Source organism: Aedes albopictus, chromosome 1, assembly GCF_035046485.1.
Source record: "Aedes albopictus strain Foshan chromosome 1, AalbF5, whole genome shotgun sequence".
Classification (NCBI taxonomy): Eukaryota; Metazoa; Arthropoda; class Insecta; order Diptera; family Culicidae; genus Aedes; species Aedes albopictus.
In genome coordinates, this window is record NC_085136.1 from 214,169,343 (window position 1) to 214,241,431 (window position 72,089).

Here is a 72,089-nt window from a genome sequence, read left to right on the forward strand (position 1 = left end):
GCGAGAATTACCCAATGTAAATTTACATGACTTTTACATGAAAAACCTTAAAAATATTGTATTTTTTCGCAATTTTTCAACGAAAATGGTTGAATAACTTTGAAATAAGCAATTTAAACACCGTAGTGTCTTCGGCAAAGTTGTAGAGTATTGTTCCAACTATACAGGGTGTTAGGTTCCTGAGTGCAAACTTTTTAGAGGGTGATAGAGGACCATAAATGGAGAAAAAAATGTTCTACGCATATGGTCAAATCTCAACCGTTACGTAGTTATTGAACTTCCCATGTTTATGACTCTTATTGCCTTAACTGGCAATAACTTGAAAATGGTCAAACTTATCGAAGTTTTTTTACCCTTATTCGAAAAATTATTGAATTTTCTATCAAATGGCATCTTTGAATTGATTGATTTAGTTAAATAACTAAGTTTTCTAGAGCAAAATAGCTAAAAATAGTGTATTTTTATTGGTTTTTGTCAATTATCTTTGAAACATGTGTAATAAATTAAAATTATTTCTCTGGCAAAGTTGTGGCCCCTGTTACATTCTTTAATTCGTTCTTTGACACCAAACTTCTATCTCTGATCGTTTTGTTGCTATTTCAATTTTAACATCGCATTTCAGATCATAAATTAGCAACTGTCATGGAAAGTACTCTTTTGCGCAATGTGCCGCACATTTAAATCGAAATTGCAAGAAAACGATAAGAGCTAGAAGTTTGGTGTCAAAGAACGAATTGTAGAGTGTAACAGGGACCACAACTTTGCCAAAGAAACAATTTTAATTTATTACGCATGTTTCAAAAATAATTGACAAAAACCAATAAAAATACACTAGTTTTAGCCATTTTGCTCTAGCAAACTTAGTTTTTTAACTAAACTAATCGATTCAAAGATGCCATTTGTTAGAAAATTCAATAATCTTTCGAATAAGGGTAAAAAAACTTCAATAAGTTTGACCATTTTCAAGTTATTCCCAGTTAAGGCAATAAGATTCATAAACATGGGAAGTTCAATAACTACGTAACGGTTGAGATTTGACCATATGCGTAGAACAATTTTTTTCTCCATTTATGGTCCTCTATCACCCTTTAAAAAGTTTGCACTCAGGAACCTAACACCCTGTATTTTAACGGTGTTTTCTGTACCTTTTCGGTGCAATTTTTTGGATATTGGAGTACATTTTCGTGAAAATGCTCGAAAATACACAAAATCGATTTGATACACCTCTAAACCTTTATCAATTTGGCTCAATTTTGGACTGAAGACTTGTTTTTGCATGTGGATTGATAATTTGATGTGACACGGGTAGGTCAAAAAAAGTGAACAGGTCTATGTGCAATGAGTGTAAACGGTAAATATAACTTGCGTTGACCATCCGATGTAGAAAAAAGTCACATTTAGTCAATTTTCTATTAAGAAAACTTGATCTGAATTTTATGGTTAGGCGTACTGTACAATATCGTTGTTTTAAAATGCCCAGCAGAAAACAGCTGAAAACCGAACATGTAATGAAATACTGTTTTCTTGGTGTGTTGGGTAGTTGTTTTAAAAAGTATAATAAATTTCTTGGTTTTGTATGCTATTTTGTATGAAAAACTTATTTACTCAAGCTGTAGTACAAATACTTCGTTTTGGGGGTGACTTTGGGCCATATAAAAGTACTGCAATCAGCACGAGAACCTTACAAATGTGAATTAAAACGACTGAGAGTATTCACATTTTTTATGCATAGGGATTAGGGGCATAATGGACACCCTAAGCAAAGGAGCATGTTGGGCCTGTATAGTAGACAAAAACTTAACATATTAACGGTTGGCTTACAACTTTAACTAATTTCCTACGAATTTCAATCATTTACAGCAGGTAGAATGTCATTATTGTGAAGAAATAATGAATTGTATACCGTGTGTTTTTTAGGGCTGGCAGGAAAGCTACGGGGCGAAATGGACACCCATCGGGGCATAATGGACACCTCTGCATATTTTATGCTGTATCTTTGATAATATCGACCAGTTAAGTAGTTTGCCAACGGAGATCAATACCACAAATATAATACTCCATCTTAGACGAGTTTACATAACATCAAAGTTAATTAAATAAATTTTAGGCTAAAATAATCGGATTCATTGTTTCCAAACTTTCTAAAACGCCTAACAGTATGCAACGCGCGTACATCCATTTATAATTGCCAGTGTTCATTTCGCCCCGAATCGACTACAACATTGAAATTGCTATTTTGAGTAAGTTCTGATCAAAAATATAATACTTTATCCATTGCTAAATCTGCGTATACATGTAAAAGAGCTAACAATTCACTTGTTTTAATGGTGAACACACTCAAACACTCGTAATAGCTTATTGGCTGCTGCTTCGAAATTATAAGAAATCCACCATATGAAAAACATACTTCAATTTCAACGATATTTTGGTTATTTTGAAGGAATATAAATGATACTTTTGAAAAATAGAACGATGACTTGTGCCTTTACACTTATGCATTAAAAGTTTTACATAAAATTCAACGGTTTCGGCAAAAACAGGGGTGTCCATTTCGCCCCGGGTGTCCATTATGCCCCTAATCCCCCTAATACCGTGAAAAATTTTGGAAATAAATGTTGGATTCATGCAAAATTAAAATTCACGCATATCAGTTAATAGGCAGATGATAAAGAAATATTACTTTCGTCTTTTGAGAATGTTAGTTGGAGTTATATTTATGGGATAGCGGATATATTGTGTAGGAACGTTGATTGTTTACAATGAATGTGGTAAAATTGTCAAGTTTGTTTGTCTGTGATGTTATTTTGAAGTGACTAGACACTGATAAGTTGTGGGCAAGTATCTATATATTTGATAGTTTCGATTTTCAAGCGATATTATCTCACATTGAACTGTTTTGTTTGAATTTTAGTGTTTGGCCCAATGTCACCCCTTAGAAGGGGTGGAATTGGGTCAATTTAATTTAAGTTATATCATTGTCAAAATTAAAGTTAAAGTATTTTCACTTTAAACAATCCTAAACAGTATAAAAATGAACGTGTCTACCGAATACAACATTCATTTAGAGCTAAAACTTTGTTGTAACTACCTACAAAGAGATGTACTATGCAATTTTGGCCCAATGACACCCCCACCAGTTAAAATTTTCTCTCATATTAACGATTTTCCGCGAAACGGTACATTCCGCTAAATGGTTTTCGGCGAAACGGTGCATTCCGCGAAAAGGTTCATTCCGCCAAATGTCGCTCCGCGAATTGTTACACCGCGAAATGGTTTTCGGCGAAATGTTATATAATCCAATCAATCAATTATTGGCCGAACTTTGGAATTGCGTCAAAAGAACTCAATTTTGGGTAGTTTGGCGGTTCCGTGTGTGATTTTTCTCATGAGAACACACTGAAAGCCGGCTTGCGGTTGAAATTACTATTCTGAGGGTCAACATAAATGCACAACGCCACTTGATTTGTGCAGACTGATCTTCGTTTCATTTCAACAGATTAATGTTTTCAATTTTACCATGGACCCAATTTACAATTAAAAAATGTTTTCTGTTGGCAACCGGATTCGAACCAAGAATCTTGAGATCACCAGGCTCGCACGCTACCACTCGGCTATCGAACCGGTTGATATGAGAGGAAACATAATCCACACAAGAAGCGTTTATGGGATGAAGATTATGTTTTGCCATAGTAAATTTGAAAACATTTGTGTGTTTGTCATAACCGCAAGCCGTCTTTCAGTGCAACATTGCAAACAACCGTGCGCTCCCTCGGTTGAAGCGTTCGTGGTGGGTATTAATCGGGTGAAATTCTTGGTAAACACGTTTTAACGTGCATTGGGCTGCCGGTTCAGCGAGCTCCATTAAATAACTGTTTCATTTCCGACCGAAGTGCGTGGCGTGGAAGCGAAGAAAAATGAACGTTAATTTTTACTTTGGAGGAGAGTGCGGCACCGGCAGTGGAAACGGAGGTAAGATTATTGTTGTCCCGGAGGAACCGATAATAGTGTTTACCATTCTTACATCCATAAATACCGTTTGGAAAACCGACTTTCGATTCGACTTCGGCCCGCAGGGCCGAGTCACATCGACACTGATTCTTCATTAGGGCCTAACTGACATTTTCGATTTCTCTTCATCGATCCTCTCTTTGTGTTATTAATACACTTTCCGTAATATCACTAAGAGAGGATCGATGAAGAGAAATCGATCAAGTCAGTTAGGCCCATAAGAAAAATCATTGTCGACATATACCAATCAACTCAGCTCAATGATTCAACAAAAATCGACACTGATTCTTCATTAGGGCCTAACTGACATTTTCGATTTCTCTTCATCGACCGTTATTACGCATTTGATTCGGTTGTGGTAGAAAACAAGTTCACATGAGAGATGTTCTATTTTCGTCAAAATTTTACCGAACACGGTACTCAAAATTAAGTGTGCAGAGTGAATATTCCTATGAAAAAGTATCATCCTCTGCACTCCTCGTCGAACCAATCGTTTCGTCGACTCCGTTCCACGTACCCGATGGTGCTCTCGGCTGCGTTGTTGATGACTGCTTTGACTGTACTCCAGCAGTCCTCTAGAGGGGCCTCATCGAGCACACCCTCGTCCGGCAACACTGCCTCGAGATTCTGCGCGTATGCGGTGGCGACATTCGGTTGCTTCAGTCGCTCTAGATCGTACCGGGGCGGCCGCTGGTACTTCTTCTTCTTCTTCATTTTGGCTCTATGTCTCCACTGGGACTTGGCCGGCCTTTCTTCAACTTAGTGTTCTTCGAGCACTTCCACAGTTATTAATTGAAGGCCTTCCTTTGCCTGACATTGCATTATTCGGTTCACTCTTGTGAGGAACATTTTTGATGCCCTTAAAAGGGCTGTTTAATTTGTTTTACAAAATCGTTCAATTATTGCCATGAGGTGAAAATCGGTAGGTATGCCTCCAAATTGTCCAACCCGAATGAATGTTAGTAGTTTCCTTTTAATAAATTGTGAATTTTTAAAGTTTAAATGTAAGTGAATGCAATTTTTCATGTTATACATGTCGCTGGTGAACTTTCGTAGCTCTTTCGTAGCTAACAATCCTTCCATCACTTGTGGTGATAGGTGATTCCGCAGCTTATTTTTATTCAAGTTGTAGGGTAGCGATCCACTTGGGCAGCGGCCGGTATTTTGGGCACTCTTCGCTATAACTCAGCCAATTCCAAACCAATTGACTTGAAATTTTGTACACGGTACGTATCTCATCGCGTTCCAAAAATTGTGTCAATTGGTTCAGCATTGGCTGAGTTATAGCAGAAAAGTGACCAAAATAGGACCCCTGCCGAGATGATTCCACTTCCCTACCCCGCGAACGGAGCAGTTCGCCCATCACCTGCATAGCTTCAGTTCCCATGTACATAGCTTCGAGTTTCTTGAAATGTTGCTGGCTGAAAGCAACTTTGCCCAGATTTTTCATGTTGACCATGTATGTATTCTGCTTGCATAAAATTGTCAAGGACGGTACGATAAAGCCTCAAAATTTCTCCATGGAGCCTAGGGAGCTCAGGTGTTTCTGACTGGAACAATCGGTTCTTTTGGTTAATTATGGGGAGGATATATTTTAGAAATTTCAGATAAATCCGTGCTGAAGGATCTTCCAATCCTTTGCGGATCGCATCCATCTTTTCCGTGTGGATTTATCAGCTCACACGTCCACGTAGTTGAAGTATACCAGCAGCACGTCATATCTGTCCAGTATGCGCTCGACTACCGATTCCAGCGATAGCCACCGTGCAGCAGCCGGATGCAACATTTTGAGGGGCTTCAGTTCGACCAATGTTTGCAGTTCTTTGAAACGGCTTCCTCCCAGCCAACACGAAGTTGTAAATGATGTAGAATAGGCTGCTAAAGTGGAGGCCATATGCGTACATGCTTCCATTTAACCGCGTGTAAAGTGTACGCATATCGCCTCCACTTTAGCATCCTATTTTACACCGTATGCGATCGTGTGACAGGGCTCGTTGACCTCCTGAGCTGAGGAAATTTTAAATGTCGCTACATAATTGCTCCACATGGCATGGGATATGCTTACAAGCATAGGTACGACGAGCACAAAGCCAATGAGTGGCAAATACACTTCATTATGTACACATTTGGACCGTCCCGTTTCATCATGGTTGCCACCGAATGGCGAGCCCCCATCATGACATTGGCGCCATCTGAGGCTGCATCCATTTATTACGTAACGCTAAAATCGGAAATTGACCCCCCCCCCTCCCCCTCCGTAACGCTTTTTCGTATGAAAATCCTAAAATTTTTGTATGGACCGTAACGCTTGGTCATACTCCCTATTGGAGAGACAACTTTCGTGCCATCCCTATCCAGTGTACGATTTGCGTGCAAAAGTGCTCTCGCTGTGTAAACATCGTTCGTTGAATATATTTCTTTATTTCGTTTTACTAATTAAATACTGCGTTTTAATTCCACTGGAACATTCGTCCCAATAGGTCATGGGCCCAGTTGCGTGAAAGTGCGGTAGTTTAATTTCGGTAGTTCGTCGCGAATCGTGAATTTTGTTTTTTCAATCGAGGGACAGTAAAGTGCGTAGTGCCAGAAACAAAATGGCCGACACGAAGGTCACGATTGAGAAGCTGAACGACCAGAATTATGCCATCTGGAAGTTCAAGATGCGGCTTCTGTTGACGCGGGAGAAAGTGCTAAGTGTGGTGACCGATCCGAAATCTGCAAATGCTGATGCGGTCTGGATCTAGAACGATGAAAAGGCGCAGGCATTGGTGGGGTTGGCGCTGGAGGACACTCAGCTGATTCACGTGATGCAGAAGACGACGGCGAAGGAGATGTGGGATGCTCTGAAAAGCTATCACGAGCGAGCATCTCTCTCCAGCAAGATTCACGTCGTGCGGCAGTTGGTGTCCACCCGGATGCCGGAAGGAGGAAATATGTCGGAACACCTGAAGACGATAGCGGAGCTGCGACTTCGACTCACGGCGCTGGGGGAAGATCTGAAAGATCATTGGTTTGTGGCTTTGATGCTTTCCAGTCTTCCTGCGTCGTACGATGGGCTGATCACTGCCCTTGAGAGCCGGCCGGACGACGATCTCACGGTCGATTTCGTCAAGGGTAAGTTGCTGGACGAAGGTCGTCGTCGCTTGGAGAAGAATCCCGAGAGTGAGAAAGTGTTTGTGACGGAGCCGGCTAAGAAGAAGCCGTTTAGTGCGAAGCAGAAGGTGGCGAAAGTCTGCCACTATTGCAAGAAGGAGGGCCACTTCCGAAAGGATTGCCGGAAGTTCCTCCAGGATCAGCAAAAGGAGAAAGTGTCAGTGGCTGCCGAGCGTAAGAAGGAGTTCGAGATGTGTCTGGCTGCTGGGAGTATTGGTGAAACAGGTGACTGGTATCTTGATTCCGGTGCCACCTCCCACATGACGAACGACGCGTTATTCCTGGAGAAGATCGACGAGTCCAACGAATCGGTGATTTGCTTGGCTAATGGGAAGATCATCAAATCGACTGGTTCTGGTTCCGGACAGATTTTGTGTGTGAACGGTGAAGGTGCACGAGTGAAAGTGAAGCTGGGAAATGTTTTCCATGTGCCGTCGTTTGCTGGCAATTTGCTTTCCGTGCGCAAGATCGCAGACCTTGGACTCACTGTGTCGTTCGAAAAGTCCGGATGCAAAGTGTTGAAGGGAAAGGAAGTTGTTCTGGTCGGTCAACGGAACGGTGGCTTGTATCATTTGAAGCAATTTCCGGACAAGGCCCTTCTATCCGAAACTAAGCACAGTGAAAAGTGTGAACACTTGTGGCATCGTCGTCTGGGGCACCGCGATCCGAAGGCTGTAACGAGAATAGTGCGTGAGAAACTTGGTCACGGTCTGGACATTACGCAGTGTAGCGTCACATCGGTGTGTGGGACTTGTTGCGAGGGGAAGATGAGCCGGGACTCCTTCCCGAAGGCGTCGAAGAGCCGAGCTAGTGAGGTTGGTGAACTTGTGCACAGTGACTTGGGCGGGCCGATGGAAGTGGCAACGCCGCGGGGAAATCGTTACTACATGGTGCTGGTGGACGATTACAGTCGATATTCGGTAGTGTACTTGCTGCAGCACAAGTCCGACGCGGAAGTGAAGATTCGTGAGTACTGCAATATGATGAAGAATCAATTCGGTCGTTTCCCCAAGTGTATCCGGTTGGATGGGGGCGGCGAGTACTCCGGTAGTGTGTTGAAGAAGTTTTTCGCGGATAATGGCATCGTGCATCAGATGTCGGCCCCGTATTCGCCGCAACAGAACGGTGTGGCTGAACGGAAGAACCGTCACCTCAAGGAGATGATGCGTTGTATGTTAGCTGAATCGAGCTTGGAGAAAAGAAGTTCTGGGGCGAGGCGATCAACACTGCAAAATATTTGCAGAATCGCTGCCCGTCGTCATCAATCGTGGGTACACCGTACGAGTTGTGGAACAGGAAGAAGCCATCGTACAGCCATTTGAAGATCTTCGGTAGTGAGGCATACGTGCATGTTCCGAAAGAAAAACGAAGGGCGCTTGATGTGAAATCCGTGAAACTAGTGTTCGTTGGGTATGAAGAGGGTCGAAAGGCATATCGCTTCTTGGATGTGAAGGCGTGTCACATCACCATCAGCAGGGATGCGAAATTTCTTGAGCTGTGTGGTGTTAAGGAAGCCGTCCGCGCGGAACCTGTAGCGTCAGGAGGAGTGATTGAAGTGCCCTTATCGTCGCCTCCAAGTGATCCGGACCTGGAAGAAAACGGAGAATTTTCGGACGTGAACAGTGTGGGATCGGATATCGATTCGGATACTTATGGAAGTGCTTCTGAGAACGAATCCTTTCATGGGTTTTCGGTGGATGAGATCGCTCGGCGTTCGCAGCGGTCAACGAAAGGAATTCCTCCGAGCAGGCTGATAGAAGAAATCTTCGTGGCTGAAACTGCGGCGGGGGATGAAGTGGAACCGAAGAGTCTGAAGGAAGCGCTGGCCTGTGATCAGAAGCTGCAGTTGCAATCGGCAATGCGGGATGAGCTGAAGTCTCCTTCAGAAAACGGGACGTGGGATCTGGTCGACCTACCTGCAGGTCGGAAGCCTGTCGGTTGCCGCTGGGTGTTCAAACTGAAGCGGAATGCAGCTGGCCAGGTGGTGAAGCACAAAGCTCGTCTGGTAGCGCAGGGTTTCTTGCAAAAGTTCGGCGAAGACTACGATGAGGTGTTTGCTCCGGTGACAACTCACTCAACTTTTCGGCTTCTGTTGGCGTTGGCGAGTAAAAGGCGAATAACACTCAAACATTTTGATGTGAAAACCGCCTACTTGCACGGCCAACTTGATGAGGAGTTGTACATGGTGCAGCCACCCGGTCACCTGGTCAAAGGCAAGGAGAACAAGGTGTGCCGTTTGAGGAGGAGCATTTACGGGCTGAAGCAGTCCGCAAGATGCTAGAACAAGCGGCTGGATGCAGTCCTGAAAAGCATGGGCTTCGAGCAGAGCACAGCGGATACCTGTTTGTACACGAAGAAAGTGAATGGGAAGATGGTGTATCTGCTGGTTTATGTGGGCGATATTCTCGTCGGTTGCGAGGACGATTCGGAAATTGAAGTGGTGTACAAACAACTGAAAAAGTACTTTGACATGACGGATCTCGGTAATTTGAGTTATTTTCTTGGCATGGAAGTTCAAAAAGAAGCAAACGGGTACAGTGTGTCGTTAAGGGGGTACATTGATCGTGTTGTGGACAAGTTCGGACTTCGTGACGCCAAAGGTGCGAAAACTCCGATGGACACCGGATACATAAAAGAAGAGGACAAAAGTAGTGCATTGAGTGATGGGAAGCAATATCGCAGTCTCGTTGGTGCCTTGCTATACATAGCGGTCTGTGCTCGACCGGATGTGGCCGTGAGTGCGTCGATACTCGGACGCTAGGTAAGTGCACCAACCGAGGCGGACTGGGTAGCAGCGAAGCGAGTCATTCGCTATCTGAAGGCGACAAGGGATTGGCGTTTGCAGTACAGCAATTCTGGTGGCGACCTGGACGGATTTTCTGATGCGGATTGGGCGGGCGATATTCGATCCAGGAAGTCGACCACTGGTTTTGTCTACCGGTACGCTGGCGGTGCAGTTTCTTGGTGCAGCCGGAAGCAGTCGAGTGTCACTCTGTCTTCCATGGAGTCGGAGTACGTGGCACTAAGTGAAGCAAGTCAGGAGTTGGTATGGCTTCTGAAGCTACTCAAGGATTTGGGTGAACCATACGACGGGCCTGTGAAAGTGATGGAGGACAACCAGAGTTGCATCGCATTTGCAAGCTCCGAGCGAATCACCCGGCGCTCGAAGCATATCGAGACGCGAGAGAACTACGTGCGGGAGTTGTGCCATGACGGGATAATCAAGCTGGAGTATTGCCCTACGGAAGATATGGTAGCGGATATTCTGACGAAGCCCCTTGGTACGATCAAGCAAAGGAAGTTTTCGGAGATGATGGGGTTGTCGGCAAGTGGTGGCAACAAAGGTTGAGGAGGAGTATTGGAGAGACAACTTTCGTGCCATCCCTATCCAGTGTACGATTTGCGTGCACACCCCTACACGCGCATCAGCGGTGGCAACCCCACAGCAGCAGCAGCAGCAGCAGCAGCAGCAAGGCGTAACGCAAGAGGCGCCATCCCAGTACGGAGGGTTAGCCTAACATTAGCCTAATGTGAGACTAACTGGCCAGCATGTTAGGCTAACTTTTTGTCTCACTTTTGGCTAATGTTAGTCTAAAATTAGACAGATATGACACACTTTTGTTAGACATGTTGCAAATTAGAAACATGTTGTTAGTCTAACATTAGACTAACGTTAGACATGTTTCAGTATGGGCTGTTAGACAAATGTTAGGCATAGATTTTATGCTGCTTGTTTTCATTCCAGCTGTCATCCGAGCAAGAAGTGTGATTGTAGTGTAGTGAACTTTTGTCGACGTTCACTACTACAACCGTACTCTTGCCTCGAATGAAAGCTGGACGAAACATATTTGATAAAAAACTCGGAGCCCGTTTTAATTTTAACACTAGGAGCACCGAGATCAAAAAAGTTACGCGGAGCACCGGGATCGAAAATTTGTTGTAACTAAATTTTTAATTGGCTATATCTCAGCAATGGCTCAACCGATTTTCAAAATTTTTTTATCAATCTCATGTCCGAATCTTAAAATTTCAGATGCCTGAACAGAAATTGTTCTAGGGGTGTTCAAATTCCCTCTAGAACAGTGCAACCGATACAAATTTTGTTTCGTCATGCTTATCTGGCTGTAAACGTTCCAAATATTTCAGAAAACATCATAAATCTGAGGTGTTCAAATGAAAATAGTAGAAGATAACTGGATGCATATCGTTAATCTAACAGAAACATATTTTGAACATCCCTAGCGCTCCCGGCACAGTGGCTAGTTACAATTAGATTTTCAATTGACTATATCTCAGCAACGGCTCAACCGATTTTCAAAATTCTTTTACCAATCTCTTCTCCGAATCCTAAAGATTTAGATAATTGAACAGAAATTATTCTAGGGGTGTTCAAATTTCCTCTAGAACAGTGCAACCGATATATTTTTTTAAAATGTTTACCTAATTGGAAGCGGTCTGAAAATTACTGTACGCATAATGGATGTGTGTGGTATAGTATAAAATAAAATATTTTGAACATCCCTAGCGCTCCCGGCACGATAATCGAAAATTTGTTGAAACTAAATTTTAAATCAGTTATATCTCAGCGATGGCTTAACCGATTTTCAAAATTATTTTCCTTACATGTTGTCCTAATCTTCTAGTTTCAGATAATTGAATAAAAAATATTCTAGGGGTGGTCCAATTTTCTCCATATCAGTGCAGAAGATACGATATTTTTCAGCCATTTTTTCTTCATTGAGGACGTTCAAAATATTTCCTTGAACTTCATAAACCTACATTATTCAAACGAGAATAGTATAAGATCTATCTGGATACATGCAGTAAACCTCAATTAAAAAGATGTTGAACATCCCTAGTGCTCCTTGAATTGTGACCGAAGCTTGACTGTAACTAAATTTTCAATCGCTTATATCTCAGCGATGACTCAACCGATTTTCAAAATTATTTTACCAATCTCTTGTACGAATCTTCAAATTACAAAAGTTTGAATAAAAAAACCCTTCTAGGGGTGTTCAAATTGCATCTTGAACAGTTCAACTTTTTTCAAAATATTTATGTCATTGTAAAAGTTCTAAATATTTCGGTAAACATAATAAATCTTTGTGAATATAAAGTCGAGTCAAGTACAAGACACTGAAGACGACCTTACAGTTGAGGTCGAAATACGTATCTGTCAAAGGATGCAAACTCTTAGTGGAATTCAAAGGAACCGTACTTAACCCCATTTTCTTTTTATTTACAGATATTCCCCTAACAAGCCCAGGTTAATCATCATCAAAATCTTTGTGATTCTAATGAGAATAGCATAAGATCCTTTGATACATATTGTGAACTACATAGTAAATTGAACATCCCTAGCACTACTGGCATTGTGATCGAAATTCGGCTGTAACTATATTTCCAAAGGGGTAAATGTCAGCGATGACTTGACCGATTTGCGGTGTTCAAATGAAAATAGTAGAAGTAACTGGATCCATATCGTTAATCTAACAGAAACATATTTTGAACATCCCTAGTGCTCCCGGCACAGTGGCTAGTTGCTATTAAATTTTCAATTGACTATATCTCAGCAATGGCTCAACCGATTTTCAAAATTCTTTTACCAATCTCTTGTCCGAATCCTAAAGTTTCCGATAATTGAACAGAAATTATTATAGGGGTGTTCAATTTTTCTCTAGATCAGTGCAACCGATACACTTTTTTTTCGACATGTTTATCTGGTTGCAAACGTTCCAAATATTTTAGTAAACATCATAAATCTGAGGTGTTCAAATGAAAATAGTATAAGATAACGATACATATCGTTAATCTAACAGAAAAATATTTTGAACATCCCTAGCGCTCCCGGCACAGCGATTAGTTGCAATTGAATTTTCAATTGGTTATATCTCAGCGATGGCTCAACCGATCTTCAAAATTATTTTACCAATCTCTTTTTCGAATATTCAAGTTTCAAACAAATGAACAATAATCATTCTAGGGATGTTCAAATTTCTCTAGAACAGTGCAATCGATATAATTTGTTCGACATGTTTACCTAATTGTAAACGATACAAGCGCTTCCGTAGACATGATTAATTTGTATGGTTCAAATGGGAATCGTATTCAATAAAATATTTTGAACATCCCTAGCGCTCCAGGCACGATGGTCGAAAATTAGTTGAAGCTTCATTTTAAATCAGCTATATTTCTGCGATTGCTTAACCGATTTTCAAATATTTTTTTACTAATATGTTGTCCTAATCTTCTAGTTTCAGATAAATGAATGAAAAATTATCTAGGGCTGGTCAAATTTTCTCCATACCAGTTACCCTCACATGGCTACGTGCTAGGATGCTACGTGGATACTTGATTTCAATTGTTTCAGTTACAGTTGCCACCACGTGTGTCCAGCCACGTGCAGTACTATAAGCAGCTGTGTATAATGTTGTCTTGGTTCTGGAAATTGAGTTCTACACCATTTATCATCAAAATCTAATGCAAATATTACATGAATCACGCCGATTTATGACGTTTCCATCTAGAACATATACAATGTAGTAAAAAAGGGCGAAAAATATTCCAACGGCTGTCCTTTTGTGTAGGAAATTTGAACAACCCTCCACTATATAGAATTTTATACAATTCTCTTATGAATCACCTAGATGTATGATGTTCACGGAAATATTTAAAACTTTTACAATGAAATTTTTAAAACTGTGCTGGAAAAAAAATTCAACACCACTAGAATAAGTTTTGTTCAATGGTTCCAAACATGAAGTTTCAGACAAGAGATTAGTAAAAGAATTTTGAAAATCGGGCGAGCCATAGCTGAGATGAAGCCAATTAAAAATCATAGTGCCGGGAGGGCTGGGGATGTTCAAAACCTGTTTCTGTGAGGCTAACTACATGTTTCCGGCATTTTTATACTTTTTCCATTTGAAGCCAGCAAATTGATGATGCTTGCGGATTTTTTCATAACACTTACAATGAAGTGAAAATGACTGAAAAAATGTGTGTCGGTTGCACTGTTCTGAAGGAAGTTTGAACACCCCTAGAACGTATTTTGTTCATTTGTTTGAAGTTCGAAGACTTGAACAACATATTAGCAAAATAACTTTGAAAATCAGTTGTGCTATTGCTGCGATATTGCGGATTGAAAATTTAGTCATCGTTATAGGAGCGCTAGGGATGTCCCAATATTTTTTTCTGTGACAGTTTCAGAACGTTTACAATTAGGTAAACATGTCGGAAAAAAATTGTATCGGTTATCTGGTTCAGGGGAAATTTTAACATCTCTAGAATGATTTTTGTTCAATTGTCTGAAACTTGAAGATTCGATAAGTAAAAGAATATAAAAAACCAGTTGAGTTATTTTGCGAGATATAGCCAATTAAAAATTTATTTATAGTTTAATTTCAATCACCGAGTGTGTTTTTATGTGATTCACAATATGTATCCTTTTATGTTATACTGTTCTAATAAGAATTTCGCAGATTTCTCATGCTTGTGAAAATATTTAGAACGTTCACAATGAAGTAAACAAGTCGAAAAAATACACCGGATGCAGAGCTCTTGAGGAAATTTGAACACAAAACAAAATTCTGACAAGAGATTAGTCAAATAATATGGCAAATCGGTCAAGTCATCGCTGACATATAGCCCATTGAAAATATAGTTACAGCCAAATTTCGATCACAATGCCGGTAGTGCTAGGGATGTTCAATTTACTATGTAGTTCACAATATGTATCAAGTGATCTTATGCTATTCTCATTAGAATCATGAAGATTTATGATGTTTACCGAAATATTTAGAACTTTTACAATGATATAAATATTTTGAAACAAGTTGAACTGTTCAAAAGGCAATTTGAACACCCCAACTTCTGTAATTTGAAGATTCGTACAAGAGATTGGTAAAATAATTTTGAAAATCGGTTGAGCAATCGCTGAGATATATGCGATTGAAAATTTAATTACAGTCAAGCTTCGGTCATAATTCAAGGAGCACTAGGGATGTTCAACATCTTTTTAATTGAGGTTTACTGCATGTATCCAGATAGATCTTATACTATTCCCGTTTGAATAATGTAGGTTTATGAAGTTCAAGGAAATATTTTGAACGTCCTCAATGAAGAAAAATGGCTGAAAAATATCGTATCTTCTGCACTGATATGGAAAAAATTGGACCACCCCTAGAATATTTTTTATTCAATTATCTGAAACTAGAAGATTAGGACAACATGTAAGGAAAATAATTTTGAAAATCGGTTAAGCCATCGCTGAGATATAGCTGATTTAAAATTTAGCTTCAACAAATTTTCGATCATCGTGCTGGGAGCACTAGGAATGTTCAAAATATTTTATCTTATACTGTACCCCACACATCCATTATGCGTACAGTAATTTTCAGACCCCTTCCTATTAGGTAAACATTTTGAAAAAAAAAATAAATCGGTTGCACTGTTCTAGAGGAAATTTGAACACCCCTAGAAAAATTTCTGTTCAATTATCTGAAACTTAAGAATTCGGAGAAGAGATTGGTAAAAGAATTTTGAAAATCGGTTGAGCCGTTGCTGAGACATAGTCAGTTGAAAATTTAATTACAACTAGCCATTGCCGAGAGCGCTAGGGATGTTCAAAATATTTTTCGATTGTATTTACGATATGCATCCAGCTATTTTATACTATATTCATGTGAACCACGCAGATTTATGATGTTTACTGAAATATTTTGCACGTTTACAATTAAATAATCATGTCGAAAAAAATTTGTATCGGTTGCACTGTTCTAGAGGAAATTTGAGCACCCCTAGAATAATATCTGTTGAATCATCTGAAATTTTAGGATTCGGACATGAGATTGATAAAAAAATTTTGAAAATCGGTTGAGCCATTGCTGAGATATCGCCAATTAAAAATTTAGTTACAACAAATTTTTGATCTGGGGCCGGGAGTGTTAATATTAAATTTAATTTTAATTTTAATTTTTTATTTTTATTTTAATATTAATATTAATATTAAAATTAATATTAATATTAATATTAATATTAATTTAAATTTTAATTTTAATTTTAATTTTAATTTTAATTTTAATATTAATATTAATATTAATATTAATATTTATTTTAATTTTAAATTTTAATTCAAATTTAAATTTAAATTTAAATTTAAATTTAAATTAAAATTAAATTTTAATTTCAATTTCAATTTCAATTTCAATTTCAATTTCAATTTCAATTTTAATTGTAATTTTAATTGTAATTTTAATGTTAATTTTAATGTTAATTTTAATTTTATTTTAATTTTAATTTTAATTTTAATTTTAATTTTAATTTTAATTTTAATTTTAATTTTAATTTTAATTTTAATTTCAATTTCAATTTTAATTTTAATTTTAATTTTAATTTTAATTTTAATTTTAATTTTAATTTTAATTTTAATTTTAATTTTAATTTTAATTTTAATTTTAATTTTAATTTTAATTTTAATTTTAATTTTAATTTTAATTTTAATTTTAATTTTAATTTTAATTTTAATTTTAATTTTAATTTTAATTTTAATTTTAATTTTAATTTTAATTTTAATTTTAATTTTAATTTTAATTTTAATTTTAATTTTAATTTTAATTTTAATTTTAATTTTAATTTTAATTTTAATTTTAATTTTAATTTTAATTTTAATTTTAATTTTAATTTTAATTTTAATTTTAATTTTAATTTTAATTTTAATTTTAATTTTAATTTTAATTTTAATTTTAATTTTAATTTTAATTTTAATTTTAATTTTAATTTTAATTTTAATTTTAATTTTAATTTTAATTTTAATTTTAATTTTAATTTTAATTTTAATTTTAATTTTAATTTTAATTTTAATTTTAATTTTAATTTTAATTTTAATTTTAATTTTAATTTTAATTTTAATTTTAATTTTAATTTTAATTTTAATTTTAATTTTAATTTTAATTTTAATTTTAATTTTAATTTTAATTTTAATTTTAATTTTAATTTTAATTTTAATTTTAATTTTAATTTTAATTTTAATTTTAATTTTAATTTTAATTTTAATTTTAATTTTAATTTTAATTTTAATTTTAATTTTAATTTTAATTTTAATTTTAATTTTAATTTTAATTTTAATTTTAATTTTAATTTTAATTTTAATTTTAATTTTAATTTTAATTTTAATTTTAATTTTAATTTTAATTTTAATTTTAATTTTAATTTTAATTTTAATTTTAATTTTAATTTTAATTTTAATTTTAATTTTAATTTTAATTTTAATTTTAATTTTAATTTTAATTTTAATTTTAATTTTAATTTTAATTTTAATTTTAATTTTAATTTTAATTTTAATTTTAATTTTAATTTTAATTTTAATTTTAATTTTAATTTTAATTTTAATTTTAATTTTAATTTTAATTTTAATTTTAATTTTAATTTTAATTTTAATTTTAATTTTAATTTTAATTTTAATTTTAATTTTAATTTTAATTTTAATTTTAATTTTAATTTTAATTTTAATTTTAATTTTAATTTTAATTTTAATTTTAATTTTAATTTTAATTTTAATTTTAATTTTAATTTTAATTTTAATTTTAATTTTAATTTTAATTTTAATTTTAATTTTAATTTTAATTTTAATTTTAATTTTAATTTTAATTTTAATTTTAATTTTAATTTTAATTTTAATTTTAATTTTAATTTTAATTTTAATTTTAATTTTAATTTTAATTTTAATTTTAATTTTAATTTTAATTTTAATTTTAATTTTAATTTTAATTTTAATTTTAATTTTAATTTTAATTTTAATTTTAATTTTAATTTTAATTTTAATTTTAATTTTAATTTTAATTTTAATTTTAATTTTAATTTTAATTTTAATTTTAATTTTAATTTTAATTTTAATTTTAATTTTAATTTTAATTTTAATTTTAATTTTAATTTTAATTTTAATTTTAATTTTAATTTTAATTTTAATTTTAATTTTAATTTTAATTTTAATTTTAATTTTAATTTTAATTTTAATTTTAATTTTAATTTTAATTTTAATTTTAATTTTAATTTTAATTTTAATTTTAATTTTAATTTTAATTTTAATTTTAATTTTAATTTTAATTTTAATTTTAATTTTAATTTTAATTTTAATTTTAATTTTAATTTTAATTTTAATTTTAATTTTAATTTTAATTTTAATTTTAATTTTAATTTTAATTTTAATTTTAATTTTAATTTTAATTTTAATTTTAATTTTAATTTTAATTTTAATTTTAATTTTAATTTTAATTTTAATTTTAATTTTAATTTTAATTTTAATTTTAATTTTAATTTTAATTTTAATTTTAATTTTAATTTTAATTTTAATTTTAATTTTAATTTTAATTTTAATTTTAATTTTAATTTTAATTTTAATTTTAATTTTAATTTTAATTTTAATTTTAATTTTAATTTTAATTTTAATTTTAATTTTAATTTTAATTTTAATTTTAATTTTAATTTTAATTTTAATTTTAATTTTAATTTTAATTTTAATTTTAATTTTAATTTTAATTTTAATTTTAATTTTAATTTTAATTTTAATTTTAATTTTAATTTTAATTTTAATTTTAATTTTAATTTTAATTTTAATTTTAATTTTAATTTTAATTTTAATTTTAATTTTAATTTTAATTTTAATTTTAATTTTAATTTTAATTTTAATTTTAATTTTAATTTTAATTTTAATTTTAATTTTAATTTTAATTTTAATTTTAATTTTAATTTTAATTTTAATTTTAATTTTAATTTTAATTTTAATTTTAATTTTAATTTTAATTTTAATTTTAATTTTAATTTTAATTTTAATTTTAATTTTAATTTTAATTTTAATTTTAATTTTAATTTTAATTTTAATTTTAATTTTAATTTTAATTTTAATTTTAATTTTAATTTTAATTTTAATTTTAATTTTAATTTTAATTTTAATTTTAATTTTAATTTTAATTTTAATTTTAATTTTAATTTTAATTTTAATTTTAATTTTAATTTTAATTTTAATTTTAATTTTAATTTTAATTTTAATTTTAATTTAAATTTAAATTTAAATTTAAATTTAAATTTAAATTTAAATTTAAATTTAAATTTAAATTTAAATTTAAATTTAAATTTAAATTTAAATTTAAATTTAAATTTAAATTTAAATTTAAATTTAAATTTAAATTTAAATTTAAATTTAAATTTAAATTTAAATTTAAATTTAAATTTAAATTTAAATTTAAATTTAAATTTTAATTTTAATTTTAATTTTAATTTTAATTTTAATTTTAATTTTAATTTTAATTTTAATTTTAATTTTAATTTTAATTTTAATTTTAATTTTAATTTTAATTTTAATTTTAATTTTAATTTTAATTTTAATTTTAATTTTAATTTTAATTTTAATTTTAATTTTAATTTTAATTTTAATTTTAATTTTAATTTTAATTTTAATTTTAATTTTAATTTTAATTTTAATTTTAATTTTAATTTTAATTTTAATTTTAATTTTAATTTTAATTTTAATTTTAATTTTAATTTTAATTTTAATTTTAATTTTAATTTTAATTTTAATTTTAATTTTAATTTTAATTTTAATTTTAATTTTAATTTTAATTTTAATTTTAATTTTAATTTTAATTTTAATTTTAATTTTAATTTTAATTTTAATTTTAATTTTAATTTTAATTTTAATTTTAATTTTAATTTTAATTTTAATTTTAATTTTAATTTTAATTTTAATTTTAATTTTAATTTTAATTTTAATTTTAATTTTAATTTTAATTTTAATTTTAATTTTAATTTTAATTTTAATTTTAGTTTTAATTTTAATTTTAATTTTAATTTTAATTTTAATTTTAATTTTAATTTTGATTTTAATTTTAATTTTAATTTTAGTTTTAATTTTAATTTTAATTTTAATTTTAATTGAATTTTAATTGAAATTGAATTTTAATTGAAATTAAATTAAAATTAAATTAAAATTAAATTAAAATTAAATTAAATTAAAATTTAATTAAAATTTAATTAAAATTTAATTAAAATTTAATTAAAATTTAATTAAAATTTAATTATTTTTTTTTCATTTTCTCGACCGACGAACGCGATTTCAAAGCTGCCGCAACTAACAAAGTTTTTTTCCACTGCCATTTGCTCAACTGACAATGATGCGCGAAAAAATCGAACATTCAGCATAAATTCGGGGTTATGATTTATGCTCTCCAAAAATTTTCGATGAGCAACATAACTAACAAATGCCTAACAGTGTCGAACGCCTAACTTCCTCCGTGCTGGGATTTTATCAAAAACCAAAAGTGCTCTCGCTGTGTAAACATCGTTCGTTGAATATATTTCTTTATTTCGTTTTACTAATTAAATACTGCGTTTTAATTCCACTGGAACATTCGTCCCAAAACTCCCCCCCTCCCTCTAAAGCGTTACGTAATTTGTGGACGGCGCCTGATCCAAACCCAATCAGATTTTCCTTGAAAGGAATACTGTCGGACTGAAATTTCGTGACGATCATGTCGTACAAACTATCAGCGGTTCCATCGGTCACAGTTTCGACTTGGTAAACATAATCATGTATCTTCAGTTGGTTGTTATCCCATTTGCTGGTCCTGATTATCATGGCAAGCGATTTGACTCCTGATAGGTCCGTCGACTCATCAATTAGCAGGCTGAAATGGTTGGCTTTAACAAGATTGCCCAATTCTTCGAGACTGGCTTTCCCGAGGACATTTGTTTGAATGGCAGAGAATTTCGTCCTGCCTAGTCTCATGTTTTGAGCAATTGTTGAATCCTTGAAAATGCGCTACGATAAATCATAAATGCTTTCAAGGCCCCTACTGGAGATGTTACGTGCAGCCCCCCATGCGCTTAAAAAATGCTCACTAAAACTAATACATTGATATTTCGCGGTACCCCATGATGTTTCGTGGTACTCTGGTATTCCGTTATGCTTCATATATGTATACCAATACCACAAACAAATCAATACCACGGAATACTATGGCGTGCCACAGACTACTAGGGAATACTACGAAATACCATGGAGTACCACAGAATACTATGAAGCATCACGGAATACCATGGTATGCTACGGAATACCATGGCGTGCCTCGTAATATCATGGCGTACCATAAAATACTAGGGAATACTACGAAATACCATGGAGTCCCACGGAATGCTATAAAATACCACGGAATGCCATGGAGTACCACGGAATACTATGAAGCACCACGGAATAGTATGGCGTACCACGGAATACCATGGCGTACCACAGAGTACTAGCAAATACTACGAAATACCATGGAGTACCAAGGAATGCCATAAAGTACCACAGAATACCACGAAATTCCTTGGAATACCATGGAGTACTACAGAATACTATGAAACACCACGGAATACCATGGCGTACTATAGAGTTCTAGGGAATACTTCGAAATACCATGGAGTTCCATGGGATGTCACGGAGCACCATGAAATAGCATGGAGTTCCATGAAATGCCATGGAGTACCACGGAATACCGTGGCGTACCCCAGAGTACTAGGAAATACTACGAAATACCATGAAACTCCACGGAATGCCACGAAATACCACGGAATGCCATGGAGTACCACGGAATATTATAAAGCACCACGGAATACCATGGCGTACTACAGAGTACTAGCGAGTAATACGAAATACCATGGAGTTCCACGGAATACCATGCCGTGCCACAGTGTACTAGGGAATACTACGAAAAACCATGGAAATAACCACGGAATACGACGGAGCACCATGAAATACCGTAGAGTATCATGTTCAGTTGACATATTCCACAAGCACTTGAATTGATCTTTTCAATTTCGTGGGTACCCTGCCGGCAAACTACGGGTGTTGTTTTTTATTGGCCACACTACGGTTAAAAACATCTTCAAAAATAACCCACGCTTTCTTTTCATTTTTATAAATTAGTGACGAATCAGTAAGTCATTGTGAACTTATAGTTGCTTCATTTTTGCTAAGGATAAATTTCATTAACATAAACTTTTCTAGAATCTTCGATACAACTGCAATTTATTATAACTTTTCACAGGGGAGTCGTTTTTTTATGAGTTGATAGTTCATCACAACACCACCGACTGCTCAAAAGTCTCTTTGAAAAGGTCACGGAAACCCACTATGAACCTGAATGCGTCCCACTTCCAGACGTAATTGATACCATGGCATCATAAGCCAAAAGTACATTACATAGCATTCAAATTATTTACCCAGTGGCTGGGGTAAACTGATTTGAATGCTATGTGAATATCAATAATTTCTATTAACTTTTTATCACAGGTGTATGAATTATATGCTTAGTTTGAAAAGTTGTTCATTGTTATATCTGAAAACCCCACGCAATTTTTAGTGTTTGCAACCATACTACTTACCTGGCTTATCACCACTCTTATCGTCATCATCTGACGGACTGTCTGCCAGAATTTTGTTTAGCGATGTCGGATCAGTGTTATCCGTAACTGATTATTCATACCGAGCATTTTTAATGCTCCACAGTTTTTGTCGGAGCTGTCCGGCTTCGTTGTACCAGATTCACTTGAAAATCCGACGTACCTACATTTGTTTTGAGGCGCCGCTGTTCGACTTCGGACCATCCGAATCACTAGATTCTGTGAGCACACGGTTCCGTTTCTTGCCTCCGGACGGCAGCGAGGCACCGGATTGGCCTGGAGCGCTGTTGCATGTACCAAGTTTCGGGATCGGGGCTCAGATTTCTTCTGTATGTTCGGCGCTGGCATGTAGGTCCTCGTCCGGAACGTTAACCGAACCTAAAAAAAGATATTGAGCTTGTACTAATTAGTTGAATGAATAATTTAGAGTACTTACCCGGTAATGGTGGACATTGATTGCCCTTTTTTAGAAAACTTACGTGTGCGGAAATTCAAACGCGTTTAATGGACGTCGTCTCGCGTTCGTCGTCCCGTCGTATCTCGACACCGTTGCCGCCAGTCAGTCACGCCACCACTTCAAGTGAAAAAGATGGTTGTCCCCCATTTCCCGGAAAACCATTTCCCGGAAAACCGTTTCCCGGAAAGACGTTTCCCGGAAATCCATTTCCCGGAATGGACCATTTCCCGGAAATCCATTTCCCGGAATGTACCATTTCCCGGAATGCACTATTTCCCGGAATGCACCGTTTCCCGGAAAAAAAATATTAAGATTAATTTTCCGTTTGTGTTCTGTAAATAATGGCAGTGAATTAATCGAATTAATCGATAAGAAGGACACAAAATCATTTACTGCAGAATATATGAGGGATCGTAATTATTACAATTATTGTAATTCTCATAAATAGTAAACTTCTCCTTATTTTAAAGGCTATTCATTTGAGTTTTTTGCTAAAATAGTTGTCGGCATCAAACCACCGACGAAATCAAACTGCTAAGTTTTCATCACATATTTTCCCTTCTCCCAAGCGTAGGCTGTTCATTCATTCATTTCATTTATTTAGTATTACATCAAATTCAAGATAGGCTGTTCATTCTAGTTGAATTGCTAAAATAGTTGTTGACATTAAGCTTGGAAGCCAGCTGCAAATAATTTCATAGGATATTTTGGATGTATACCATTTCGCCGAACACCATTTCGCGGAATTTTTCTTCGCATTGTAACATTTACCGGAATGAACAATTTCGTTGAATATCATTTCGTAGAATGACTTTTCGCGGAATACTTTTTCGCGGAATTTAATATTTTGCAAACGATAGAAGAATCAACAGTGTAATTTCTGCATGACTTGGTCAGCCAAAACTAAATCAAGAAATTAACATTTGACAATAAAAGAATGACAAATTATTTACTCTGCTTAACTTTGACTCTGCTTAACCTTAGCACTCCGATTATACTAATTGATAGTAAATCTAATACCTTCCTGAATAAAAATTGGCCTTGTTTGATTCGTAATCTGTTCTCAAGAATTTCGAACGTAAGCCCAAAGTCCATTAGGCCAAACGTCATCAGGACGAATGGGCATTAGGCGTAATAATCAATAAGCAATCGTTGTCACATAGATTGTACTTTTAAGTGCTTATATTGGTAACTCCATCAGAGATTCTTCCTTCTTTCAAATAAGGCTGTTCTTTCCAGCAAAATGCCGAATTGCTAAATGTTCCATCATTTGTCTTCTTCGTCAAAGACTGTATATGTGTTGTTAAGTTTGCGGCGATGAAATCCGGCACTCTATAGAAGATTTCACTTTCTTTTGATAATAGGCTGTTCTTTCAAGTTACACTGATGAAAATTTTGGCCAGCGACCAAACTGCTAATCAAATGAACATTTTTACTTCTATTAAGAATGGGCTGTTCTTTAGAGTAACACTATTAGTGTGTTTTTTTGGAGGCCAGGCTGCTGACCTTACCTTCAAAAATGTATCCTTCTCTAAATCGAGGTTTTTTTTTCGAGTTACACAGTTATGTTGTTTATTGGTGGTCCACTGCTAACTCCGTAGGAGGTTTGTCCTTCTTTTTAAATGTGGTCTTCTTTCAAATAACACTTGCTGGTGACCAAACTGATACCTACATTTAAAATTTTTCCATCTTTAAAGAATAATTTGTTAACTTATAAGTTGCAGTGCTACAGTATTATTTAGTAAACCAGCAACTAACGCATTCTTATGAGATTTTTCTTTCTTTTAATAATAGGCAGATCTTTCAATCTAATTGGTCTAACATCTATTCAGTCCAGTGATTAATCGCCTCATGTCAATTGAGCCTAATCTCCCAGCATCATCGCACTGAGCCTACTTCTCAGCTTCTACACGTCCGCCCTTATCGACTGAAAGCATTATATGTTAAAATGTTGCTTTTTGTAAACCACGTGACCGCGTAGCCCTTAAGTCAAGGAACACTCCTTAGGGATAACTTGATCGGCTTTCTCTTCTTTTTGATGTTCCAACTAGCTTGTACTGTTGTAACAGAACAGAACAAACCTCATTTTAGTATCAGAGGATTTCCTACCTATCAAACATACGCTGTTTTTTGCAGATATGATATTATTCAGATATCAGATATCAGCCCTTCTTCTCAACAAAGGCTGTTCTCTGATAAATATTATGCGTTATGCTGATTTTAGAATAATAACTGCTGAATTAATATTATCGAAGAATTTTCCTTCTTTCATACATAAGCCGTTCTTTCGAAGTATACTCTTACAAAAATTTAATTGTTGATATGAAACATTCCATACTTCATTTGCTGTTTTGACTTTTGAATCTTCATGATGTAGTCTCTCGATCAGTTTTTTTTTGTATCATAATGACGATTTTCCGCAAAACGATTTTCCGAAATGTTCCACCGCGAATAAGAATTCCGCATATTGGTTTTCGGCGAAATGTTACACAATCGATATTTTCCCTTCTTTCACACCTAGGCTATTCTTCCGAATTAACTTTCAAAATGGTTGTCGGCATTAACCTGTCCATGTTTTCATTGAATATTGTCCCTTCTTTTAAACATAGGCTGTTCTTTCTAGTTACACAGTTAGAATAGTTGTTGGCATTAAGCTAGCAATATTTCCATATGATATATTCCCTTCTTTTACGCATATGCCATTCTTTCGTGTTTATCGAGATCAAACTGCTAACTATTTCATCGAATATTTTCCCTTCTTTTAAACATAGGCTGTTCTTTAAAGTTATACTGCTATAATAGTTATTTAGTTTTACTTCAGTTTTCAAAGAAGAAGAACGCAACACTTTTGTCAAATACTTAGGCTACCAACAAGGAGTCTTTGATATTCGTAAGATCAAAAAAAAAAACTGGAAAAGAGACAATGGCAATGTTCTTGTCCCTCCGATTAGCTGTGGAGGCATACCGCAGGGTTGTTACAACAGCGCGGATTTCGCGAATTTCGCGGATTTCGCGATTTTCGCGGATTTGGCGCGGATTTGACCCTAGAATTCGGCCCTCGCGCGGATTTGGCGCGGAATTGGTTTTACTGCTCCGTTATGTAAATTTACTATGTGGTTTTACTCTGATTTGGATAATATTTTTGTTGTGTTAGATTGCATTCTATTTCTCTACTAACCAGCGATTGATGAACCCCTTCGACGTACTTTGTTATGTGGATTTTGCATGTGACAATACTGAGAGTTTTAGTCCTTCTATTCCCGTTGATTTGAATGATAGAGCCTTTGGATCATTGGCAAGATGTTTGTAATTGTAGTAGCATTATACTACATTTTGCATAATTAGTTTTTACAACATAGGGTTGATTCCCTTATTAAGCATGTGGTTCCCATTGTTATCCTACGAAAACAAAGGATTGAAACGCTGTTTGTTTCGTTTTTTTATTTTTTGTTAGAAATGAGCACGGATGAAAACAAAAAGAACGGAATCAATCGGTGCCGTAATCGCTTGTTTTCGAATAGGATGAATATGGGAGCGTGGGATTACTAATGGCACACCTACCCTATTCAAGTAAAACATGCAAGAACTCTCTCACCTTTATAAATGACATAACATAGTATTTGTTGGATTTACAGGAATGAACCAAACTTCGAGCTCTACCCCGAATACTTCTTAAAAATTCCATAACAAAACCCAGAAAATCATCCAATATCTTCTTTAGGGTGCATCCCCGGAATTCCTCCGGGGCCGACTTGGACCCCTATTCACGTTTTCAAGAGCACCAATCCTTAAAATTCGTAAACAAATGCGCTCAATTTGAGCAAAGCCAGGATAAATAAGTGCTGCTTGGTTCGATGCTTCGTTCGTCAGATTTGTGGCATTTCTTGATGTTTCACCTTAAGATTTTTGTAAATGGACTTAATATTTTTTTTCTTTTTTGGGTTAATGCTTTCAACATAAAAATATCAAGTAATTTGTTTCGTAATGCCTGTTTTTTTCAATAATTTCCTGTAGTAATATCGAAAGAATTTGCTGATGAATATTCTCGAAAGAGTTTCGGACAAAACATTAAGAATTTTTAGTTAAATTATCAGGTAAAGCTCTTCTGAATTACTGGAATACCTTATGAAATTGGATGAAACTCCACAACATATTCCTTTAGGAAAATTCTGCACCAATTTCCCCAAAATTTCCATTACGGATATGATCATGCACGAAACTACAAAGCCAGCAAGTTAAAAAAAACAATAGAATTTGTTTCTAAGAATTTATTATATTTGTAATATATTTTAGAAATCCATGGCTGGAGTAATCCATCCATCAGAAGCCGCTAGAAGAATTCCCGTAATAATAGATTTAACGTTGAAATTTTCAGAGTGGTCCATAGAGGCATTTCTAGTAAAAATCTTTAGGTCATTTCAGGAAAATCTGTTAGGCACCATAAAGCAAATTTATAAAAATGCATATCAATCCCGGTGAAAATTAATAATTAGTATTTTAAAAAATAACCCTGTGGGATTTTGCAAAAACTTAATGAACAAATAACTGCAGAAATTCCTGGAGATATTCTTGAAGAAAATCCTGAAAGAATTTTAAATCAGCAAAAAATCTTTAAAAAATGCCAATTGTCTTTCAGGAATTTTCCCAGAATTTCCTCCAATGTTGTTGTAGGAATTTTTAGTAGTATAATTGCGGAGGAAGGTATTTTCTGTTTATTTTTTTACAAGCATCTCCCCATGTTTTCCTCTTGTCATTAACTACACCCCCATCCACCCGCATAGACTTTGTCCACTCAAAATTTTCGAAATTATTATGTAGATTCTTAGGGGATAGGGCTAAGAGTCTACATAGCTCATCGACGGGCCCTATAGTATTCTTCCTGGAGAATATTATCTATTTTTTTTTCTAGAATGTCTCACTGTGATTCTCCAGACATTACTAAAATAAATCTCAGTTAATTAAAAAATTAGCCCCTTATGAATCTTTTGGTATATTTTTCTGGATGACGGATTCTGACAGATTTATTCAAGAACGCTCTGTAGATTGGTACAGCGGTTTTGCTAAAATTTCTTGAAGGAATATTGCTGAATAAAAAACATATAAAATTAAGTTCTGACAAAACGTATTTGAAGATAGCTTAGAATATTTAAGATGAGCTGCGTTAATTTACGAATCAAAAGTTAGTACAAAAAAGAGTTCGAATCGAATAACGAATCAAAGTAAGCCTACTCAAATAGCCCATTCCAGTTTAAGGAGGCTTTTCTTCATACACTATTATTTTAATGTTTAATATAAACGTAATGTAGAAAAATGACACTCTAGGGAACTCGCGGATTTGGCGCGAATTTATTTCCAGTATCGCGCGGATTTGGCGCGGATTCAAATTTTGCTCGCGCGGATTTGGCGTGGATTCAAATTTTGCTCGCGCGGATTTGGCGCGGATTTTTTTCCACGCTTCTTGTAACAACCCTGATACCGTAATTTAGAGCTTTCAATTATTCATAACTAGTTTATTTGTGGACGCAGTAGCGCCCGTGACAGGTGATTTTTTTTTTTTCAATATAAACGGTTCATGTGTTATTCACGCTTTTATTCACGTTATTCATATTGTAGATTTTGAATAAGAAAAACATTACATTTTTCTACGTTTTGAATAGTTTTTATTCGGCGAGCTCAATGCAGCATATATTTACATCTGAAAAACTTCGGTGAAATCACCAGACAGACAAACAGGGCTATCTGTGTTATTTGTAGCTACTGCTGCATTCGATTGTCTAAGAGTGACAGATTCTTTTCTGCATTCTGCTGAGTCTGGTTGTCTATAGTTGTCACTGGATTTTTTTTCTGCATTTGATAGTAAAAAAAGAATTGAATTGTCGAATATTAAAAAAAAGAATGAAAAAAATCAACGTCTGTTGTCTGTGGTTTTTTTTTCATCATATGCTGTGTCTGGTTGTCTGAGGTTGTCACTGGATTTGTTTTCTGCACCTGATAGTAAAAAAGAGTTGAAGTGTCAAATATGTATGAAAAAAAATTTCAACGTCTGTTGTCTGTGATTTTTTTCATTAAATGCTGTGTCTGGTTGTATAAGGTTGTCACTGGATTTGTTTTCTGCAACTGATAGTAAAAAGGAATCGAATTTCAAATATTGAAAAAATAAATAAAAAAAATCAACGTTTGTTGTCTGTGATTTTTACCATCAAATGTTGTGTCTGGTTGTCTATGGTTGTTACTGAATTTGTTTTCTGCATCTGATAGTAAAAGAGAGTTAAAGCGTCAAATATTTAAAAAAAAATCAAAATTTTCAACGTTTGTTGTCTGTGATTTTTTTCATCAAATGCTGTGTCTGGTTGTCTATAATTGTAACTGAATTTGTTTTCTGCATCTGATAGTAAAAAAGAATTGAAATGTCAAATATTTTTAAAAAAAATCAAAAAGAATGGTACGTCTGTTGTCTGTGATTTTTTTTTCATCAAATGTTGTGTCTGGTTGTCTATGGTTGTCACTGGATTTGTTTCCTGCATCTATTAGAAAAAAGGAATTTAAATTTCAAACATTAAAAAAATCAAAATTTTCAACGTCTGTTGTCTTTGATTTTTTTCATAAAATGCTGTGTCTGGTTGTCTATGGTTGTCACTGAATTTGTTTTCTGCATTTGATAGTAAAAAAGAATTGAAATCTCAAATATCAAAAAAATAATGCTACGTCTGTTGTCTGTGATTTTTTTCATCAAATGTTGCGTCTGGTTGTCTATGGTTGTCACTGAATTTGTTTTCTGCATCTGATACATAGTAAAAAGGAATTGAAATTTCATATATTTTATTTTTTGTGAGAATTTCCCAGCGTGCGGAGTCTGGTTGGCTAGTCACCGGACAGACAAACAGGGCTATTATATACAGGGTGTTTGGTTCCGGGTTTTGGATATTTTCAGGGCATATAGGTCTTGATGAGAGATGAAAAAGTTCCCATGGAACATAGGGTCGGAAATCACTGCTAAGTGAGTTAATCACATTTTAAGTTTTTAATTTTTGGTTATCTTTGAAGTCCTATATCTACTAAACTATCAATCGTACAAACTTTTTCAGCGCACGAATTGAAAGCTAATTACTTCTACTTTCTTAGTCTCTTGGACGTAAACTTTGTAAAAATAGTTTAAAAGGCCTTAAATTGAAAAATAATGCAAAATTGGTCGAAAAAATCGACTCTTTTTTGGACATTTTTGATGATTTAAATATGAAAATAAAGCTTTTGTTAAAAAAGTTCTTCTACAAAACATGCACGAACTTGTTCCCTAAAAATGTTTCTTTGACACCAATACTCTATCTTTTGTAGTTAAGCCAAAAAATGCTTTTGAAAATAACGTTCCAAATTGCATTAACTTCATGCCAAAACAATGGTCATCACCCTATCGGTCGTGCGTTCGTGTGCTGTTGCTCCACGGCATGAGGACGACTACTGCTACTGGCTTGGCTGCTGGTGATGTCATCGCATACAGAAAACGAGCTCGCTCTTTGTCGCGTCACATCTCCGCCTGTGGAATCATTCGAGGCGGAGTTTGGATTTGCGCATACTAAGTGCGACGTGCAGTTAACTTGTTTTTCGACGGAGCGAAAGGAAAGCGCCGACGAAAGTGTATTTACAAGAGCAACCATTTAAATCCTTCGCACTCGTAGCTCTGCTGCGGTGCTGTTCAGATGGGGGGGTCTGTGCGTGCGGCAATTTAGAGCATGCAGTTATTTGATGCATTTCATTTTGTTTGTATGATGTGCAAGGATAATGATTCTTCTTATTTCTTGCATAACATTCCCACTGGGACAGAGCCTGTTTCTCAGCTCAGTTGTAAAACATACAGCAATAAATTTCTTTGGAACCATCATGGGGGATCCTTGGGAAATGATACCATAGAGCTTGCTGACGTTTATTCACCCCTCTCTTTCAAGCATGCAGGCGGGATAGGATTTGTTTTCATCGGGAAACCTTTCCTGATGACAACAAATCCTATTCCGCCTACATGTTTGAAAGAGAAAGGTGAATAAACGTCAGCAAGCTCTATTGGGGAATCTAATCAACAAGTTGGACATTTTAGGAGAAGTTGGGGAGTCTTAAGGGACATTGGGGATTTTTAGGAGATATTGGGGATTTTGAAGGAACAATCCCCATTGTTGGAACATTGGGGATTTTTAGGAGACATTGGGGCGGGTAAAGGGAACTTAGGAACCATGGGGGTCCTTGGGAAATGATACCTTTGGGGAATCTAATCGACAAGTCGGACATTTTAGGAGAAGTTGGGGATTCTTAAGGAACATTGGGGTTTTTAGGAGATATTGGGCATTTTTAAGGAACATTGGGGATTTTTAAGGAACATTGGGGATTTTTAGAAGATGTTGGGAAGGGGAAAAGGGAACTTAGGAATCATGGGGGTCCTCTTAGGAGAAGTTGGGTATTCATAAGGAACATTGGGGATTTTTAGGAGATATTGGGGATTTTAAAGGAACAATGGGGATTTTGAAGGAACAATGGGGATTTTTAAGGAACATTGGGGATTTTTAGGAGATATTGGGGATTTTTAAGGAACATTGGGGATTTTTAAGGAACATTGGGGATTTTTAGGAGATATTGGGGCGGGTAAAGGGAACTTAGGTACCATGGGGGTCCTTGGGAAATGATACCTTTGGGGAATCTAATCGACAAGTCGGACATTTTAGGAGAAGTTGGGGATTCTTAAGGAACATTGGGGTTTTTAGGAGATATTGGGCATTTTTAAGGAACATTGGGGATTTTTAAGGAACATTGGGGATTTTTAGGAGATATTGGGAACGGGAAAAGGGAACTTAGGAATCATGGCGGTCCTTGAGAAATGATACCTTTGGGGAATCTAATCGACAAGTCGGACATTTTAGGAGAAGTTGGGGATTCTTAAGGAACATTGGGGTTTTTAGGAGATATTGGGCATTTTTAAGGAACATTGGGGATTTTTAGGAGATATTGAGAACGGGAAAAGGGAACTTAGGAATCATGGCGGTCCTTGAGAAATGATACCTTTGGGGAATCTAATCAACAAGTTGGACATTTTAGGAGAAGTTGGGGAGTCTTAAGGGACATTGGGGATTTTTAGGAGATATTGCAGATTTTGAAGGAACAATCCCCATTGTTGGAACATTGGGGATTTTTAGGAGATATTGGGGTGGGTAAAGGGAACTTAGGAATCATGGGGGATCCTTGGAAAATGATACCATTGGGGAATCTAATCAACAAGTTGGACATTTTAGGAGGAGTTGGGGAGTCTTAAGGGATATTGGGGAATTTTAGGAGATATGGGGATTTTTAAGGAACATTGGGGATGTTTAGGAGATATTGGGGCGGGTAAAGGGAACTTAGGAACCATGGGGGTCCTTGGGAAATGATACGTTTGGAGAATCTAATCAACAAGTTGGACATTTTAGGAGAAGTTGGGGAGTCTTAAGGGACATTGGGGATTTTTAGGAGATATTGGGGATTTTGAAGGAACAATGGGGATTCTTAAGGAACATTGGGGATTTTTAGGAGATATTGGCGCGGGTGAAGGGAACTTAGGAATCATGGGGGTCCTTGGAAAATGATACCTTTGGGGAATCTATTCGACAAGTCGGACATTTTAGGAGAAATTGGGGATTCTTAAGGAACATTGGGGATTTTTAGGAGATATTGGGGATTTTAAAGGAACATTGGGGATTTTTAAGGAACATTGGGAATTTTTAAGAAACTTTGGGGATTTTTAGGAGATATTGGGAACGGGAAAAGGGAACTTAGGAATCATGGCGGTCCTTGAGAAATGATACCTTTGGGGAATCTAATCAACAAGTTGGCCATTTTAGGAGATATTGGGAATTTTTAAGGAACATTGGGGATTTTTTCGAGATATTGGGCAGGGTAAAGGGAACTTAGGAATCATGGCGGTCCTCGGGAAATGATACCTTTGGGGAATCTAATCAACAAATTGGACATTTTAGGAGAAGTTGGGGATTCTTAATGGACATTGGGGATTTTTAGGAGATATGGGGATTTTTAAGGAACATTGGGGATTTTTAGGAGATATTGGGGCGGGTAAAGGGACCTTAGGAACCATGGGGGTCCTTGGGAAATGATACGTTTGGAGAATCTAATCAACAAGTTGGACATTTTAGGAAAAGTTGGGGAGTCTTAAGGGACATTGGGGATTTTTAGGAGATATTGGGGATTTTGAAGGAACAATGGGGATTCTTAAGGAACATTGGGGATTTTTAGGAGATATTGGCGCGGGTAAAGGGAACTTAGGAATCATGAGGGTCCTTGGAAAATGATACCTTTGCGAATCTATTCGACAAGTCGGACATTTTAGGAGAAATTGGGGATTCTTGGGGTTTTTAGGAGATATTGGGGATTTTGAAGGAACAATGGGGATTCTTAAGGAACATTGGGGATTTTTAGGAGATATTGGGGATTTTAAAGGAACATTGGGGATTTTTAAGGAACATTGGGGATTTTTAAGGAACATTGGGGATTTTTAGGAGATATTGAGGCGGGTAAAAGGAACTTAGGAACCATGGGGGTCCTTGAGAAATGATACCTGTGGGGAATCTAATTAAAGTTGGCCATTTTAGGAGATATTGGGGATTTTTTAAGGAACATTGGGGATTTTTACGAGATATTGGGTAGGGTAAAGGGAACTAAGGAATCATGGCAGTCGTCGGGAAATGATAACTTTGGGGAATCTAATCAACAAGTTGGACATTTTAGCAGAAGTTGGGGATTCTTAAAGGACATTGGGGATTTTTGGAAGATATTGGGGATTTTTAAGGAATATTGGGGAATTTTAGGAGATATTGGGGATTTTTAAGGAGCATTGGGGATTTTTAAGGAACATTGGGATTTTTAGGAGATATTGGGGATTTTTAAGGAACATTGGGGATTTATAAGAAACATTGGGGATTTTTAGGAGATATTTGGAAGAGGAAAAGGGAACTTAGGAATCAAGCGGGTTCTCTTAGGAACAGTTGGGGATTCTTAAGGGACATTGGGGATTTTAAGGCGATATTGGGGAGGGTAAAGGGAACTTAGGAACCATGGGGGTCCTTGAGAAATGATACCTTTGGGGAATCTAATCAACAAGTTGGCCATTTTAGGAGATATTGGGGATTTTTAAGGAACATTGGGGATTTTTTCGAGATATTGGGTATGGTAAAGGGAACTTAGGAATCATGGGGGTCCTTGGGAAATGATAGCTTATGGGGAATCTAATCAACAAGTTGGCCATTTTAGGAGAAGTTGGGGGTTCTTAAGGGACATAGGGGATGATAATTCCTATGTTTCCTTTACCCTCTCCAATATTTCCTAAAAATTACCAATGTTTCTTAAAAATCCCCTACTTCTGCTAAAATGATCAACTTGTTGCTTAGGTTTCCCGAAGGTATCATTTCCCATGCAGACCCCCATGATTCCTAAGTTCCCCTTACCCTCTCCAATATCTCCTTAAATCCCAATCGTTCCTCAAAAATCTCCAATATCTTCTCAAAAGCCCCAAAATTCCTTAAAAAATCCCCTACATCTTCTAAAAAGCCCCAACATTCCTTAAAAATCTCCAATATCTCCTCAAAATTTCCAATGTTCTTGAAGCATCCCCAACTTCTCCAAAAATGTCCAACTAAATCTAACGAATCCCAAAGGTATCATTTCCCAAGGACCCCCATGATTCCTAAGTTCCGATTACCCTCCCCAATATCTCCTACAATTCCCAACGCTCCTTGAAAAGTTCCCAATATCTCCTAAAAATCCCCAACGTCATGAAAAATCTCCAATATCTCCTGAAAATCTCCAAAGTTTCTTAAAAAATTTCAATATCTCCTAAAAATCCCCAATGTTCCCTAAAATCCCCAATATCTCCTTAAAATCCCCTATGTTCCTTAAAAATCTTCAATGCTCCTAAAAACTCCCAATATCTCCTAAAAATTCCCAATGTTCCTTGAGAATCCCCAACTTCTCTTAGAATGTCCAACTTGTTGATTAGATTCCCCAAAGGTATCATATCCCAAGGTCCCCATGATTCCTAAGTTCCCTTTAACCTCCCCAATATCTCCTCAAAATCCCCAACGTTCCTTAAAAATCCCCAAAATCTCCTAAAATGTGCAACTTGTTGATAAGATTCCCCAAAGGTATCATATCCCAAGGACCCCATGATTCCTTAGTTCCCTTTACTCTCCCCAATATCTTCTAAAAATCCCCTATGTTCCTTAAGAGTCCCTAACTTCTTCTTAAATATCCAACTTGTTGATTAGATTCCCCAAAGGTATAATTTCTCAAGGACCCCATGACTCCTAAGTTCCCTTTACCCGCCCCAATATCTCCTAAAATTCCCCAATGTTCCTTACAAATCCCCAATATCTCCTGAAAATCCCCAATGTCCCTTTAGAATCCCCTACTTCTCCTAAAATGTCCAACTTGATGATAAGATACCCCAAAGGTATCATTTCCCGAGGACCGCCATGATTCCTAAGTTCTCTTTACCCGCCCCAATATAGCCAAAAAATCCCCAATGTTCCTTTAGAATCCCCAACTTCTCCTAAAAGGTCCGACTTGTCGATTAGATTCCCCAAAGGTATCATTTTCCCAAGGACCCCATGATTCATAAGTTTCCTTTACCCGCCACAATATCTCCTAAAAATCCCCAATGTTCCTTAAAAATCCCCAATATCTCCTAAAATGGTCAACTTGTTGATAACATTCTTCAATATCGCCTTAAAATCCCCAATGTCCCTTAGGAATCCACAACTTCTCCTTAAATGTCCAACTTGTTGATTAGATTTCCCAAAGGTATTCATATCTCAAGGACCCCCATGATTCCTAAGTTCCCATTTTAACTTCCCAATATCTCCTAAAATCCCTCAATGTTCCTTAAAAATCCCCAATGTTCCTTACGAATCCCCAACTTCTCCTAAAATGTTCGACTTGTCGATTAGATTCCCCAAAGGTATCATTTCCCAAGGACCCCCATGGTTCCTAAGTTCCCTTTTCCCGCCCCAATATCTTCTGAAAATCCCCAATGTTTCTAAAAAATCCCCAATATCTCGTAAAAATCCCCAATGTTCCTTAAAAATCCCCAATAACGCCTAAAAATCCTCTATGTCCCTTAAGAATCCCCAACATCTCCTAAAATATCCATCTTGTTGAGAAGATTCCCCAAAGGTATCATTTCCCGAGGACCGCCATGATTCCTAAGTTCCCTTTACCCTACCCAATATCTCGTAAAAATTCCCAATGTTCCGTACAAATCCCCAATATCTCCTAAAATGGCCAACTTATTGATAATTCCCCAAAGGTATCATTTCTCAAGGACCCCATGATTCCTAAGTTCTCTTTACCCTCCCCAATATCGCCTAAAAATCCCCAATGTCCCTTAAGAATCCCCAACTTCTCCTAAGAGGACCCCCATGATTCCTAAGTTCCCTTTTCCCCTTCCCAATATCTCCTTAAAATCCCCAATGTTCCTTAAAAATCCCCAATGTTTCTTAGAAATCCTCAATATCTCCCAAAAATCCCCAATGTTCCTTAAGAGTCCACAACTTCTCCTAAAATGTCCGACTTGCTTATTAGCTTCCTCAAAGGTATCATTTCTCAAGGATCCCCATGATTCCTAAGTTCCCTTATAACCTTCAAATAACGCCTAAAATTCCCCAATGTTCTTTAAATATCCCCAGTGTTCCTTAAAAATCCTCAATATCTCCTAAAAATCCCCAATGTCCCTTAAGAATCCCCAACTTTATCTAAAATGTCCAACTTGTTTATTAGCTTGCTCAAAGGTATCATTTCCCAAGGATCCCCATGATTCCTAAGTTCCCTTTACCCTCCCCAATATTTCCTTAAAATCCCCAATGTTCCTTATGAATCCCAAACTTCTCCTAAGACGACCCCCATGATTCCTAAGTTCCATTTTCCCCTTCCCAATATCTCCTAAAATTCCCCAACGTTCCTTAAAAATCCCCAATATCTCCTAAAAATCCCCAATGTTCCTTAAGAATCCCCAACTTCTCCTAAAATGTCCGACTTGTAGAATAGATTCCTCAAAGGTATAATTTCCCAAGGACCCCCATGCTTCCTTAGTTCTCTTTACCCTCTCTAATATCTCCTAAAAATCCCCAATGTTCCTTATGAATCCCAAACTTCTCCTAAGAGGACCCCCATGATTCCTAAGTTCCATTTTCCCCTTCCCAATATCTCCTAAAATTCCCCAATGTTCCTTAAAAATCCCCAATATCTCCTAAAAATCCCCAATGTTCCTTAAGAATCCCCAACTTCTCCTAAAATGTCCAACTTGTTGATTAGATTCCCTAAAGGTATCATTTCTCAAGGACCCCCATGATTCCTTAGTTCTCTTCACCCTCTCCAATATCTCCTAAAAATCCCCAATGTTCCTTAAGAATCCCCAACTTCTCCTAAAATGTCCAGCTTGTTGATTAGATTCCCCAAAGGCATCATTTCTCAAGGACCCCCATGATTCCTAAGTTCCCTTTACCCTCTCCAATATCTTCTAAAAATCCACAATATTCCTTATGAATCCCAAACTTCTCCTAAGAGGACCCCCATGATTCTCAAGTTCCCTTTTCCCCTTCCCAATATCTCCTAAAATTCCCCAATGCTCCTTAAAAATCCCCAATGTTCCTTTAAAATCCCCAATATCTCCTTAAAATCCCCAATGTTCCTTAAGACCCCAACTTCTCCTAAAGTGTCCAACTTGTTGATTAGATTCCCCAAAGGTAACATGTCCCTAGGACCACCACGATTCCTATGTTCTCTTTACCCTCTCCAATATCTCCTAAAAATCCCCAATGTTCCTTATGAATACCCAACTTCTCCTAAGAGGACCCCCATGATTCCTAAGTTCCCTTTTCCCCTTCCCAAAATCTCCTAAAATTCCCCAATGTTCCTTAAAAATCCCCAATGTCCCTTAAAAATCCCCAACTTCTTCTAAAATGTCCAACTTGTTGATTAGATTCCTCAAAGGTTTCATATCCCAAGGATCCCCATGATTCCTAAGTTCCCTTTACCCTCCCCAATATCTCCTTAAAATCCCCAATGTTCCTTAAAAATCCCCATATCTCCTAAAAAACCCCAATGCCCATTAAGAATCCCCAACTTCTAATAAAATGTCCAAGTTGTTGATTAGATTCCCCAATGGTATCATTTCCCGAGGACCGCCATGATTCCTAAGTTCCCTTTACCCTACCCAATATCTCGAAAAAATCCCCAATGTTCCTTTAAAATCCCCAATATCTCCTAAAATGGCCAACTTGTTGATCAGATTCCCCAAAGGTATCATTTCTCAAGGACCGCCATGATTCCTAAGTTCCCTTTTCCCGTTCCCAATATCTCCTAAAAATCCCCAATGTTCCTTAAAAATCCCCAATGTTCTTTAAAAATGCCCAATATCTCCTAAAAACCCCAATGTTCCTTAAGAATCCCCAACTTCTCCTAAAATGTCCGACTTGTCGATTTGATTCCCCAAAGGTATCATTTCCCAAGGACCCCCATGGTTCCTAAGTTCCCTTTACCCGCCCCAATATCTCCTAAAAATCCCCAATGTTCCTTAAGAATCCCCATTGTTCCTTCAAAATCCCCAATATCTCCTAAAAACCCCAAGAATCCCCAACTTCTCCTAAAATGTTCGACTTGTCGATTAGATTCCCCAAAGGTATCATTTCCCAAGGACCCCCATGGTTCCTAAGTTCCCTTTACCCGCCCCAATATCTCCTAAAAATCCCCAATGTTCCTTAAAAATCCCCAATGTTCCTTAAAAATCCCCAATGTTCCTTTAAAATCCCCAATATCTCCTAAAAATCCCCAATGTTCCTTAAGAATCCCCATTGTTCCTTCAAAATCCCCAATATCTCCTAAAAACCCCAAGAATCCCCAATTTCTCCTAAAATGTCCGACTTGTCGAATAGATTCGCAAAGGTATCATTTTCCAAGGACCCTCATGATTCCTAAGTTCCCTTTACCCGCGCCAATATCTCCTAAAAATCCCCAATGTTCCTTAAGAATCCCCATTGTTCCTTCAAAATCCCCAATATCTCCTAAAAATCCCCAATGTCCCTTAAGACTCCCCAACTTTTCCTAAAATGTCCAACTTGTTGATTAGATTCTCCAAACGTATCATTTCCCAAGGACCCCCATGGTTCCTAAGGTCCCTTTACCCGCCCCAATATCTCCTAAAAATCCCCAATGTTCCTTAAAAATCCCCATATCTCCTAAAAATCCCCAATGTCCATTAAGAATCCCCAACTTCTCCTAAAATGTCCAATTTGTTGATTAGATTCCCCAAAGGTATCATTTCCCGAGGACCGCCATGATTCCTAAGTTCCCTTTACCCTGCCCAATATCTCGAAAAAATCCCCAATGTTCCTTAAAAATTCCCAATATCTCCTAAAATGGCCAACTTGTTGATTAGATTCCCCAAAGGTATCATTTCTCAAGGACCGCCATGATTCCTAAGTTCCCTTTTCCCGTTCCCAATATCTCCTAAAAATCCCCAAAGTTTCTTAAAAATTCCCAATGTTCCTTAAAAATCCCCAATGTTCCTTTAAAATCCCCAATATCTCCTAAAAATCCCCAATGTTCCTTAAGAATCCCCAATTTCTCCTAAAATGTCCGACTTGTCGAATAGATTCCCCAAAGGTATCATTTTCCAAGGACCCCCATGATTCCTAAGTTCCCTTCACCCGCGCCAATATCTCCTAAAAATCCCCAATGTTCCTTAAGAATCCCCATTGTTCCTTCAAAATCCCCAATATCTCCTAAAAATCCCCAATGTCCCTTAAGACTCCCCAACTTCTCCTAAAATGTCCAACTTGTTGATTAGATTCTCCAAACGTATCATTTCCCAAGGACCCCCATGGTTCCTAAGTTCCCTTTACCCGCCCCAATATCTCCTAAACATCCCCAATGTTCCTTAAAAATCCCCATATCTCCTAAAATTCCCCAATATCCCTTAAGACTCCCCAACTCCTCCTAAAATGTCCAACTTGTTGATTAGATTCCCCAATGGTATCATTTTCCAAGGATCCCCCATGATTCCTAAGTTCCCTTTACCCACCCCAATATCTCCTAAAAATCCCCAATGTTCCAACAATGGGGATTGTTCCTTCAAAATCTGCAATATCTCCTAAAAATCCCCAATGTCCCTTAAGACTCCCCAACTTCTCCTAAAATGTCCAACTTGTTGATTAGATTCCCCAAAGGTATCATTTCTCAAGGACCGCCATGATTCCTAAGTTCCCTTTTCCCGTTCTCAATATCTCCTAAAAATCCCCAATGTTCCTTAAAAATGCCCAATATCTCCTAAAAACCCCAATGTTCCTTAAGAATCCCCAACTTCTCCTAAAATGTCCGACTTGTCGATTAGATTCCCCAAAGGTATCATTTCTCAAGGACCGCCATGATTCCTAAGTTCCCTTTTCCCGTTCCCAATATCTCCTAAAAATCCCCAATGTTCCTTAAAAATCCCCAATGTTCCTTAAAAATGCCCAATATCTCCTAAAAACCCCAATGTTCCTTAAGAATCCCCAACTTCTCCTAAAATGTCCGACTTGTCGATTAGATTCCCCAAAGGTATCATTTCCCAAGGACCCCCATGGTACCTAAGTTCCCTTTACCCGCCCCAATATCTCCTAAAAATCCCCAATGTTCCTTAAAAATCCCCAATGTTCCTTAAAAATCCCCAATATCTCCTAAAAATCCCCAATGTTCCTTAAAAATCCCCATTGTTCCTTCAAAATCCCCATTGTTCCTTTAAAATCCCCAATATCTCCTAAAAATCCCCAATGTTCCTTATGAATACCCAACTTCTCCTAAGAGGACCCCCATGATTCCTAAGTTCCCTTTTCCCCTTCCCAACATCTTCTAAAAATCCCCAATGTTCCTTAAAAATCCCCAATGTTCCTTAAAAATGCCCAATATCTCCTAAAAACCCCAATGTTCCTTAAGAATCCCCAACTTCTCCTAAAATGTCCGACTTGTCGATTAGATTCCCCAAAGGTATCATTTCCCAAGGACCCCCATGGTTCCTAAGTTCCCTTTACCCGCCCCAATGTCTCCTAAAAATCCCCAATGTTCCAACAATGGGGATTGTTCCTTCAAAATCCCCAATATCTCCTAAAAATCCCCAATGTCCCTTAAGACTCCCCAACTTCTCCTAAAATGTCCAACTTGTTGATTAGATTCCCCAATAGAGCTTGCTGACGTTTATTCACCTTTCTCTTTCAAACATGTAGGCGGAATAGGATTTGTTGTCATCAGGAAAGGTTTCCCGATGAAAACAAATCCTATCCCGCCTGCATGCTTGAAAGAGAGGGGTGAATAAACGTCAGCAAGCTCTATGGTATCATTTCCCAAGGATCCCCCATGATGGTTCCAAAGAAATTTATTGCTGTATGTTTTACAACTGAGCTGAGAAACAGGCTCTGTCCCAGTGGGAATGTTATGCAAGAAATAAGAAGAATCATTATCCTTGCACATCATACAAACAAAATGAAATGCATCAAATAACTGCATGCTCTAAATTGCCGCACGCACAGACCCCCCCATCTGAACAGCACCGCAGCAGAGCTACGAGTGCGAAGGATTTAAATGGTTGCTCTTGTAAATACACTTTCGTCGGCGCTTTCCTTTCGCTCCGTCGAAAAACAAGTTAACTGCACGTCGCACTTAGTATGCGCAAATCCAAACTCCGCCTCGAATGATTCCACAGGCGGAGATGTGACGCGACAAAGAGCGAGCTCGTTTTCTGTATGCGATGACATCACCAGCAGCCAAGCCAGTAGCAGTAGTCGTCCTCATGCCGTGGAGCAACAGCACACGAACGCACGACCGATAGGGTGATGACCATTGTTTTGGCATGAAGTTAATGCAATTTGGAACGTTATTTTCAAAAGCATTTTTTGGCTTAACTACAAAAGATAGAGTATTGGTGTCAAAGAAACATTTTTAGGGAACAAGTTCGTGCATGTTTTGTAGAAGAACTTTTTTAACAAAAGCTTTATTTTCATATTTAAATCATCAAAAATGTCCAAAAAAGAGTCGATTTTTTCGACCAATTTTGCATTATTTTTCAATTTAAGGCCTTTTAAACTATTTTTACAAAGTTTACGTCCAAGAGACTAAGAAAGTAGAAGTAATTAGCTTTCAATTCGTGCGCTGAAAAAGTTTGTACGATTGATAGTTTAGTAGATATAGGACTTCAAAGATAACCAAAAATTAAAAACTTAAAATGTGATTAACTCACTTAGCAGTGATTTCCGACCCTATGTTCCATGGGAACTTTTTCATCTCTTATCAAGACCTATATGCCCTGAAAATATCCAAAACCCGGAACCAAACACCCTGTATATGATACTCGTCATAAAAAACTAATACAAATTGAGAGTACATAATACACAATTTTATTATTTTTATGCAAAGAAATATTTACAAAATAATGAAAATAATAGAAATGTTGTTTTTTTTTAAATATTGAATGTTTTCCGGGAAATGGTCATTCCGGGAAATGGTTTTCCGGGAAATGGTACATTCCGGGAAATGGTTTTCCGGGAAATGGTACATTCCGGGAAATGGCTTTCCGAGAAACGGGTTTCCGGGAAATGGTTTTCCGGGAAACGACGTACAATCGAAAAAGATAGAAAGGAAGGGTGGGCGTTGAAGGAAGAAATGAAGCAAACGTGTAGCCACTACGCCACGGGCCCCGGCAACGCGCTGTGAGTTATATCAAAGAAAACAGTTAAAATTCAGCTTCACTAAACCTCTTCTGATAAGCGTAAACAAAACAGTTGGACACTGCTTAGCTGTCAAACGATTACATGAAAACTACACTTGGCCAAAACACAACGGAAACCCCAATTGATTCATTTTGAGTGTTTCGACTTATGATCAGGTTTCGATATGATTTACTCCAATGTGTGGTAGAGTCATCGCAGGAGCAGGAAAAAAATGCTACAGTACACAGCAAAAAAAATCTGAAAATTACACCCGACGTAAACAAATAACTGTTTATTTTATTCCACTGAATTTTACACTAAACAATTCATTGTACCTTAGAAAATTTCATACATTTCAAACATTTAATGTTGAACGCAAGCTCCACAATGAGAGCAAGCTGTAAATTTAAAAACTGATGAAACAATGTGTGCGATATTACGCGGTCCTTTTGTTACAGGTTATATGATGAAACACTTAGGATAGGAATAACAAAGCATTATTTTGTTACAAGTGGCTCTGCAACTAGCAGATGGCACCTTCCATAGTACTGTGTACTTCAATCACAAGTCGGTAACCGGAACTAGTGATGCTGAACTAGTCGTGCACTCGGTCGTTACCGATACTCCTCAACCCATTACATTGGACGAAATTATTGCCAACAAAGCGATAATTATTAAGAACCAGACCAAGATAATCATTAGTGAAGCTCAATTGAAAACAGAATTAGACTATCTCAACGTTGAAGTGGATACACTGGTAGCAGGAACTTCTCTGTGGGCTCCACCGGTACCTTTTTCAAACCCATTAAATGCGTTGAAATGTTGCACGCATTGGAATCCAGCTTGAAGGACGACCTATCATGTCTATGTATGTATGTCAAGAACATTAGCTACATGTGCGGTAAGAGACAACGTCTAGAGAGAATGGTGCCGACTGTTGCTATCTCCTTATTGAAATCCATTTTCTTCATAAAAACAGAAGATATTTATATATTTAAAATACGTTGCAATAAAACAGAAAACGAAGGGAACAAAATAGGGTGACGAAGGGTATTATGTTTGGTCTTCGTCATGGGGGGTTTGGGGACCAAATTGCCTGAAATTTTGGCATACAGTGCGAGAAATAAGTATAAAGACAGAGCTGATTTCCATACAAAATAATCATGTTTGAGGGTCAAAATCTCTGTTTCTAGCGATTCGCTTGTAATGGAATTTTTGCTGCAGCCTTAAAATAACAAGAATTTCAGCTAGTACCTACCATAAATCGTCATCCATACAAATGTTTACATTGACTTTTCAGATTCTAATAAATATAAAGACACCATTTCCATACAAAAAGCGGAATAGAATCAATCGGTGCCGTAATCGCTTGTTTTCAGATACGATGAATATGGGAGCGTGAGATTACCGATGGTACACATACCCTAGTATGAGAAAAAAATTGGAACGGAACGCCACAGTTCATGACCGAAAATTGTATGGAGAACTTGGGGTGTTCAATTGATTTGCGCATTAGAACGTGCCGTGCACATATTTAGGCGTTCTCAGTGTTAAGGTTTGTTTCGTCATTTTCTTACTCCTGAATATGTACACAGCACGTGCATATCAATTGAACACCCCAAGTTCTCTGTGAAGTACCGTTTCAATATATAAAAAGAAATCTTTCACTATGAGATTTCCAGGGTGTTTTTTCTCATCCCATAGCACGAAGTAGTGTTGAACCATGTTATCTATGTCGACCCAAGGCTCCTGACCACTAAGAGATTATAAATATTTAGGGAATCGACTTATCTTTTCCAACCTACCCCAATCACCACAATCAGACTGCTCCTGGTCGTAAATTTCCAACAGTTTCTTATGAAATTTTTCGCGGTCCAAAGTCAAATCCTTCCATTCGTCGTATGTCAAATTGCCGTACCGCTTCATATTATCTTCGTAGTTCTTCTCTTTGCAGTACCTAGTTTGTTTATCGAATCATTTGCCTGTCCGTTGTCGTGTCATAAATTGGCCATACCTTTAACTATCTGCCTCTCGTACCCTTTAAGAGACTTCCTACTGTTAGCAGAACAACATGTGTATTTACTTCCGTATGCAGCATAGGTAGTTGTACCATGTTCTATGAAAATCGCAATTAACATGGGACAAATATGCTGTACAAGCCAGTGTATCGTATAACATTGCCGGGGCGATCACTGCTTGATAGATCACCCTCCCGAGCTGCCAGGAAGACTTATACTTCTCCATGATTGCCCGACCTACCTTACCAGTGTTTCTACATCTAGTTCGCACAGTTTTCTGACGCTTGCGAGGCCTTGGAGATAGAAGTATCCCAAGGTAAAGCAGGGGATCGATTGTCTTGTAAACCTTCACAATCTCAGATACTTACAAACTTCGATAGGTACCTTGAAAGCGCCGCAGCACGTGCTGTGGTATAAGTCTTGTGGTAGAACAAACATTGGGCGCTCATCTGTCGTGTCGTGGGTTGTTGCGCACGGAACTGATGAACAGATCATAAAAGGAGTTCCATCCTCCGTAGTCTCCCCAAAAGGTTCGTAGGGGGATTAGGGGCATAATGGACACCCTAAGCAAATGAGTACGTTAGGCCTGTATAACGGAGAAATACTTTACATATTATCAGTTGGCTTACAACTTTAGGTTGTTTCTTACGTATTTCAAACATTTACAGTAGGTAGAATGTCTTAATTGTGAAGAAATAATGAATTGACCATGTGTTTTTAAGGGTTGGCAGGAAAGGTAGGGGCGAAATGGACACCCATCGGGACATTATGGACACCCCTGCATATTTTAGGCTATAACTTTGATTACATCGACCTGTTAAGTAATTTGCCCACGGAGATCAATACCACAGATATAATACTCCATCTTAGACGAGTTTTCATAACATCAAAGTTAATTAAATAAACTTTAGGCTAAAATAATCGGATTCATTTTTCCAAACTCTTCAAAACGCCTAACAGTATGCAATGCGCGTACATCCATTCGTAATTACCAGTGTTCATTTAGGGTTCATTCACAAATATCATAACGCCAAAATTGACCTATTTTGACACCCACCCACCCCTTCGTAACACTGTTTGTATGGGAAGAAAAATAATTAGTTCAGGCTGTAACACCACGAAGGACACCCACCCACCCCCTCGAGCGTTATGACATTTGTGAACAAGCCCTTTCGCCCCGAATCGACTACAACATTAAAATTGCTATTTTAAGTAAATTCTGATCAAAAATAAAATACTTGATCCATTGCTAAATCTTCGTATACATGTAGATAAGCTAACAAGTCACTTGTTTGTATGGTGGACACACTCCAACACTCGTATTACCTTATTTGATGCTGCTTCGAAATTATAAGAATTTCACCATATGAAAAACATTTTTCAATTTCAATGATATTTTGGTTATTTTGGAGCAATATATATCGTACTTTTGAAAAATATAACCATGACCTCTTCCTTTACACTTATGCATTAAAAGTTTTACATAAAAATCAGCGGTTTCGGCAAAAACAGGGGTGTCCATTTCGCCCCGGGTGTCCATTATGCCCCTAATCCCCCAACATGTCATTCTCTTCTTCCTTTCTCTACATTTGGTTTTAGGTGTTGTCACGTCCGTTGCGGTGTCCATGGTGTAAGCCCGGGGGGCCTACCATCTGCCGACCGGACTGGTGAATTCAGGGAGCTTGCTACAAGCTTCTACCGACCGAACTGGTCGAGGTTGTGAGAGGTGTTGGCGGGCGGTCACTTGGGGTGGGCATTACCGCTCAGGTCTCGGGGGTCCGAGGGGGGCGAGGTGCCCAGGCAACTCTATGACATTTCCCCGAATTCCATTATGTGCATGATTTTTCGCTGAATTTTACATGAATATTTTTTTCTGTGTAGGTTCTCGTGTAGTGTGGGTTGTACATTCTAGTGTGGCGTGTAAGCGAGACTGGTTTGGTGGTTGGTTTAGATAGTGTACTCACTTCCGCTAGTTGGTGACCCATTTTCCAGCTTCGTTTGTCCCACATGGCTGCTCCTGCACTACCGTGTGGTCTGCTTCTGTCACCGGACAGCTAAATCTATATCATATCATGGCAGGACTGGGCCGGTACTCGACCGTCGGGACCAGCGACCATTTAGCATAGTTACTTGTCATACACTGAAGTCAATCAAGATTTACTTCTTGAACAGCTGGACACCAAATATGCGTTGATGTTGATATCATCTCTTTTTTTTTCGCTCTACATCATCCATTAAAATTGAGTAACGTCACTCGCAATCCTCGTACAGCAAAAGCGCTTCATATTCAATAGTTGCTTGAGATGCGGACTGATCACCTTAGTCGCAACAGCCATAGCGTCTGGCAAAGATCTCCGCCGCATTTGTGAACGCTCAGAGAGACGCAGGTGTTCCAGGTGCGCTATGCTCGCATATATAATATGGTCATCTTCTACGAGTTTTGGTCGTAAGGCAGCGTGGACTGATGGTCGGTCGTGTTTGTGTGGCAAAAGCAATGAGCCGTGGTTTAACCTCGCGTCGTCGATTTCAATGGCCTTAGGGAATCAAAAGTGACTCCATTACAGGACTCCATACGATGCCAAATATTCGCTAGTTCCATACAGTTTTCATCGTCAGCCCAGCTTACAGCTTGTTATCCGCCCAGAGATACCCTTGAATGGCAGGTTGATTTGGTGTTTCTTCAGACCAAGCTTCTTCGATAGATTTGATGTTATGGATTTGGCCTGTGACGCTGAATTCAAAAGAGCACGGACGGCGAATTGCCTACCATTGAAATCTACAAGATTGACGACGGACGTCCGTTGCGAGAAACATCGACGTGGAGCAGTCGTTGTAGGAGCTTTGAGCTTTGACTGGTGACACCAGAACTGATTCTTGAGACAGCCCTTCCTGGAGCAGAGTAAGTTGGTGTTTCTTGAATATTCGACAGTCTCCAGCAGAGCATTAAGCTTTACCGTGTTTTTCTTACACAGGCAGTTTCTACGAAGACCTAACTAGTTCACCAACTAGATTCCTTCGGTGGCGGGGATTTCTTGGAACCGCTTTGCAGTAGTATAAGCGTTATGGCGAATCGTTAGAAACGGAACACTTCTGCGGGGGCTGAGCGTCTTCGTTGATGCTGTGGCCTTCCAACGTGCTTCATGGAATGTTTCGAACCCGCGCGAGCGCAGCTTCCAGCGAATTGGTGCGTTGCTCGAGGTACTCAAGAAAACCTTCTCGTGTAGGGGGTGCCTGATTCGCAGCGATGTTTTCCTACCACAGTTGTCAACTTTCTGGATCTACCTTGGTTACGAGGAGGTAGATCAGCCAACAGGCACGATCCTCGCGTTGAATGGCCTGAAGTGCCCGCTTGACATCGTCGGTTGTTTCATGGATCATACGTAACCCAGCTACCAATAGGACTCTCTTACTAAGGCTTTCGCAGAACCGTTGGATGTGGTGGTTAACGATCTGGTTCATGCGATCGAAGCGGTTCTCCAGTATGCCCAGAGCTTCAACCAACGTATGCACCCATTGTCTTCTACCTTTATTATTTTTCAATCACTTAATCTAATTTACAGCTCTATTGTCCACTAGGGCACTGCGTGAGCGATTCCAATTGGAAGCTGGACATACGCTTTGTACAGCGCCTAAATGTATTCTATTTCTAATTGTACTACATCGAGCTGGTGGCCGTCGCGCTGTTTTCACTTTCTACCCTATCATGGTAGAATGACGAGCTCAAGGATGTTGATGTGTGGCTGTTGGTTGTTCCTGTTTCCAGTCCGATTGGGGGTCCATTATAGGTTGCCGTTCGCCCATGTCCAAGTATCCGGGTTCATTTGAGCCATGGGCTCAGAAGAGGGTCAGTGTCTGCTGCTCTCAGGGGGAAAGTGCAACTGATGAAAGGGCCGGGGCTGGGATCGAACCCATGACCATCTGCTGATGAAGCAAACGTGTCGCCACTACGCCACGGGCCCCGGCGAACTTCTACCTTTATGAACCTTAGAAGCGCAGCAGCACGTCCTATGGTATAAGTCTTGTGGTAGGGTTGTTGTGCACGGAACTAATGAACAGATTAGAAAAGGATTTTCGTAGTCTCCCCATATTGTTGGTTATATCCCCTTCGGAAGGTACTTGGGCTTGGGGGAACTAGCGCAGCAGGTGCTCCTTTCAAATCTCCTGGGGCAGATGGGATTTATCCTATTTTGCTTCAGAATGGATTTGATCATTTCAAACATGTTTTGAAAAAAAAAATACTTGTTTGCAGTTTTGCTACAGGGTATATTCCTAAATCCTGGCGGGATATTACTGTGAAGTTTATTCCGAAAGTGGGTTGTGCGTCGTATGCAGAAGCAAGGAGTTTCAGACCTATCAGTTTGACCTCTTTTCTTCTGAAATGCTTGGAACGCATTGTGGATCATCACATCCGCGATGTTCATCTGGCCAACATGCCTCTTCATGTGAACCAACATGCCTACCAATCTGGTAAGTCCACTGTGACTCTTTTACACAAGGTTGTTTACGATATCGAGAAAGCATTCGCTCAAAAACAATCTTGTTTGGGTGTTTTCTTAGATATCGAGGGTGCCTTTGACAACGTGCCTTTCGATGCCATATTGGAAGCCGCACGGAGTCATGGTATATCTCCAATGATTTCCAATTGGATTAATCAAATGCTCAAAAACCGATATCTCTTCTCGACATTGCGTCTAGCAGGGATTAGGAAATTGAGTGTTTGTGGATGCCCCCAAGGGGGAGTCTTGTCACCGCTTTTGTGGAATCTCGTAGCAGATACGCTATTGAGGCAACTCAATAATAGCGGTATGGTTTTTGCCGACGACTACCTAGCGTTGTTTGTTGGTATGTGTATCAGCACCCTTTTCGACCTGATGCAAAGCGCCCTTCAGATAGTTGAGGGTTGGTGTCGCCAATATGGCCTTTCGGTAAATCCGAGTAAAACATCTGCTTGTTCGACCTTTACGTTTCTTTGATGCTGAAATCAATGTGACTGAACAGGTAACGTACGTTGGAGTCATTCTTGATTCCAAGCTTTCCTGGACACCTCACATTGAATTCAAAACCAAGAAAGCTTGTATGGGCTTCGGGCAATGCCGGCGAACCTTTGGTACAACTTGGGGTCTAAAACCCAAGTATATCAAATGGATCTACACAAGTGTTGTTCGGCCAATATTGGCTTATGGGTGTCTTGTGTTGTGTGGTGGCAAAAGGGCGAAATGAGAACGGTCCAATCAAAGTTAGGCCATCTCCACAGGATGTGCTTAATGGCGATGTCTGAAGCGTTCTCTTCAACTCCCACAGCAGCGCTCGAAGTTCTCTGACGTTGCTCCACTACACATTCATCTCAAACAAGAAGCACTTTCTTGCACTTACCGTCTACGGGTAACTCGGTCTACTAGAGGAAATTCCTGTGAACCGCACATCAACACACACCTCGTTGTTTTCACTTTTGGTGAATTGGGACAAAATTGTCCTTGCTCCAAGTGATCTTACAATTGCTTGTAATTTTCCATATAGGACATTTTCCACGAAATTCCCTTCCCGGAAAGAGTGCACATCCGGATATCTGGAAAGAAGTATTTTAGACGGCATCGTATGTTACACTGATGGCTCCCTTCTCGAAGGTCGAGCAGGTGCTGGTGTTCATTCTCGTGAGCTAAGGCTGTATCAGTCTTACTCACTTGGTAGACACTGCACCGTTTTTCAGGCCGAAATCTTTGCTTTTATGTGCGGAGTGCAATCAGCACTTCAGCAGCACGTAATGGGCAAAGTCATATACTTCTGTTCAGATAGCCAGGCTGCTATTGAAGCACTTGCTTCGACCAACTCCAGGTCGAAGATAGTTATCGCTTGTCGAACTCAAATCGAGGAGCTCAATTCAGCAAACGCTGTTCACCTTGTATGGGTACCTGACCATTCTTCCATCGCTGGAAATGAATTGGCTGATGAGTTAGCTCGCACTGGAGCATCACATGACTTCATTGGCCCTGAGCCAGCTATTCCGATATCGAAGTGTTGGGATAGGCTTCAGATTCACACCTGGGCTGTTACTGAACGCAGACAATACTGGAATAGTTTGGAGTCATGTCGTCAAACCAAATTGTATTGTACTGAGCCATCTCCAAGGGTGGCGAAGTATCTTACAAATCTGTCAAAGCAGAATTGCAGAATTCTGGTCAAAGCATTGACTGGCCACTGCCGACTCAGCTATCACATGGCGAATATTCAGCAAGCTGATTCATTTGCATGTGATAGCTGTGAATCCGATTATGGAACTTCGTATCATTTGATATGTAACTTTTTTTTGCGCAACTGCGTTTCCGAGTATTCAGTAAACACTTATTAAGTGAAACTGACTTCAGGGACCTGAATATTCAGCATATTCTGTTGTTCTTAACCCGCTGTGGTAAAGAGCTATAGGCTCTCTTTCGCTTTATGCGTTATTACAGTGCCCTTTTCAGGGCGCTGTTTGAACCCATTGTGGTACGCTTATGCGTTAGTATCCTCTTCCAGGGTACTTTTCCTATTTCCCTACCTGTCCTTATCCCCATCCCTTTCCTTATTTCCTTCCTTTTCCCTCAGGTAGATGATGAAAAAGGCTATTATTTTGGCGATGGCACAAATGTCCCAAATGGAGGAGAACGTGCCTCTGGAGCCGGCCTTCTGATACCTGGGTCAACAGTCGAACCTGAGCTCGAACCGTTGGCCGTTACGGAAGGTAAATTGTTCCGGTTGGTTATCACCCGAGTGATTGTGGGCTTTAACTTCTCCAACGCTGTTTTTGCATTCGATGGCTGCAGCATCCGAAAAGCGTTCCAAAATGGCTTGATGAACATCTCTTTAGTCTTGTCATAGCAGATGTAGATTTTCGAGTTCAACTTGAAGGTCGTCGACGGAGACCGTGACCATTTCGACCTTGCTCACTCGAAAATTAGCCCGTTTCCGCTTCCCATGTATAGCAGATCGTCGAACTTATTCCATTGTCCATTAATTTCACCACACAGAAATTGTTTTATCACGTTGGGTACTTGTAAAGCTGATTCAATGCATTTTTGTTTTTTTTTTCAGCAGTTGACCTACCAACTTCCGTGCCGAAACACAACCCGAAAGAAAATCATTTAAATTTATATTCTCAACTGCACCTGCCGCAACAGAATAATGAGCTTAATGTGTTTATGAACAACAACAATAAAATAAACACAAAGTAAACAAACATTAGTTTAGGGAGGCGACCGACCGACAAAATGCGGCTCACAAACATGGCGCGCGGATGCAATTATGTAAATGACACCCATGCATCACAATTTATCGGTGCATGTTGTTGTTGCTGCTGCTGCGAGTTTGTTTGGTAGCACAATGAATACATGCACGTCCGTCCGTAGGACGACGAACGACATGTACGGAAGAGGGAAGAAAGGACTTCCTCCCATTCAGTAGTACGCCGCGCCGCCATAATGAGATATGCTGGCAATGGCGTTGTTGGCGGGCTCTCTCATCTCGCAATCACAGGTGGGCATTGCTGCACATAGAATGACACACATTCTGAAGTTTACTGCATCACGCAGCCACACGGAGAAAAGCTATGTGTAGGGGTTGGCAGAACTTAAACGCCGGAGATATAACAGTTTGAAAATAGCTGAAACATACTGGACGAAATTTGTAATTAGAAGACGCAGAATGTTACTAATCGACAAATTGAAAAAATAAATTTGGGATTTGAACCCACAACTCCGTGAAACCTAGACTGGCGCTTTAACCAACTTAGCCACAGAATAAGTAACGATTCTGTGGAATAGAAAGCCGAACCCTTCTCTCTATCGGCTTAGATTCCAATCCACAACACAATCTCGAATGCACGTATTGGTATGCCATCGTTTTCCGGTACTTTTCACTTTGAGAAAGACAATATTCAATTTTCGCCGTGCAGCTGTCGTCCATTCAACGCGGCCACGACGACGCGTTACAATTCAGCCCTCGCAGCTACCACCAGGGGAAGCATTCTAGCCCACCACTGAGCACCACAGCCTCTAGTAGGTAGACATAAAACAATTTAATTACACTGTTCTACATTTGCAAATTAGTACAGTGTACTCTGTTGTGGTGTTTGACGGTTGCAGCAACAAAGCACTTGTCGACTTCAGCGCGTCATATCCTTTCACTCTCTGCGCGGCTCAGTCGGTGTCTGTCTATTCTGTATGGATCTTGCATCGTATGTCGTTCCAGTTTCCACTTTGCCGTGGGAGTAATTAGCAGCCGCATTAGTTATATTTGGGCTACTTGTTTTACTACGTCATTTCGGTTGGAGAGCTTGGGTTGGAGTAACTTGTTTGGCTAATTTCAGAAGGTACATATTAAAATTTATACTTTCATTTTGCGATTTGAATCGACGGGACAAATCCAAAGCTTCACGAGATTTGATCCTGCGCTTGCTTGCTGATTACGTCTCTGCATGCGTAGAGTGTGGCCGAATTATCTCCACTTCTGCTCCCGAATTTATTTCGTTATCTGATTTGACGATGGCGCTCCGCGTTGCAGATTTAGTCGCACATAATTCGTGCACTGCAGGCATCTGTTGATGAAGACATGCACCCGTTGCAAGTTCTTCGCTGATACATACCAGGTTTCAATGGTGTACAGTAGCACGAATTTCACATTTAGGTTGAAAATTCGGATTTTGATGCTTTAAACAATCTGACTTTTTTCCAAGTGCGAAGAATTAGCATTAAGTTAAAATTCACAAATACAAAGAAATTCAAAAAAAAGTTTTTATGCAATTCAGTATCATAATTTAAATTTTATATAACTCATTTTGGTATGATAATGGCCAATTTTTCCGAACTGGTTCATTATGCAACTGAAATGAGTTGCATAATGAAAAATAATTGTATAATGTTCATAATGCAACTCATTTGAGTTGCATTATGAATATTATGCAACTCAAATGGGTTGCATTATGAAAAAATCATTGCATAAAATTTTGTATGGAACTCGTTGCAAAACTCGATTTTTTCAGCACTCTTCGTATTTATCCAACTCGGCAAGCCTCGTTGGATAAATGTACGACTCGTGCTGAAAAAATCAACTTTTTGCAACTTATTACATAAATAACTATTTCCAAACATTTCTTAAACTCGCAAAGGCCCTCGTCTTCTTCATCCGTGCACCTATGTCGATCTTGGTGCAGCCATCGACCGCCATTTGGCTATCCAGATATTGGATGCTTTCAATATTCTCCACTGCTTACCCAGCTACCGTAAAGCCCGTAAACCGGTGATGTAATAAAAACAGCATAATTCGCGTTTCGGCCTACTTCTCTTCAGCCCTCTTCAGACCCCTAAAACATTTATTAAAACCACACTGTGTTAAAACGATTACAATTTATTTAGGGTTGATCAAGGATGGAAATCTAGTGATCATGATCAGATTTCGAAAGTGTCGCGGTTGAACGGCATCGTGCGATCATAGCAACAACGATAACATTTTGTCGTCAAGCATCATAAGAAACTACGTTCCTAGAAGAATGATTCGCTCGGCATGTTCGGGCGCGATGCGATCGCTATCATGAAGTCGAAATGATAAATTCGCGATTTCATTCACTTTTGGAGCATTCTTACTTCTTTAACTTGAATATATGCTTATGAAGGTATTATTTCTAATCATGAATGCGGTTTACGGGTGCATAGAGGGCCTAAATTGTGATGAATAAAATTTATCATGACTTGTAACATGATCCGATAACGGGTCATCACGCGATAAACCGTGCATCAGATGCTTTGATTGCTCTGTGATACGAGTACGGTGTGAGGCGTCGCCTTCATGCTACTGAAAGAACAAGGCTATCTTGGATTATTCGTATCCTGTATCATTTATCGCTTGAAGTGATTTTCTTCCATCCTTGGGGTTGATGTTTACATCCAACGATTTGGTCTTGTTGACGTTGATGGTAAGACCTGCCGCAGAGAAGTGATCTGCAAGATCATCGAGCCCACTATGCATTAGCGTGGTTTAAAAAATCGTTTGCAATGGTCGACTGATTGAAAAACATCGTTTTCCCATAGTAGTTCCCATACAAACTTTGAAGGGCTTGTGCAGTCTCAATTTTCTACCAAATAAGCTCAAAATTTGAGAGAAGGCATAGAATCTGGTTATGAATTGAATAAGCAATGTGGAGCAAAAATGATGTTTTGAACCACCCTACTATGCATATCAGAGTGCCGTACATCCATAAGAGCCACGTCACACAGTGGTCCAGATTTGAATATACCTGACAAAAATTGCCAAATCATAGTAGTCTGCTAGTTTTAGCCTATATGAATGTATTGGAACATGATTTAGCGCTCAATTTCATTGTAAAGGCGTTTTCATTTTTTGTCGGTTTCTTCGACCAAAATCCGAACAAAATTGATGTTTTTCATACAATTTTACAATACACATATCATCATGGCGCTATTGTTTTGACAGCTCTTGGCAGTTGCATTTTTCTTTAACCGATGCTGCATACATAAACGAGCATTTAAACGGAATCTCCCCGCGGGGAGTAGCGGGGAGCGATTTGTAAGACAGTTTGAAGTCGAACTGTAAGAATTTCTCGTACTAATGACATGTAAAGACAATTTTGAAGCCAAAAGTGTTATTTTGATCTCTTGCTCCATTGCAGATGTCTGATATACACAAGAACTTACAAAAAACTTTTGAAAGCAATTGTATTACTTATTTCAATAGACTTTTGTAGTGGTTGAACTTGTTTGTGTTCTTTATCAAAAATTCAACACTTTTTTCATCAGCAGCTATTTAGTGCTGTAACAGGATACAAAATCAATATTTCCAATTTTTTTAAATGCCAGTTAGTGCTCCTGGTCAGGGATGGCAAAAATACTTTTTTCTCTTTTCCGTTCATCGATACCGACAGTAAAATAATAACAAAACAACGCAACAAAGCACCAATACCATCAGCAACCGCGCCGTAAGCTGGCGCTTGATAGTTTTCGCTTCCCCACAAAAATCTTTATGAGCAGTCACGCCGTGGCGTCAGATATGTTCAACTGCTTGAACATTGAATGATTCTGATTGGAAACGACCCCGCTCTAGTGTCAAAATTCTCGGACCGCGATGAATTCGGTTCATCGGTGGATAAGTCCATAGCAATTTTAATGTTGTAGTCGGGGCGAAATGAACACTGCACTGAAATAAATTTTGTTGTCGAAAATACCGATTCAATAGTTAAATTACTAACCGTACCTATGATTCTCAACCGACAACAAAATCTGTTAAGGTAACTGAAATATGCTTGAAATTACAATGCATTGTAGTAAATTCAACTAAAAGCATAGTCGTCTCAACAACAAAACATTGTTAATTTTTCCAGGACACGGATTTTACAACACAGTATGGTTAAAAATACAATGCTCATTTGTTAAATTAATACTATTTTTGGTAATGTTAAGGCCAAAGTCAGTCGAGCACCTGATAATAATCTGTGATCAACCGCCGATTTGAAATTTCAAGAGTGAACCTGCTTGAAAAATGAACTAGCCACCACTACATAAGCGATGATGAAAGAGCACTGTTCCTTTTGCGGGAAAAGTATTGCTATTCTCGTTTGAAAATAATCATAATAGCAATACCGATGTTTGAGTATATCACAAAAAGGTAATGATAAAAAATATTATAAAATATCAAACATTTTTACATTTGATCTAAAAGTTGTATGTTATCAAAACCCACTTTACAATAAAATAATGTTGAAATCATAAAACGGCAACAAATACAAAATCCTGATAAATCTAGGGTATTTGAATCAACTCTCAGTAACAGCGGGTGATATCAGTAAAATGATATCAACAGATAAATTAAAAAAATACCAGTAGTGCATATGCCGACAATAACTTACTCTTTTGACCTTCAGCTATCTACTTGAAGGGTAATAAAATGGTAGTCATAACTTGCGCAATCACAATGCGAAGCTTATGCAATATATGGAACTGATGCATATTTCTATTCAATAAGCTGATGAAATAGCAAAATATTCAAAACTAATTCCTAGTAGTTATAACCATCTTCCCTAAGAATATGCGTTCCAGATCACTTCTGTTACGATTTATGAAACAAGAGTCCATCCGACCACAAGCGCACCCTAGTCGTAGAAGAAATGAACTCCAACGTTATGAACGCAGCGTAATATGCTGCTGGCTTATATGTATTGTTGCGCATGGAATCATTGCACCTAGGATTTCTCAACATTTTTATATGAAAGTATGAAATTTTGTATACACCAAAAGATTGCTGAGAAAATTTGCAATCTAATGGTGTAATTTATTCTGCTGAAATGCAAACTTCATAGCATACTTTTTGTATTTCCATTTCATGCGTAAATATTCCCCGCTGTAGCAGCAGCGCACGGTGTGAGGTAGAAATAGGAAAACAGCCAGCAGCAGCGAAAGCATTTATTGTTCATCTAACTGTATTCATTCCACCAACAATGCGGGACGGTGGATTTGGCGGCATGCTTTCAATGTTGCTTACACGTTGCGGAGCCGTTGGGACCAAGTTGCAAATAATGATTATATTTTCGTGGCTATTGGGAAAACTAAATTCAAAATAAATTTAAGTATTTTTACATACAATTGTTACTACACGATAGATCATTTGTAAGTTGTTTCGGAAAATTCCTAAGAAATTTCTTCAACATTCCTTCTGGAATTTTTCCTGGAGATTATACTAGGGACTTCATCTGAGGAGTCCACTAGGAATTCTCTCTGGAGAATGCAACGGTGGTTCCCTCTAGAAATATAATAAAGAAGTCCTTTTGGGAATCTCCAGGTATTGTATTCCACCGGAAATTCCCTTTGATGATTTCATCAGGGATTCATTCTGTGCATTTCGCAAGGAGATTTCGACAAGTGTTCTCTCCGGAAATTTAGCAAGGGATTTCCGTACGCCAGGCATTTCCTCTAAAGATTCCGCCTGGAACTTTCTCCGGAAATTTTGCAAGGGATGTATTCTGGGCATTCTACCAATAATTCCGAAGAAAATTCCTGGTGAAGATAATCCTAGTTGAATTACCGAAGGAAATTCGTGGTGGAATCCCCGGAGGAAGTTCCCGGTGGAATCCTCGGAGGAAGTTCCTGGTGGAATCCCCGGAGGAAATTTTTGCTAGAATCCCCGAAGGAAATTCCTGGTGGAATCTCCGGAGGAAGTTCCTGGTGGAATCCCCGGAGAAAATTCCTGGCAGAAATCCAGGAGGAAATTCCTGGTAGAATTCCCGAAGGTAATTCCTGGTAGAATCCTCGAACAAAATTCTTGGTGAAATCCCCTGGAGGAAATACCTGGTGGAATCCCCGAAGGAAATTCCTGGTGAAGATAATCCAAGTTGAATTACCGGAGGAAATTCGTGGTGGAATCCCCGGAGGGAATTCCTGGTAGAATCCTCGAACAAAATTTCTGGTGGAATCCCCGGAGGAAATTCCTGGTAGAATTCCCACAAGAAATTCTTGGCAAAATTCCCGAGGAAGTTCCTGGTGGAATCCCCGGAGAAAATTCCTGGCAGAAATCCAGGAGGAAATTCCTGGTAGAATTCCCGAAGGTAATTCCTGGTAGAATCCTCGAACAAAATTCTTGGTGAAATCCCCTGGAGGAAATACCTGGTGGAATCCCCGAAGGAAATTCCTGGTGAAGATAATCCAAGTTGAATTACCGGAGGAAATTCGTGGTGGAATCCCCGGAGGAAATTCCTGGTAGAATCCTCGAACAAAATTTCTGGTGGAATCCCCGGAGGAAATTCCTGGTAGAATTCCCACAAGAAATTCTTGGCAAAATTCCCGAGGAAGTTCCTGGTGGAATCCCCGGAGGAAATTTTTGCTAGAATCCCCGAAGGAAATTCCTGGTGGAATCTCCAGAGGAAGTTCCTGGTGGAATCCCCGGAGAAAATTCCTGGCAGAAATCCAGGAGGAAACTCCTGGTAGAATTCCCGAAGAAAATTCCTGGTAGAATCCTCGAACAAAATTCTTGGTGAAATCCCCTGGAGGAAATACCTGGTGGAATCCCCGAAGGAAATTCCTGGTGAAGATAATCCTAGTTGAATTACCGGAGGAAATTCGTGGTGGAATCCCCGGAGGAAATTCCTGGTAGAATCCTCGAACAAAATTCTTGGTGAAATCCCCTGGAGGAAATACCTGGTGGAATCCCCGAAGGAAATTCCTGGTGGAGATATTCCTGGTTGAACTGCCAGAGGGAATTCATGGTGGAATCCACGGAGACAATTCCTGGTAGAATTGCCGAAGAAAATTTCTGGTGGAATCCCCGGAGGAAATTCATGGTAGAATTCCCACAAGAAATTCTTGACAAAATTCCCGAGGAAGTTCCTGGTGGAATCCCCGGAGGAAATTCCTGGTAAAATCTCCAGAGGAAGTTCCAGGTGGAATCCCCGGAGGAAGTTCCCGGTGGAATCCTCGGAGGAAGTTCCTGGTGGAATCCCCGGAGGAAATTTTTGCTAGAATCCCCGAAGGAAATTCCTGGTGGAATCTCCAGAGGAAGTTCCTGGTGGAATCCCCGGAGAAAATTCCTGGCAGAAATCCAGAAGGAAACTCCTGGTAGAATTCCCGAAGAAAATTCCTGGTAGAATCCTCGAACAAAATTCTTGGTGAAATCCCCTGGAGGAAATACCTGGTGGAATCCCCGAAGGAAATTCCTGGTGGAGATATTCCTGGTTGAACTCCCAGAGGGAATTCATGGTGGAATCCACGGAGAAAATTCCTGGTAGAATTGCCGAAGAAAATTCCTGGTGGAATCTCCGGAGAAAATTACTGTGGGAATCCCCGAAGGAAATTCCTGGTAGAATTCCCAAAGAAAATACCTGGTGAAGTCTCCGGAGAAAATTCCTGGTAGAATTCCTGTAAGAAATTCTTGGTGGAATCCCCGGAGAAAATTCTTGGTAGAAATCCCGAAGAAAATTCCTGGTGGAATCCCTGGAGAAAGTTCCTGTTGGAATCCCCAGAGGAAATTCCTGGCAGAAATACCGGAGGAAATTCCTGGTAGAATTCCTGTAAGAAATTCCTGGTGGAATCCCCGGAGAAAATTCTTGGTAGAAATCCCGAAGAAAATTCCTGGTGGAATCCCTGGAGAAAGTTCCTGTTGGAATCCCCAGAGGAAATTTCTGGTAGAAATACCGGAGGAAATTCTTGGTGGAATCCCCGGAGGAAATTCCTGGTAGAATTCCCGCAAGAAATTCTTGGCAAAATTCCCGAGGAAGTTCCTGGTGGAATCCCCGGAGGAAATTCCTGGAAGAATCTCCAGAGGAAGTTCCTGGTGGAATCCCCGGAGGAAGTTCCTGGTGGAATCCTCGGAGGAAGTTCCTGGTGGAATCCCCGGAGGAAATTTTTGCTAGAATCCCCGAAGGAAATTCCTGGTGGAATCTCCGGAGGAAAATTCCTGGAAGAATCCCCGGAGGAAATTCCTGGTGGAATCCCCGGAGAAAATTCCTGGCAGAAATCCCGGAGGAAATTCCTGGTAGAATTCCCGAAAAAAATTCCTGGTGGAATCCCCGGAGGAAGTTCCTGGTGGAATCCCCGGAGGAAGTTTCTGGTGGAATCCACGGAGGAAATTTCTGGTAGAATCCCTAGAGGAAGTTCCTGATGGAATCCCCGGAGGAAATTCGTGGCAGAAATCCCGGAGGAAATTCCTGGTAGAATTCCCGAAGAAAATTCCTGGTGGAATCCTCGGAGGAAGTTCCTGGTGGAATCCCCGAAGGAAATTCTTGCTAGAATCCTCGAAGGAAATTCCTGGTGGAAACCCCGGAGGGAAAATCCTGGAAGAATTCCCGAGAAAAATTTTAGATGGAATCCCCGGAGGAAAATCCTGGTGGAATCCCCAGAGGAAGTTCCTAGTGGAATTCCCGAAGGAAATTCTTGCTAGAATCCCCGGAGGAAATTCTTGCTAGAATCCCCGAAGGAAATTCCTGGTGGAATCCCCGGAGGAAAATTCCTGGAAGAATTCCCGGAGGAAATTCCTGGTGGAGATATTCCTGGTTGAACTCCCAGAGGGAATTCGTGGTGGAATCCACGGAAGAAATTCCTGGTGGAATCTCCGGAGAAAATTACTGTGGGAATCCCCGGAGGAAATTCCTGGTGGAATCTCCGGAGAAAATTACAGGTGGAATCCCCGGAGGAAATTCGTGGTAGAATTCCTGTAAGAAATTCCTGGTGGAATCCCCGGAGAAAATTATTGATAGAAATCCCGGAGAAAATTCCTGGTGGAATCCCCGGAGGAAATTCCTGGTAGAATTCCCGAAGAAAATTCCTGGTGGAGATATTCCTGGTCGAACTCCCAGAGGGGATTCGTGGTGGAATCCACGGAGGAAATTCCCAGATTTCCCGAAGAATATTCCTTGTAGAATTCCTGAAGAAAATTACTGGTGGAATCCCTGGAGGAAATTCCTGGTGGAATCCCCAGAGGAAGTTCTTGGTGGAATCCCCGGAGAAAATTCTTGCTAGAATCCCCGGAGGAAATTCTTGCTAGAATCCCCGGAGAAAATTCTTGCTAGAATCCCCAAAGGAACTTCCTGGTGGAATCCCCGGAGGAAATTCGTGGCAGAAATCCCGGAGGAAATTCCTGGTAGAATTCCCGAAGAAAATTTCAGGTGTAGTCTCCGGAGAAAATTCCTGGTAGAATTCCCGAAGAAAATTCCTGGTAGAATTCCCGCGGAAAATTCCTAATGGAATCCCCGGAGGAAGTTCCTCGTGGAATCCCCGAAGAAAGTTCCTGGTGGAATCCCCGGAGGAAATTTTTGCTAGAATCCCCGGAGGAAATTCTTGCTAGAATCCCCGAAGGAAATTCCTGGTGGAAGCCCGAAGGAAAATTCCTGGAAGAATCCCCGGAGGAAATTCCTGGCAGAAATCCCGGAGGAAATACCTGGTAGAATTCCCGAAGAAAATTCTTGGTGGAATTCCCGAAGGAAGTTTCTGGTGGAATCCCCGGAGGAAATTCCTGATAGAATATCCAGAGGAAGTTCCTGGTGGAATCCCCGGAGGAAATTCGTGGCAGAAATCCCGGAGGAAATTCCTGGTGGAATTCCCGAAGAAAATTCCTGGTGGAATCCCCGGAGGAAGTTCCTGGTGGAATCCCCGGAGGAAATTCTTGCTAGAATCCCCGAAGGAAATTCTTGCTAGAATCCCCAAAGGAAGTTCCTGGTGGAATCCCCGGAGGAAATTCGTGGCAGAAATCCCGGGGGAAATTCCTGGTGGAATCCCCGGAGGAAAACTCCTGGAAGAATCCTCGGAGGAAATTCTTGGTGGAATCCCCGGAGGAAATTCGTGGCAGAAATCCCGGAGGAAATTCCTGGTAGAATTCCCGAAGAAATATCCTGGTGGAATACCCGGAGGAAAATTCCTGGAAGAATCCCCGGAGGAAATTCTTGGTGGAATCCCCGGAGGAAATTCGTGGCAGAAATCCCGGAGGAAATTCCTGGTGGAATTCCCGAAGAAAATTCCTGGTGGAATCCCCAGAGGAAGTTCCTGGTGGAATCCCCGGAGGAAATTGGTGGCAGAAATCCCGGAGGAAATTCCTGGTAGAATTCCCGAAGAAAAATCCTGGTAGAATCCCCTGAGGAATTTCCTGGTAGAATCCCCAGAGGAAATTCCTGGCAGAAATCCCGGAGAAAATTCCTGGTAGAATTCCCGAAGAAAATTCCTGGTGGAATCCCCGGAGGAAGTTCGTGGCAGAAATCCCGGAGGAAATTCCTGGTAGAATTCCCGAAGAAATATCCTGGTGGAATACCCGGAGGAAAATTCCTGGAAGAATCCCCGGAGGAAATTCTTGGTGGAATCCCCGGAGGAAAATCGTGGCAGAAATCCCGGAGGAAATTCCTGGTGGAATTCCCGAAGAAAATTCCTGGTGGAATCCCCAGAGGAAGTTCCTGGTGGAATCCCCGGAGGAAATTGGTGGCAGAAATCCCGGAGGAAATTCCTGGTAGAATTCCCGAAGAAAAATCCTGGTAGAATCCCCTGAGGAATTTCCTGGTAGAATCCCCAGAGGAAATTCCTGGCAGAAATCCCGGAGAAAATTCCTGGTAGAATTCCCGAAGAAAATTCCTGGTGGAATCCCCGGAGGAAGTTCCTGGTGGAATCCCCGGAGGAAATTGGTGGCAGAAATCCCGGAGGAAATTCCTGGTAGAATTCCCGAAGAAATATCCTGGTGGAATACCCGGAGGAAAATTCCTGGTGGAATCCCCGGAGAAAAATTCCTGGAAGAATTCCCGGAGAAAATTCCTGGTAGAATTCCCGAAGAAAATTCCAGGTGTAGTCTCGGGAGAAAATTCCTGGTAGATTTCCCGAAGAAAATTCCTGGTAGAATTCCCGAAGAAAATTCCTGGTAGAATTCCCGCGGAAAATTCCTAGTGGAATCCCCGGAGGAAGTTCCTGGTGGGATTCCCGGAGGAAGTTCCTGGTGGAATCCCCGGAGGAAATTCTTGCAAGAATCCCCGAATGAAGTTCCTGGTGGAATCCCCGAAAGAAAATTCCTGGAAGAATCCCCGGAGGAAATTCCTGGCAGAAATCCCGGAGGAAATACCTGGTAGAATTCCCGAAGAAAATTCCTGGTGGAATCCCCGGAGGAAGTTCCTGGTGGAATCCCCGGAGGATCTTCCTAGTGGAATCCTCTGGGGATTCCACCAGGAATGTCCCCCGGGGATTCCACCAGGAATGTCCTCCGGGGATTCCACCAGGAATGTCCTCCGGGGATTCCACCAGGAATGTCCTCCGGGGATTCCACCAGGAATGTCCTCCGGGGATTCCACCAGGAATGGCCTCCGGGGATTCCACCAGGAATGTCCTCCGGGGATTCCACCAGGAATGTCCTCCGGGGATTCCACCAGGAATGTCCTCCGGGGATTCCACCAGGAATGTCCTCCGGGGATTCCACCAGGAATGTCCTCCGGGGATTCCACCAGGAATGTCCTCCGGGGATTCCACCAGGAATGTCCTCCGGGGATTCCACCAGGAATGTCCTCCGGGGATTCCACCAGGAATGTCCTCCGGGGATTCCACCAGGAATGTCCTCCGGGGATTCCACCAGGAATGTCCTCCGGGGATTCCACCAGGAATGTCCTCCGGGGATTCCACCAGGAATGTCCTCCGGGGATTCCACCAGGAATGTCCTCCGGGGATTCCACCAGGAATGTCCTCCGGGGATTCCACCAGGAATGTCCTCCGGGGATTCCACCAGGAATGTCCTCCGGGGATTCCACCAGGAATGTCCTCCGGGGATTCCACCAGGAATGTCCTCCGGGGATTCCACCAGGAATGTCCTCCGGGGATTCCACCAGGAATGTCCTCCGGGGATTCCACCAGGAATGTCCTCCGGGGATTCCACCAGGAATGTCCTCCGGGGATTCCACCAGGAATGTCCTCCGGGGATTCCACCAGAAATGTCCTCCGGGGATTCCACCAGGAATGTCCTCCGGGGATTCCACCAGGAATGTCCTCCGGGGATTCCACCAGGAATGTCCTCCGGGGATTCCACCAGGAATGTCCTCCGGGGATTCCACCAGGAATGTCCTCCGGGGATTCCACCAGGAATGTCCTCCGGGGATTCCACCAGGAATGTCCTCCGGGGATTCCACCAGGAATGTCCTCCGGGGATTCCACCAGGAATGTCCTCCGGGGATTCCACCAGGAATGTCCTCCGGGGATTCCACCAGGAATGTCCTCCGGGGATTCCACCAGGAATGTCCTCCGGGGATTCCACCAGGAATGTCCTCCGGGGATTCCACCAGGAATGTCCTCCGGGGATTCCACCAGGAATGTCCTCCGGGGATTCCACCAGGAATGTCCTCCGGGGATTCCACCAGGAATGTCCTCCGGGGATTCCACCAGGAATGTCCTCCGGGGATTCCACCAGGAATGTCCTCCGGGGATTCCACCAGGAATGTCCTCCGGGGATTCCACCAGGAATGTCCTCCGGGGATTCCACCAGGAATGTCCTCCGGGGATTCCACCAGGAATGTCCTCCGGGGATTCCACCAGGAATGTCCTCCGGGGATTCCACCAGGAATGTCCTCCGGGGATTCCACCAGGAATGTCCTCCGGGGATTCCACCAGGAATGTCCTCCGGGGATTCCACCAGGAATGTCCTCCGGGGATTCCACCAGGAATGTCCTCCGGGGATTCCACCAGGAATTTCCTCCGTGTATTTCACCACGAATTCCCTTTGGGAGTTCAACCAGGAATATCTCCACCAGGAATTTTCTTCGGGGATTCCACCAGGAATTTCCTTCGGGGATTCCACCTGTAATTTTCCTCGGGAATTCTACCAGGGATTTTTTGCGGGAATTCTACCAGAAACTTCCTCCGGGGATTCCACCAGGAATTTTCTTCGGGAATTCTACCAGGAATTTCCTCCGGGATTTCTGCCAGGAATTTCCTCCGGGGATTCCACCAGGAACTTCCTCCGGGGATTCTACCAGGGACTTCCTCCGGGGATTCCAACAGGAATTTTCTTCGGGAATTCTACCAGGAATTTCCTCCGGGATTTTCACCAGGAATTTCCTCTGGGACCAACAAGAACTTTCTCCGGGGATTCTACCAGGAATTTTCTCCGAATTTTCTATCAAGAATTTTCTCCGTGGATTCCATCTGTAATTTTCTCCGGAGACTTCATCAGGTATTTTCTTCGGGAATTCTACCAGGAATTTCCTCCGGGGATTCCCACAGAAATTTTCTCCGGAGATTCCACCAGGAATTTCCTCCGTGGATTCCACCACGAATTCCCTTTGGGAGTTCAACCAGGAATATCTCCACCAGGAATTTTCTTCGGGGATTCCACCAGGTATTTCCTCCAGGGATTCTTCCAGGAATTTTCCTCCGGGGATTCCACCAGGAATTTCCTTCGGGAATTATACCAGGAATTTCCTCCGGGGAATTTAGTAAGAATTTCCTGCGGGGATTCCACCAGGAACTTCCTCCGGGGATTCCACCTGTAATTTTCTTCGGGAATTCTACCAGGGATTTTTTGCGGGAATTCTACCAGGAACTTCCTCCGAGGATTCCACCAGTAATTTTCTTCGGGAATTCTACCAGGAATTTCTTCCGGGATTTCTGCCAGGAGTTTTCTCCGCGGATTCCACCAGGAAATTCCTCCGGGGATTCCACCAGGAACTTGTACCGGGGATTCCACCTGTAATTTTCTTCGGGAATTCTACCAGGGATTTTTTGCGGGAATTCTACCAGGAACTTCCTCCGGGGATTCCACCTGTAATTTTCCTTGGAAATTCTACCAGGAATTTTCTCCGGGATTTCTGCCAGGAATTTCCTCCGGGGATTCCACCAGGAACTTCCTCCGGGGATTCCACCAGGAATTTTCTTCGGGAATTCTACCAGGAATTTCCTCCGAGATTTCTACCAGGAATTTCCTCTGGGGATTCCACCTGGAACTTCCTCCGGGAATTCCACCAGGAACTTCCTCCGGGGATCCCACCAGGAATTTTCTTCGGGAATTCTACCAGGAATTTCCTCCGGGATTTCTGCCAGGAATTTCCTCCGGGGATTCCACCAGGAACTTCCTCCGGGGATTCCACCAGGGACTTCCTCCGGGGATTCCACCAGGATTTTTCTTCGGGATTTCACTAGGAATTTCCTCCGGGGATTCCACCAGGAATTTTCTTCGGGAATTCTACCAGGAATTTCCTCCGGGATTTCTGCCAGGACTTCCTCTGGGGATTGCACCAGGATTTTTCTTCGGGATTTCACTAGGAATTTCCTCCGGGATTTTCACCAGGAATTTCCTCTGGGATTCCAACAAGAACTTTCTCCGGGGATTCCACCAGGAATTTTCTCCGGGATTTCTATCAAGAATTTTCTCCGGGGATTCCATCTGTAATTTTCTCCGGAGATTCCACCAGTAATTTTCTCCGGAGACTTCACCAGGTATTTTCTTCGGGAATTCTACCAGGAATTTCCTCCGGGGATTCCCACAGAAATTTTCTCCGGAGATTTCACCAGGAATTTCCTCCGTGGATTTCACCACGAATTCCCTTTGGGAGTTCAACCAGGAATATCTCCACCAGGAATTTTCCTCGGGGATTCCACCAGGAATTTCCTTCGGGAATTATACCAGGAATTTCCTCCGGGGAATTTAGTAAGAATTTCCTCCGGGGATTCCACCAGGAACTTCCTCTGGGGATTCCACCAGGAATTCCCTCCGGGGATTCTACCTGTAATTTTCCTCGGGAATTCTACCAGGGATTTTTTGCGGAAATTCTACCAGGAACTTCCTCCGGGGATTCCACCAGGAATTTTCTTCGGGAATTCTGCCAGGAATTTCCTCCGGGATTTCTGCCAGGAATTTCCTCCGGGGATTCCACCAGGAATTCCCTCCGGGGATTCCACCTGTAATTTTCCTCGGGAATTCTACCAGGGATTTTTTGCGGGAATTCTACCAGGGATTTTTTGCGGGAATTCTACCAGGAACTTCCTCCGGGGATTCCACCAGGAATTTTCTTCGGGAATTCTGCCAGGAATTTCCTCCGGGATTTCTGCCTGGAATTTCCTCCGGGGATTCCACCAGGAACTTCCTCTGGAGATTCCACCAGGAATTTGCTCCGGAGATTCTTCCAGAAATTTTCCTCCGGGGATTCCACCAGGAATTTCATTCGGGGATTCTAGCAAGAATTTCCTCCGGGGATTCTAGCAAGAATTTCTTACGGGAATTCCACCAGGAACTTCCTCTGGGGATTCCACCAGGAATTCCCTCCGGGGATTCCACCAGGAATTTCCTCCGGGGATTCTTCCAGGAATTTTCCTCCGGGGATTCCACCAGGAATTTCCTTCGGGGATTTCACCAGGAACTTCCTCCGAGGATTCCACCAGGAACTTCCTCTGGAGATTTTACCAGGATTTTCCTCCGGGAACTCCACCAGGAACTTCCTCGGGAATTTTACCAAGAATTTCTTGCGGGAATTCTATAAGGAATTTCCTCCGGGGATTCCACCAAGAATTTCCTCCGGGGATTCCACCAAGAATTTCCTCCGGTATTTCTACCAGAAATTTCCTCTGGGGATTCCAACAGGAACTTTCTCCGGGGATTTCACCAGGAGTTTTCTCCGGGATTTCTACCAAGAATTTTCTCCGGGGATTCCACCAGGAATTTCTTACAGGAATTCTACCAGGAATTTCCTTCGGGGATATCATCTGTAATTTTTTCCGGTGATTCCACTAGGAATTTTCTCCGGAGACTTCACCAGGTATTTTCTTCGGGAATTCTACCAGGAATTTCCTCCGGGGATTCCCACAGTAATTTTCTCCGGAGATTCCACCAGAAATTTTCTTCGGCAATTCTACCAGGAATTTTCTCCGTGAATTCCCTCTGGGAGTTCAACCAGGAATATCTCCACCAGGAATTTTCTTCGGGGATTCCACCAGGTATTTCCTCCAGGGGATTTCACCAAGAATTTTGTTCGAGGATTCTACCAGGAATTTTCTTCGGGAATTCTACCAGGAGTTTCCTCCTGGATTTCTGCCAGGAATTTTCTCCGGGGATTCCACCAGGAACTTCCTCTGGAGATTCCACCAGGAATTTCCTTCGGGGATTCTAGCAAAAATTTCCTCCGGGGATTCCACCAGGAACTTCCTCGGGAATTTTGCCAAGAATTTCTTGTGGGAATTCTACCAGGAATTTCCTCCGGGGATTCCACCAGAAATTTTGTTCGAGGATTCTACCAGGAATTTCCTCCGGGGATTCCACCACGAATTTCCTCCGGTAATTCAACTTGGATTATCTTCACCAGGAATTTCCTTCGGGGATTCCACCAGGTATTTCCTCCAGGGGATTTCACCAAGAATTTTGTTCGAGGATTCTACCAGGAATTACCTTCGGGAATTCTACCAGGAATTTCCTCCTGGATTTCTGCCAGGAATTTTCTCCGGGGATTCCACCAGGAACTTCCTCTGGAGATTCCACCAGGAATTTCCTCCGGGGATTCTTCCAGGAATTTTCCTCCGGAGATTCCACCAGGAATTTCCTTCGGGGATTCTAGCAAAAATTTCCTCCGGGGATTCCACCAGGAACTTCCTCCGAGGATTCCACCGGGAACTTCCTCCGGGGATTCCACCACGAATTTCCTTCGGTAATTCAACTAGGATTATCTTCACCAGGAATTTTCTTCGGAATTATTGGTAGAATGCCCAGAATACATCCCTTGCAAAATTTCCGGAGAAAGTTCCAGGCGGAATCTTTAGAGGAAATGCCTGGCGTACGGAAATCCCTTGCTAAATTTCCGGAGAGAACACTTGTCGAAATCTCCTTGCGAAATGCACAGAATGAATCCCTGATGAAATCATCAAAGGGAATTTCCGGTGGAATACAATACCTGGAGATTCCCAAAAGGACTTCTTTATTATATTTCTAGAGGGAACCACCGTTGCATTCTCCAGAGAGAATTCCTAGTGGACTCCTCAGATGAAGTCCCTAGTATAATCTCCAGGAAAAATTCCAGAAGGAATGTTGAAGAAATTTCTTAGGAATTTTCCGAAACAACTTACAAATGATCTATCGTGTAGTAACAATTGTATGTAAAAATACTTAAATTTATTTTGAATTTAGTTTTCCCAATAGCCACGAAAATATAATCATTATTTGCAACTTGGTCCCAACGGCTCCGCAACGTGTAAGCAACATTGAAAGCATGCCGCCAAATCCACCGTCCCGCATTGTTGGTGGAATGAATACAGTTAGATGAACAATAAATGCTTTCGCTGCTGCTGGCTGTTTTCCTATTTCTACCTCACACCGTGCGCTGCTGCTACAGCGGGGAATATTTACGCATGAAATGGAAATACAAAAAGTATGCTATGAAGTTTGCATTTCAGCAGAATAAATTACACCATTAGATTGCAAATTTTCTCAGCAATCTTTTGGTGTATACAAAATTTCATACTTTCATATAAAAATGTTGAGAAATCCTAGGTGCAATGATTCCATGCGCAACAATACATATAAGCCAGCAGCATATTACGCTGCGTTCATAACGTTGGAGTTCATTTCTTCTACGACTAGGGTGCGCCTGTGATCAGATGGTCAGACACCAAAAAAGTCGAATGTAACTGTACATAATCTTGCTAACAAATATCAAATTCAATAAGATTATTTCATTAGTTTCTCAATGTAATTCAAACCAATTCAATAAAAAGGTTAAAAATGAGTGCCGTTTGTTTGCCCTGAAAAACGTTCTTGTGGCGGAATTTCGATGTGGCATTCTATTCTTGATTGATTGATTTATCTTGATTATAGAGACTTTCAGCCCTTGGCTGCTTCTATTCTTATCACAGTTAGGATGTTTATATAAGTATAATAAACCATCGCGATTGCCTATTTGTCTATATTTGCTTCTGTCATTTTACTATTTTCAGTAAACAGGAAATACTAACACTAAACTGAAACTGATCTCAAGCAATGATTGCAATGAAGTGTTACTGATAGTATGAGGTTCCCAATTGATATTGTTTTCAATAAATCAAATTATCAACTTATTATTTCTACATGTTGTAAAGAAATAAGATAGTTCCACAATTTCATTCAAAAAATCAGAGCGATTTGACCTTTGAAAAATATCGCTTAGTACACTGCAACGTGGATTACTCCGAAGGTTCATTTTGTCTGCTTATTTCGAGCTAGGTGGGTTCATTGATCGTCTCGCGGCTATCGTTTCTCGAGCAATGGCAAATTTTATGATCTTTTTGCGAACTTTTGTTGCAAATTCTAAAGCTATTCGCAAATTTCAGACAACTTTTTTCACAAATGTTATTTCCCTAGAATCTTCTTTACGAAATTCTCCATCGATGGATGTCTTTCAATTTCGAAAATTTGTCTCGAAACGTTCTCTGGCATGTAAAAAAGGAAGAAACGTCTTATAATTTCTACAACTTCTTTTCACTAAAAAGCTATTCCCGTAAAATCTGAACAAATTATCGATATAGTTTCTTCACAAGAAATAATCTACTTTCAATTTCGAAGAGACAAGTTTTCTTCAAATTTTCCTTATTGTTACCAAATTTGATAAAAATGCAATTCTAGTAAGCCGCACGCACCACAGGCAATTTTCAGGTGCTCGACTGACTTGGGTCTTAACTGCACTGCTAGTTAAGTTGACAGTGATTTAGTGGAATTAACTGGAAATTGTTGTCGGTTGAGAATCATAGGTACGGTTAGTATTTTCACTATGGAATCGGTAGTTTCCACAACAAAATTTATTTCAGTGTGGCAATCACGAATGGATGTACGCGCATTGCATACTATCAGGCGTTTTAGAGAGTTTGGAAAAAATCAATCCGATAATTTTAGCTTAAAGTTTATTTAATTAACTTTGATGTTATTGCTAATTTAGAGAAAATTTTCCACTTTACGGAAGATTGAAAAGCTACCGCAGCTATCAGACTGATGATTTTCACCAATGTATCATCAATCAGTCCAAGGATACCTTGGATGGAGCCTTGGATACGACGCCGATGATCATTGTTTGTTGATGCTTTTCAGAATATTTCACTTTGCAAGCATGCTTTGATTTGACCAAACTTTTCAATGATACGATCATTTTCATGGCTGCGGTAGGACTTTGACAGCTGCGGTAGAACTCGGCGGCTACCGCAGAGTGGAAATTTTTTTAAAAATCCGCAATATGTAAACTTGTCTAAGATGGAGTACCGTGATTTCGGGTGAAATTGATCACTTTTCGCAGTTTTTGGCGTCTTATTTTTGAATGTTTGTCGATATGGTTAAGTTCAATGCTTTAAAACAAGTACGACCATGGTTTTCATCAGTCAACGAGGTTGAAACATTTACAGCAAATCATTTTATTATAATAAATATCATTTTCAATAAAAATCTAAAATTTTACTTTCGGGGTGAAATTGATCAGTCAGTGAAATGTTTTTGTAAGTGCTGAAAATATTTTTTCAATTTGAATTAACTACCCTAGAATGCGAAAAGCTATGCAAAACTGTTACAAGTTTATTCAATTTTAAATTACTTAAGTTTAAAGTTTAATAAATCAAAAGAAAACGCCTGAAAGTATGCAATTTTCTCACTAATTATGTGTATCAATAGTGAACTTCCGAAATAGTACAATTTTATACATAAATTACAATATTTATAGAACTTGTGATGACGAAATCTGGTTTGGCGAATACTTGGGAGTTACAAACATTCATTCGAATATTCATTACATGTGCGATACAACTACGGTAACAAAAGTTTGAAAGTGTCTATGAAGATCGCCTAATA